This window comes from Balearica regulorum, chromosome 8, assembly GCF_011004875.1.
Source record: "Balearica regulorum gibbericeps isolate bBalReg1 chromosome 8, bBalReg1.pri, whole genome shotgun sequence".
NCBI lineage: Eukaryota > Metazoa > Chordata > Aves > Gruiformes > Gruidae > Balearica > Balearica regulorum.
The window spans coordinates 6,157,656-6,221,096 of NC_046191.1; the positions used below are offsets into that span (position 1 = coordinate 6,157,656).

The 63,441-nt window shown below is 55.2% G+C and overlaps 1 protein-coding gene and 1 long non-coding RNA gene across 5 annotated transcripts; one reads left to right on the forward strand and one right to left on the reverse strand.

Annotated features, from left to right (window-relative positions):
• Positions 1-2,428: 2,428 nt before the first annotated feature.
• LOC142602722 (uncharacterized) lies at positions 2,429-5,686 on the reverse strand. Of its 2 annotated transcripts, XR_012836492.1 has the most exons (4): positions 5,435-5,686; positions 3,855-5,335; positions 3,583-3,733; positions 2,429-2,613 (listed from the first exon to the last, which is right to left on the reverse strand). It is a non-coding gene; the product is annotated as an uncharacterized LOC142602722 (long non-coding RNA). The 2 variants fall into 2 exon arrangements; XR_012836491.1 differs by having other exon boundaries at positions 3,583-5,335.
• Positions 5,687-5,796: 110 nt separating this feature from the next.
• On the forward strand, positions 5,797-59,322 carry SSBP3 (single stranded DNA binding protein 3). Of its 3 annotated transcripts, XM_075759336.1 has the most exons (18): positions 5,797-6,060; positions 6,224-6,296; positions 6,467-6,528; positions 7,177-7,261; positions 41,479-41,568; positions 49,500-49,580; positions 50,352-50,411; positions 52,511-52,577; positions 52,686-52,762; positions 55,620-55,684; positions 55,795-55,843; positions 56,165-56,200; positions 56,407-56,461; positions 56,973-57,043; positions 57,586-57,664; positions 57,915-57,943; positions 58,135-58,236; positions 58,834-59,322. In XM_075759336.1, the coding sequence occupies exons 1-18, from the start codon at positions 6,005-6,007 to the stop codon at positions 58,861-58,863; spliced, it is 1,167 nt and encodes a 388-aa protein (XP_075615451.1). In that variant the 5' UTR covers positions 5,797-6,004; the 3' UTR covers positions 58,864-59,322. The 3 variants fall into 3 exon arrangements, with proteins under 3 accessions (XP_075615451.1, XP_075615452.1, XP_075615454.1); XM_075759337.1 differs by lacking the exon at positions 49,500-49,580; XM_075759339.1 differs by lacking the exons at positions 49,500-49,580; positions 50,352-50,411.
• Positions 59,323-63,441: the final 4,119 nt, after the last annotated feature.

Here is a 63,441-nt window from a genome sequence, read left to right on the forward strand (position 1 = left end):
TCCGTGGCCTGGGGTCGAGCCCGATGCATGCAGCATCCTGCTGCAACGGGGTGGATGAGCGCCAGCCAGGTCCCCTTGCTGCAAGGCCTCCGAGCAGCAAGAGCTGGGTTGGAAACCTCGGAGGATGCTGCAGAGGCAAGTGTCCCGGAGGACGCTGGCTCCGATGGCAGGCTGCTGCCTGGGAAGCTTCTCCTCCAGCTCCTGAGGTCCCCATTTCTTCCAAAAAGCTCCCGGGAGCGGTAGAGGAAACCCTCACGGGCAGCGGAGCCAGTCGGACCTCAGCTCACCCTGCAGCAGCTTTTTGCCTAAAATAAGGCTGCTAAACTAAATACATGTACTGCCACCATGCTCGCGTTAGATTTACAGCTCCACGCGTGCACCCAGCACCCATCCGCCCTGGTGCGGGAGCACCCATGGCGTCGGTGGCAGCAGGGGGGACAGCTGCTCCAAAACCCAAGGTCACCCTCGGGCCGGCTCCGTGAAGCATCCCGGGAAAGCAGAGCCGAAGAGACGCTCCTGCCCGTTGCAGGGTGCCGGCGGGGGCGGCTGGCTTGGGGCACTGCCAGCGGCGCATATCAGGCGGGGACAGATGGAAGAGGTGACAGATAAGGGACTCAGCCCGGAGAAGAAGCGAGAGCGATAGGACCCAAAGGCGCTGCCCCTGTGGAGCAGGGAGGCTCAAGATCAGACCCAGCAGAGCTGGATTTAGATCCCATAACGCCGGCCGGGCGCCTGCTCCCCACCTAAACCCCTCCTCGCTGAGGGCAGGGGCGGGGTACGGACACCGCTGACGCTGAACTGCAAATACTTAGTTGGTGCAGCGGAGTTTCTGCCCGGCTCCCGAGGCAGCTGACGACCGCTGCTACCCTGGCAAGGCTGCGACCCCTTGCTCGGGAATTGCTGATGCCGGGCAGTGGGCAGCACAGCTGGGAGGCCGTCCCTGCAGGATGATGGATAGCCCGTAGAGGGGGGGAAACCCCGGGACAGGCACCATGCCATTGTCTATAGGGGCTGCAGTCACACACAGCTCTGCTGAGACCCCCTGGGAGGGTCTCTGCTATAGCATTGCCATAGGAGACCTGCGGGCAGCACCTATAGGTAACCCCCTGCAGCGTCCTCACCACACGCTGGTGCCCTGCTTGGCCCCACGTAGCTGCCACCGGAGCCCAGCCACAGGGAACGAGCAGGGTCAGACACAGCCCGGCACGGCAAAGTCACCGTCACCGGTAGGAGCCGGGCTGGGGGTTATCACCGTGCCGCTGCGTGGGGCAGGACCACAGCTCCTGCAGGCTGGTTTGCTTGGGGAGGGGATATTTAATTGCAAAACATCCCTTGCGGGGAGATGTAAGCTAGCGGCAAGGCGGGTGGAGACCAGGAGGACCCGACGTGCCCGGAGCGGCTGGCCCTGGCAGGCGGTGGGCAGAGGTGACGCTTTGTCAAGGGCTGTCGGTGACAGGGTTCTGACATTTTGGGGTTTGCCTTTGCGCAGCCCGTCCCTTGGGAGTCTGACCGCACCCTGGAGCTCAAGTTTGGGGCTCGCAAGTTGTCCGTGCTCCTCAGACGGGGAAGTCCTGCTCCCTAGCTGTTATCTTTGTTACCTCTGTTTTCTCGCTGCAATGACAGGAACCCCCAGGGGTTAAATCCCAGGAGTGCCAGCTCTGGGAACATCGCATCCCAACCTTCCCGAAGCCGGGGGAAGCCCAGGAGCCTCGTCCCACATGGGTGCTCCTGCTCTGCACCTTGCAGTGCCTGCCTGCAGCCGAGGTTCATGCAGGTACTGCGGGTAAGGAATCCGAGCCGCCGCGCAGGGAGCTGCTGGGGAGTAGCTGCCGCACTTTACATTCACAGCCCATCTATTTTGCAATAACTTCACCGCGATGTTCCCACGTAGACAAGCCTAAGCTAGCATAGATAATGAAATGGGTTAAAGGAGACAGGCGGAGGGAGAGGAGAGGAGCCAGCAACTGGTAGTAAATCAGGGAGAGAACAGGGTTACTTTAAATTCAAGGACTCGGTGGCAGGGCCAGCTTGGTTTATGCCGAGAGGCATGGGGTTTAGAGGATGAGACGCAGTTTGGGAAGACAGAAGTGTCACCTTGGCAGGGCCACCAACCCGACTGTGTCCCCATCATCCCCCGTCCTGCCCCTGCCCGTCCCCCTGTGGGTGCCGCTGGGATGAAGCACAGCCAAGGGCGCCCATCCCGAGCGGCAAAGGGCAGTCGAGGGATCCCGAAGGAGCTGCTGGCCTGGCGGGGCAGGCACCAGGCTCTGCTCCGTGGGGCGAAGGTCCTGCTGGCCTCCATCGGCTCGTGGTCAGGGCCTGGGGGCACTCAGCCGCTGAGCCTCCCTCCCCTCTGGCAGGGGTTTCGAGACAGTCCAAACAAGCTAATTAAACCCTGCTCTGCTTAATCAGAGGCATCGAACACCAGTCAGAAGAAATTAATCCCGTGTTTTATTAGATGCTGTTTGAAGTCGCGTTTGGCACCTCATCCTCGGTTCTCATCTCCTTCTGGGGAAGGAAGAAGGACATCTGCGGGGAAGAGCGAGGGTGCGGCAGATGGCAGCGGGGATGATTCAGGGGCTCGAGGAAGGAACTGCGACTCCAGCGGCGTCCCTGGTGGGGGGACGAGACACCTCTCCCTGCATCCCACGGCCCACCCCCTCCCCGTGGCTGAGAGCCTGCGAGCCAGGCAGGCATCCCAAAAATACGTGTTCCTCCGCATTGCATGCTAATGGCTCCGCGCGATAGGTCCCACCGCAATTAAAGCACGCAGAGCGTTAATATGCAACGTGGAGAGGCCACTCTTCCCACAGCTACTCCTTCCCAAACCTGTCCTTCCTGCTGCACATCCCTGCCCACGGGGAGCCTGCCCGTGGGGATCCCACAGCAGCCCCGGCCGAGCCGGCACTCGGCATTCGGCACTCCGGCACTCGGCACGGGGCAAGCGCCTTCCTCTGCCTTGGGGCTCGACGGAGCGGGGTCTGTTCGGTACCCACCAGGCGGGTGCTGTGCAACATGGCCCCAGCAACGGAGGTGCCCTGACAGCTGGGAGAAATCCACAGGCGGGTGGTTAAAACAATCAGCCGGGCTCTCAGTTTGGGGTTTTTAATGAATTCTGGTGACTTAATTGCTCCAACTCAAGAAAAACTCCCGACGAAAAGAAAGCCCAGCCGAGTAAGGTAGCCCACAGGTCCCCCTCCAAGCCTTGGGAGTGCTCGGTAACCTTGGTACGTCCTCCTGCGACTCGGCTAGACAGAGCTCCTGGCTTCGGGTGTGGGGATTTCTTTTTTTCCTAAATTTCCTGTCATAACTTGTGTTAAAACTTTGCAGAGCCATTTAATTGCGTTCTGTGGTGGTGATGATATGAAATTAGTCTCCCTTCTGATCTTTAGCTAAGTTGGTCCAAAGCACCAGCTTATAATTTACTCTAATCATCAGGTCGTAGAAGATGCAAAGGCAGGGCTGGGACCCGGTGAATTCACACGGGCCGGGAGTTTCCACCCTCGCTGTGCTGGCGTTTGGCAGCTCGGGCTCTGCCGCCCTGGGATGGCAACATTTACACTTTATTTTGGTGCCGCTTACGGGAAGCTTTCCACCAACTGCTCTTCTCCATCTCCCCTAGCAACAGCTGAGAACCAGAGCAGGTCCAGAGGAGAGGAGGGAGATCCCCCCTCCCCGGGGCTGCTCTCTCCTCTGAGAGTCTCGGAGACGTCCTCCCCTCCAGGCTGGAGACCTGCAATCAGAACGCTGAAGGCAGTTACGGGGGCAGAGATCCTGGCTCCCATCCTATTTCCCTGGGCTAGCTTCATGGCCCAAACAACCCCAGGGGTCACGGCTGGGGTCTGTCCACTCACCTATCCCAGAAAATCAATGAGTTAAAAGAAAACAAGCTCCTGATGAACACGAGTGGGGCAGGGTGATAGTCTGGGCACAGAGAGGCCCTTTTGCTGCGGCAGGCATGGCGCTGATCACACCAGTGGCATTAATGCTTTCCACCTCCATGCAGAAGGTACAGAATACAAGGGGATTATTTTTAACTGGGAATATTTAGCAAACATCTCGCATGCTGCTGGAGGGTCAAATTTGTCCCACAGCGTCAGTCCAGGGGGAGGCTCCCGGTGACTGTTGAGCCCGTTGGAGGAGTGGAGGGACGTGAAGACTCAGGAAACACAAAGTCTGGGATTCGCGTGACCTGGCCCTGCGGTCTGCCACAGAGGCATGTACGGACCAGAGCCCCTAACGCCCATCTCGTCCTCTCCACCGTCACCTCGGCCCTCACCCTACAAAACAAAACTTGTGCAAAGCGCCACGTTTTCTCTTTCCAAAGTCAGACTCTCAGACGACTTCAAGTTTTGATCCTTTTCGACCTACCGCATCGCAAGGAGATACTCCCCCCCCCCCACCCCGGTTGTTTTAAACCTCCCTTTAAAGCGAGTTTGGCCCTGCTCAGGCAGGTTCCAATGGCCGTGAACATTCCCACGGGCGCAGCAGCACTACCCGCCGCCGGAGGAGTTACTCCTACGCCCCACAGCTCCCCACATCGCCACCCAAAGCCTCCCTGCCCTCGCAGGAGGGTTGCCGGGCGCATATGGCCCCGCTCAAACTCCTCAAGCGTTTGCAGGATGAGGCTCGATGTGCGCAACCTCCCGCATTTAAAGATCGGTAACTAATCGCATAACCCTTACCCAGCACGCAGCCTCCATCTCTGCTGGTTTTTTTTGTTCAGCGAGGCATTTTGGAGGTAGAGGTGAGGCCGGGGCAGGGGAGGGGGGGAAGAGAAGAGCTCTTTGAAGCCCTTATTTTTGTGCTGCTCCAACATCTGTTCCCGTGGAAACTGCCACCAGAAGCCGGGTAGTTTGGTGCGCTCCTGCGCTCGATATAAATTGCTGTCTGGGGGTGTGTGGGGGGGGAAAGGGTGCGAAGAAGCCTAGCCTCCCAATGCAGGGGTGCAGCAGAGCCCTGCCCAAACCTCCAGCAAACTTCCCGTGGGAGGCAAAAGGGCTCCCCACGGCCTGCTCTGAGGGAACCCAGCATGGCGGGGGGGGGGGTTAGGACACCCCCACACCCCACACCCCCCCAAGCCAGGCCAGGGCTGCACCCAGCCCTCCCCCAAACCTAAGGTGACGGCTTTCCCTCCTTGTTTTTAAAAAGCAGCGAAGCCAAAATAGGCGACGAGGCCCCACCGCAAGCCTCGCCCCGTGACTAGAGGCGCTGAAGTTGGCAGCAGAGGGAGGCCGGCCCCAGGCTCCCCTCAGGGCTTCTCACAGCCAAACCGTTTGGCCCTGAGGTAACCGCCCGGCAGCGAGGAGTTTGGGGAGACCGGCTTCGGGCGGGACTCGCCGGGGACGGGCCGGGAGGCGGTGGGAGGCGGGGGAACCCCCGCCTCCCACCGCCTCCCGGCCCGTCCCCGGCGGGTCCCGCCCGGCGCCGCGACCAGAGGCAGCGCCCGCCCGGGCGCACCGACGCGCTCCCCCTCCCCTTCCTCTCCTTCGCCGCCCGGCGGGCGGTTTCAAGGCCCCCCCTTCCGAGGTCTCCGCGGCGCCGACCAATCAACGGGCGCTGCGCGCCGCGGCCCGGCTCCTTAAAGGACCACAGTGCCGCGACTTGCTGGGAAAGTCCCGCCGCCTGCGCGTTGAGTCGGGGGGACTCTAGGACCGCGCTTCGCCCCTCTCCCTCCCTCCTTCCCCACCGCGGGAGGCCGCCCGCCACCACAGCCTCCGGAGGAGGGCGTGGCTCGGGTCGGCCCCGCCCTTCCTCGCCGGTGATTGGCGGCGGTGAGTGCCCGTCGGCGGCGGGGGGGGGGGGCGGTGCCCGGCGCGGCCACGTTCGGGTGCGCGGCCAGCGGCGCGGCGGGCGCAGCGAGCGGCGGCGGCGGAGGAGCAGCGCGGGGCGATGGGGGCGCGGCGGCGGCCGGCGCTCTGACAGCCCCCGGCGCTCCTTCAGCGGCGGGCAGAGCGGTTCCCGGCGGCGGCGGCGGCGGCCGCCCCCCTCCTCGGCGCGGACCATGTTCGCTAAAGGGAAGGGCTCGGCGGTGCCCTCGGACGGGCAGGCGCGGGAGAAGTAAGCGCGGCGGGAGGAGCGGGAAGGGGGGAGAACGGGGCGGCGGCAGCGGGGCGGCTTTGTGCGGGGCGCGGGGAGGGGGGGGCTCCTCCTTCTCCGTCGTGTGTGTGTCCCCGTCCCCCCCCCCCCCCGCCGCCGCCGACCCGCCGCTCGGCTGTTGCAGGCTGGCGCTGTACGTCTACGAGTACCTGCTGCACGTCGGCGCCCAGAAGTCGGCGCAGACCTTCCTGTCCGAGGTGAGCCCCGCCGCCCCCCGCGCCCTTTGTGCGCCGCCGCCGCACGCACGCCCGCCCTCCATCTTGCGCGGGGCGGCGGCGGCGCCGGGGGGTCGCCGCGCGTGGGGGGGGGGGGGGGGTCCACGCCCACTCGTGACCACCCCCACCCCCCGCCTTCCTCTCGCCCGCAGATCCGGTGGGAGAAGAACATCACTCTGGGCGAGCCCCCCGGCTTCCTGCACTCCTGGTGGTGGTAAGTGCCGGGGGGTGCGGTGCGTGTGGGAACCGTCCGGGCGGGTGCGAGCACCCCACGGTGCCCCGTCGCGGGTGGGAGCGGCCAGGCTGCCCGGGGAAGAGGGGTGTTACACCGCGGCCCCCACGGGGTTAAGCCCCGGCGCTGGCGTGAGTCAGCAGCGGCGCGCCGAGCCCCAAACCGCCCCGGCTCTTCGCTCCCGCTCCCCGCAGGGCGCCGAGGCGCGGTGGAGCCACCCCCGGCCCCGCGGGAGCGGGCGGGCTGGCAGGCGGCAGGGCCGGCGGGCAGGCCCGGGCGGCAGCGGGGCCGGCCGGAGAGAGCGAGTTGTGGCGCCGGGACAGCCGGGGGAAGGCAGGGCGAGGCGGCAGCGCTGCCGTGCGGGGCCGGAGAAGTCCCTGAAGTGCCGCGGCGGTTACCCGTTAAAGGCTACTTTTGCCTCAAAACACCCAACGTCGCCCGTCCCGGGGTCAGGCGCTTCCAGAGGTCCGAGTGGCGCCGGGCTCGGGTGCGCGGCCGGGTCCGGATGAGTTCCCTTCCCGTGGGGCCGGCGGGGTGGGGAGGAGGCCGCTCACCTCCGGTGACCCCCGGTCTCGGTGCGTGAGCCCCGATGAGTAACTGCCTCCTCTCTTGGCTTTCTCCGCCGCGCAGCGTGTTTTGGGACCTTTACTGCGCAGCTCCCGAAAGGCGAGACACTTGTGAACATTCGAGTGAAGCGAAAGCCTTTCATGACTACGTGAGTAACAAGTTTCTAATCCTCGCGGTAATTACAGCGTTGGGGAGCTCCGGCTTCTCCGGCGCATCGAGAGCCGACGTAACTGACTGGCAAAAGCACGGGTGTTTTTTTTTTTTTTAACCAACAGCGTTCTGATTTGACTGCACAGTATTTCATAATGTTGCAATTATGTAAATTAGCTCAGATACTTATCTTAAGCACTTAAAGGCATGCAGGCTACTGGTAGAATTAAGCAGTTTTGCATAGCAATGGACAACAAAGCGTTTACTAGAGGCTCCATGGTGAGATGTTTCATGCTGAGGATACCTGGAAGGGTGGGCAGGGGTTGGATTGCGGTGGGGAGGAGGGGGGGATTCCCCAAAATACGGTTGAATGCCCCAGCAAGTATCTCCCCGCCTTTGGCAAGGCTGAGGGCTTCCTTGGTTGTCCCGAGTCCTCCCTTGAGACCAGCAAGGTGGAGGCGTTTGCTCGTTGAAGGTGGTTTTTGCAGAAACCACCCCCCCACCCCCCCCCTCGCCTTGGTTGGTGGTGCGCGTCTCGTCGATCGGTGTTTCGGGTTTTTCTCTGCAGAGGTGTTAGCGTGACCCAGGGACGACGCTCCTGGGGCGGGATGCTGGGGCTGAGGTGCCTCCCAAAAAGACTCTTTTGAGCAAGGGTGCACGGTGTGTCGGCTGTGGTGGGCGATGGGTGGGCTGCCCGCTCCCGTCCTGCGCGCGTCGCCCGCATCGTAGCGTCGGGAGGAATTTGCATCAAAGGATTAGTCACCTGGCTGTGGGCTTGGACCCCAGTCAAGTGAGTTTAAACCCTGTAGCAGGAGCTGGTTTTGTCTGCTCCAGGGAGCCTATGGTATGGAAACCATTTTTCCTCCCTTCTCGAGTTTATTGCTGCCTCAACATGCCTGGGTTGGGATGTGCGAGGGTTTGCCGACGAGCAGTGCCGGGCAAGCGTCTCGGGGACCTCTGCGGTGCTCCTGTGTGCCGGTGCTGGGCGCAGCGGTCACCCTGGGGCACGGGCAGCGCCGGGCTGCTGGATAGCCTCGGCCGGCTGCTGAGCCGCCTCTCTCTCTCTCTCTCTCTCTGTCTGGGGTGGGAAGGTGCCAGTCCTGCCGGGGCACGGGGGAAGCAGGTCTGGCTGTTTGCTGGGTGAGGGTTTGTCCGCCTGTCCGTCCCTCCCCGTGGCCACTCTCTGCATCGCTTGTTTTTTACTGGGTCGGATTAAGAGGGTGAACTCCTGAGCCAAGGGTCAGAGCTGACAACCCGGTGGCGCATCCACCGGTGCTGAATGCGAGCAGCTGCTCGCTTCCTGGGCGTTTTGGGCCAAATTCTGGGGGGTTTTTTGGAGCGCGGTTGGGACAGCAGTCTCATCAGGAGCAAGGCAAAGGTAGATCTTTGGGCGGCAAAGCCGCAGGTGAAGATGACATTAGCAACCAAGACACGGTAATGCTCCGTTCACAGCAGTCTCCTCGTCGTGTCTGAGGATTTAGTGTATTTAGAGAAATTAATCTTTTTTTAGCTTGGTAATAATTCTAACAATAGGCCTGAGTGCATTACATGATTCGCATAAACTTCTTTAATACACGTTGCTTTAAGCTTACAGTAAATAGACACAATCCTGATTGTTTTTAATTCTCGGTGTAATGCAGTTTTGTAACAGCCCCAAGTGCTTTTACCTTTTGGGTTTTATCACAAAGACTCGTAAGAAGATTTTCACTCCCCTGTGCCTGGGCTTGGTGGCCCTGGTTTGGGTTCCCTGGGCACGTTTTGGCCTCAAAATGGGGTTTCTGCTTCTCCTCCCCGCCGTGGCTGGTGGCAGATGCTCACGGCACGTTCCCTCTCGGAGGAGCGGTGTTTTCCCGGCACGACGTGTACTTTACAGGGCGAGGGACCTACTCGGCCAATACTTAAATATTGACCAAAGAACCGAATGATAACCGGGGGAGTGTGAATAGCGCCTTGTTTCCTGCCAGCCTCTCTGCCGGGGCGGGCTGCTGGTGCTGACGGGCACCGGAGCCGAAATGCCAGTTTTTTTATCAAGCACCAAACCCTGCAACCCATCAGCGATGCATGGCAGCTAAAATGGGGTACAAACCCCAAATGGGGCTGGACCAGCGAGTCGTGAGTCACTTTGTATGGTGGTTGTGGTTAAAAATACCCCGATATAAGTCTTGTCCCAGGTTGGTAGAGCATCATCTTTACACTTGGCCAACAATGGGCAATCTCTGCGTGGCCGGCTCGATGTTTGCACGAAATACGGTCTTTATTTCCCCAAAGATGATGTATTTACCATACCGCTCTAAGGATAAAACAGAGGAATGCTCCAGGAGCAGCACGGCGGTGCCGGGCCAGCCGGGGTTTGGCGTGCCACCCTCCCGTAGCCAGCGCCGGAAGGGTGCTTGCCAGGGAGACGTGTCTTCGGGGGGGGGGGGGGGAGTGGTGCGCCTCGTTAGCAGGGTGCTAACAGTGGGATTTGCATGCTGCGGCACTTCCACTTAATTTCCCAGCATAACCGTATGAAAACTATTAGGAGCAGCAGGACAAATTGCCAATTTCCCCCTCTGGTTTTTAATACTGAACTCTTTTAGCAAGGAAAAAAAGAGAAATCTCACCTCTGTTTTATAGGGGAGACCCTTGAAAGCTGCAGGCACTTGCCACGGCTGAGGAATATTGCTTTTTACCTTTTCCCTGAGGTTTTTCTCTGAAGCCAGGACAGAAGGCTGCTGGGACTCGGTAGAAATGTGCTTGTTGGGAGTGGGGTGATGGGAGCAGGGATTCACCTGGCGCAGGCGGGAAGAACACCACGCTTCTCTTTCCTTCCGTCTCCAGCATGGCTGCGAGTCTGTTAACGTGACTAACGAGTTGTGCTGGTCGGAGGGTTATTAAGTCAGCTTCTCCCACCTATATCAAAAGAGTTTATCCAAGTTAACAGCACCAGGAACACCCATCAACTCCTAAAACTCAACCCATAGCCATTGATTTGGGCTCCTCCGCTGGGCAAAGCCTCGTGGCGAGTGTGCCGGCGTTATGGAGTGTTCCCGCGCGCTCCCAGAGCCAGCAAACTTGCAACGGGATCGCTCGGCATGACAGGGGATTTCAGCCGCCGCGTTATCTGGGAATTGGCCGATGGCTGGTCGCAGTTGAGCATTTCAACGCCGTGAAAGCCAATACAATTTGAGTTAGTGGTGATGACTGCCAGTTTAAATACCGCAGTGAATTTCTGTCAAAGAGCTAATACATAGAAAGGGGAATTGCAGAAAACTTGATCACCAGAACCACTTCAGTCGATTTTGGCCTCGAGCTACAGAAAATGAACTTAAATCTAGTTGACTGTTGCTGCATACTTTTTGTGGTATTGCTCTGCCTGCACAGCCAGCTCGGAGCATCAGTGTGCGGGAGAGAAAAATCAGGGTAGCCTTTGGCTGCTGGAGATTCTGACTTCATCCTTCCCCTCCTCTGTTCCCCCTAGCTCCCCCACAAGAAGGACCCACACTTGGGAGCGCTTGAAATGCTGTTTTCTTTGCAGCGCAAGACCTACGGAACGGTGGCTTCAACTTGCCATTAACACAAAGCATTGATTTATTTATGGTTTGTTTGGGCTTTTTTTAACTTTGGAAAGCTGCTGCAGTTCTTTCTAACTTGGCTCTGGAAGGATGCTCTGATAGAAAGGTGGCGGTTGGTTTGGGAAAAGATGGCGTGCTTGGGGCTCGTGCTCTCCAATCCTGGTTGGGGACAACCAAGGCTCCTCTTTTTCTTCCCCTTGATCTGAAACAGTTCCCCTTGGATTGAGATCTCAGTGAGAGAAGGCGTTTCAGGTTTCTGAAGCCCCTGGAGATGGAAGGACGTAGCATCCAGGCTTGTTGGCATTAGCGTGCAAGACTTTGCTCGGAGGAGAATGAGGTGAAACCCAAGGGGCTGGAAGGGTTTTGGCCCGTTGGCAGTACTGGCTGGGGGCGTCACCCAGGCACTGGAGTGTGACCCCCAAACACAGATGTTTGCCCCACTGTAAGTGTCCTCCTGGCCACGTTTTGGGGGCGAGGTGTGGGAAATGGTCCTCTTATGCTGGCTCTGCCTGGTGTGCCCCAATGCCAGCATTGCTGGATGCCCAGATGCCCCATCCCAGCATTGCTGCTTGGGTGTCCCCGGGCTGCAGGGGGGACATCTTGTTGTCACAGCATCTTCTGCTCCTGGGGGTCTGTGTGGCTACCTCATGGTGTGGGACCCCTCCTGGGAGAAGACGCTCTGCATGCACGAGGGGTTCGGTGGGACTGTCACCTCTCCCGTGCCAGGCTGTCTCCTTGCTGCAGGACCAGCAAAGGCTGGAAGACTCTTGCTGCAGGCACCCATGGCTGTGTGGGACCAGCAAGCGAGATGGTGGTGGTCCATGAGTGTCGCTGCAATGGTGGTGGTGGTCCATGAGCACCTCTGCCATGCGCCCGTCGCAGCCACTGTATTAGAAACATATTGTGTAGGAGAGCAGGGATTTTGGGGGCCGATTTGGTGTAACACAGGGACGCGGGTCAGGAAGAGGTTTGTGTGGTCCCTGGGAGCCTCCCCAGGCATCGCCGGAGCCTCGGGCACAGGGCTCAGCCGGTGGCACGCACAGCTCCGGCCCATCTCCGTGCGGGACTGCGCTCCGTCTGGGCCCCATCCAGCTCCGTTCTGCAGGGACAGGGTTCCCCAGTAGGTAACCAGAGAGAGGAGTTTCCTTCAGGAGTGGCAGGCTGCCAGGAGCAGCTGCAAAACTCCACATCACTTAAAAAAAAAAAAAAAAAAAGACAGAGAATAAATACAGAAATTCCACCCCGGCAGCGCATTGGGCTCAGTCTTCCCTCCCAGTTTAGGGTACTGGTGTGCCCATCCCTCCTGCAAACCCACCCTGCTTTTACTGGAGCACAGCGTGAAGCCAGACTAGTTTAATTTTATATTTTAAATAATATCGGCTGTCGTGATGGAGCAACCTCTGCTTCCCGCTGCCCGGCGGCGGGACCGGGGCGTTTTGGTGCGGCATCTTTCCGTGGGTGATGCCGATGGAGAAGCCGCTGGTGCGAAACCGGAGGTCAGAGCCCAGAGCTTATGTCTTAGTCTTTGACTGGGGAGCCTAAATATTTATCCTGTTCTGTCCCTAATGAAAACAAATTGTCAACAGTTGTTCAGTAACTGACTAAATTAAAATCTGTAATTAGTCAATTAGATTAAAGAGTTGGCACAACCTGATTGTATCATGCTGGTTAGGTTATTAAGAGAAAGGGTGTGATTTTTAATTACTGAATGCTAATTTTGACAGTTTCAAATGGAAACAGACGTTCCCCCCCCTCCACCCCACCCCGAGTGCCTCTGCAAAAGTAAGGCAGGGGATGGATTTTATGTCAACAAATGGTGTGAAGTTGTAAAGTTTCTCCAGCTCCAATCCGGGAGGGGTTTCTCCTGAAAAGCCCGGGTTGGGACAGGAGGAGAGGGGGGGGATTTCTTCAATCCTGGCTGATGATGGGAGGGCAGGTGGGGGTTTGTGCCACGGGTGGGGACCCTCTGCACCCCTGGGCGCTGCCCAGGGAGGTCACCGCTCTGCCATCCCCATCGCCCATCTCGGTGTGCATGGGTCAGCGTGCCCTCGCCTTGCACAAACCGATGTGCAGCAACGAGGCGGATTTGTGTCTTTTTTTTTTTTTTTTTTTTAATTTTCTGTGCATTTTTTGTATTTATTTTTTTTAACCCCTGCCCAGTGCTCGAGAGGGGCCAGGTCCCAGCGGCAGGCAAAGCCCGTGGCGGGGAGGAGGAGGAGGAAGGCCTTGCGTGGCAAGCACGGCAGTCCGCGCCATCCCATTGTTTGCCCCAGCGGCGCCGCGGCCACGTGGGCGAGCGCGGTGAGGCCGGCGAGGGGACCCGCTGCCGGCACGGTGGGCTGCGGGAGGAGCGGCCGCCCCCGGCAGATGCTCGGCTCTGGACGAGCACAAAGCTCGCAGCCCTGCCCTCCCCTTCTTTCCGGGGTCCCTTTGGAGGAACAAAGAGGGCAAGGGGCCGTGCGCCGGCGTGCCGTGCTGTGCCGGGGAGGCTGGCCGGTGGTCTGGCACCCGGGGGGGGGGCTCCCCGTCCCGCTGTGGCGGGCAGTGGGGAGGTTCGTTAGGTCAGGACGCCGTGTATTGGGTATGAGTGAGGCTTTCCTGTTCTCCTGATCATTTCCTTCCTTACCTTGGAAACTTGGATTTTCTCCTACCTTTTGTTCCCTATTTTTCTCTTGTACCTCCGTCCCTGGATCTATTGGAAACAGCTGCTGGAGCCGGTCCCGCGGAGCAGGCGGGGGGCTCCGGCTCTTTCTCCTCTTTCACCGTGCACGCCCCCCCGGCAGAGCCAGCACCACCTAAATGGCACCCAGCTGCCTGAAGCCCTCGCTGATGGGGGGGGTGCTCTAGAGAGGAGGTGGGGGAGCCGCTGCAGTGGCGTTTGGTCCTGGTTTTCCATGAGATTCATATGACCAGGGGATGACGGAGGGAGAGATGCAGCGCCTGGAGCAGCTCGTGCACCCCGGCTGATGGTGGGGGGTCTGCCCACGGGGACCGCGGAGTGGGCTGTATCCCCGTGAGCATCACACGGCTGCCTCACCAGCATCCCACTCGTGGGTCAGGTTATGAAACTCCTGCTGAGGCTTCTGCTCAACCCACGAGCACATCCCCCCCCCCCCTTATTTCCCAGCAGCTTCTCCCTCTGAGTCCTGACCCTGCAGATCTCTGGGGGGGGAGACCCCCCCTTCCCGGGGCTGGGGGGCTCAGCGGGGCGGAAGCAGTGTTTTCCTCCAGGCTGGTGGGGAGTGAAAATGGCTCTTTGCAAGTAAACAAATACCTCGCCTTCACCTCCCTTTGGGGTGGGGTTGTTTTTTTGGCTTTTTTTTGGTTTATTTCTCATCTCAAAACTCCTGCTTGTGGCCACGAGTGCCAGGAGCCGAGTTCAAAGCTACAGCCGTGCAGTCGAAGAGGGGGGATTTCCAAAATACGGAGCAGCTGCCTGTGGGTGCTGCTTCCCACGCACGGTGGGACCCAGCTGCACCCCACCACCACCTCCCTGCTCCCATCCCCGCATCCTGCGGCGGTGACAGCCATCCCCTGTGCCTGGCCAGGGCGAGAAGGGCACCCAGAGGGCTTTGGGTAAGGTTTGGGCATGCGTGGGGCGCAGCTTCCCCCCACGCAGTAAGGCCAGCTTTTCTTTTGTCTCAGGTTTGTGCGTTTAAATCATTTATTTATTTTTTTTTTTTGACAAGAGAAGAAATGCCCAGTTTCCTGCCTGAGTTTAATGCTGTATGCGTGGAGGCTGCTAACGTGAGAATTAAGCAAAATATATGTGAGTGTGTGTACATGCAATTAGATCTATGCAATATGTAGAATTAAGATATGCATATGGATATAGATAGATATAGGTGCATGTGCCTATATATTTGGCATGTGGTTGGGGCGGCGGGGCAGAGCAGTGCTTCACACCCAGCCATCAAGTGCTCTTACTCTTCCTCTTCCGTGGCCATCGCCACCATGACCGGTGGCTTTACAGCAAGGTGATTTCCATCTCCGTGTTCCCCAGGCTGGGCAGGAGGCTGCGGGGTCCGTCTGTCCGTCCGCGTGCGAGGCAGCGCTGCTGCAGCCTGCTGCCTCGAGATAAAGTCCAAAGGAAGACCTCTGGCTGTGTCTTAAGCTAACATTTTCTTTTTAATTTTTTTTTTCTCTTAATGTTTCTGCATCAACCCTTGAACATTTGATCCGGCGCCTCTCCTCCCGGGGTGCGATGGCTTTCTGTAGTGAAAATGAGCCCTCGCCGCCTCTCCTGCCCACCTCAAACAGGGGCTGGGGGGTGTTTCCCCTCCCATTTTCCCCGGATTTGGGCTGGTTTCTTACAACCTCACAGGGCTGAGCTCACACCTAGAATTGGGATTTTTTCAGTTACAAACTGAAGCAGAGGATGCACTGCAGCGGCTCTAACTTGCCGGTGAGTGCAGCCTGCCCGGCATCCCGTGGCGTTCCCGGCATCCCGTGGCGTTCCCGGCAGGCACACCAGCCCAACGCCAGTCCCTTCTACCTGATGAGACTTTTCTCCTGTGCTCCCCCTCCCGCCCCGGCTCCCATCTGTGCGGCTGCCATCACACCCGGTCCAGCACCGCTGTGACTCGCTGCGAGGGTGTCCCAAGCCTTGGCGTCACTTGGTTATTAATTTCTGGCAACCGTAAGGGAGGAAAAGTCCCTGCATCGCCCCCGTGGGCAGCGAGCGGTGCCCTGCTCTGCCCCCCCGCCATGAGCTCCCCCTTACAGCTCAGCTTCTGGGCCGGGGAGGAGTTGGGAGCTTGGTTTGGGTTGGTGTTTTTTTCTGCTTTTTTTTTTTCCTTTTTTTTTTTCCTTTTTTTAAATGAAAAAAAAGGTGGCGCATGCCAAGGAAGGGGGCAGGGTGCTGCTTCGCAGCGCGCCTTGGTTTGGGGTGGGCAGATAAGGCTGCAGCGTCGCGCTTGCCTCCGCTCCCCTGCCAAAACCCAGCAGAGCATCCTCCTGCTCTGCCCGGCCTTTGCTGGGTGCTCGTCCCTGGTTTTGGGGGGGGAGACCCACTGGGATAAGGGCAGCCTGTGGGTGCAGGGGTTGCTCGAGCCCCTGCATCCTTCTATGTGGGAGTGATAGTTGTGGCGAGGAGGAGGAGGAAGAGGTGCTTCCCTCCCCCTCGGCTCCTCTCTGCGGGAGAGCCGTGCAGCTGGTGGGGTGTAAATCACACTCGGCCTCCCCCCCGCGCCACCACCCATCTGCCTGCGGGTTGAGGAGGGTCGTGGCTGGTAGCAGCGGTGAGGTGACTCTCCATCACAGCTTCAGCCGCCCCCCCCTTTGCCCCCCTCCTGCGTCCCCAGCAGCTCTGGGAAGGTGCCGGTTCCTCCCGGAGGAGCAGAACCGAGGTCTGCCTCTTGGTGATGGAGACCCTTTGGCTGCTGGGGTGTTTCTCTGCAAGGCCTGAACCAGGGGGCAGGTCTGGTTTTGTAGAGACCCAGTTGGGGTCTGGTTTGAGGCAGGGGCAGCCACGCTTCGGAACGCTTGGTCTTGTCAGGGGGGCTTTTGGAAGGTGCGTTCTTGGTGGGGTATGGTTGGGGATGGAGGTGGGAGCTCACAAGGAAGCAAATGCTGGTCCGTGTTGGACGTGGGCATCTTCAGCACAGCTCAAGCACAGTTTTCCGTGGAAAAACTCAAACCAGCTGGTTTTGATTTATCCTGGGCATCGCAGCACTGATAATGCCCAGGCACTTCACGCCTTTGCTAGTCTCTGTTGGAGACAAGGTCCAGGCTGGGGCTCCCAGGGCTCATTTCATCGTTAAAAGCACATTTACTTGCTTGTCCCAGAGCCCTTCAGGGTGTCGTGGCACGTCCTGACAGCTTGTCCGTCCTTACCTGCAGTCATCAAGGAGTTTTCAACATGACTTATATAAAGCCTTTGTACTTGGATTGCTCCACTGTGCTGCACAATGGCTTCTTTGTCATCATGCCAGCTAATTAATTTTAACTTTTACCGTTGCTCCAGCGCAGTGCACCGTCCGCCTGGTCCATTTGAAGCTTCCCCCCCCCTTAACCTTAAGTGTTTTCCAAGCAGTTTGACTTGTTGCTGCTGAACGCTGGAGAAACCAGCTGGCCCCGCTGGTGCTCATCTTCTGGAGAAGGAGTTGCCCTCGTGCCGCTGCCAGGGCCAGGGGTGGTGAAGAAAAAGCCATTAGGAGGCTCAAGTTTTCTCCAGTGGCTTGTTTCTCCTGGCTGGCAGCTGAAGGTCCCCCTGGAGAACATCCTCTGATGAAAATAACAGGCTCTCGCTCCCCAGCCGGTGATTGGCACCATGTGCATCTCGCAGCCAGAGGTGAAAGCCTTGGCTGCGTCTTCAGGACAAAAGCCCTCGTGCTCAGGAACATACGTGCGCTGGGATGTGACGATGATTATTTCTGGAGGGTCGGGCTCCGTTTGGTTGTGTGCTGAAAACCAGGTGTTTTTTCCTTGCGTCGTGTGAGCAAAGATCCGCAGTGGGTACCACCGTGGCATCCCTGGCGTGGGGGGAAGCTGGTACCCCAGGGATGCTCGCAGGGGAGCTGAGCATCTCCCCGGTGGTGCCCGGAGAAGGACCGGGAGGGATGTGATGCCAACTGGGTGTCCCCAGCCCGGCGGGGTGGGACGAGCCGGGGTATTGTCTTTCTCAGGGAGGAGGGATGGACATCGCCGCATGCATAAACATCAGCGGAATTTGCAGCGATGGGGTTTACGTGAGCGATGCGGCGGCAGAGGGGAGCTCCCCTCGGCGCGGGATGGGGACGGTGGTGGGTCAGGGAATATGGAATTGCTGCCTTTGTGTTTAATCTGGTTATAAGGATGGCTATTAGAGATAATGAATTTTGCCTGTCCCCGCCGTTGTAATACAAGAACCCAACTGTCTTTCAACACCGCGAAGGTCACTCCTCTTTATTTCTGGTTGTAAATTTTGCTGGTTACAGATGTTTGGGGTTGACGGACATGGCTAATTAAGTTTCTCCTGCCAGCCAGTTGGCAAGGTGCAGGGGTGGTGGCGCAGGGGTGAGGTCGGGGGGGCAGGACCGGAGCAGGCGGCAATGCCGGCACCCCCTTGGCACGGTGGCCCAGTCGCAAGCCCGTGTCACCGCAGCCCCAGAGCAAAGCGGGGTTGAGTTTGCACGGACCCTTGCACCTCTCTTTATCGTGATTTTGGAGCGGGCTGGTGGGAAGAAGGTAGCTTTGGGAGCAAGTTCCCGTCTTGCTGCCCTCATTTGAGGAGAATTCAGCAGGAATTGTCGCACTTGTTATCCCCACCCTGGCCCGAGGGTGGCAAAGGGGGATGCAAAAAGGAGGATCCCCTAAATTTTTGCCATCGAGCATCTTTTGCACCAGTGCCAGCGGAGGCTTTTTCTTTTCCCCAAAAGACGTTGCTGGATGGAACGATGATGGTGTTTGTTGGCAGAGCCAGTACCCCACGCTGAATTAGCACCTGGGGGAGGGGTGGGAGCCCCTTCCCCTGGGGCACGAGGCCGGTTTGCTTCCCGGTGCTGACCCTGCCGGGCAGGAGCCAGCTGCGTGCGCTGCCCACGCGCTTGGAACGCAGCACGTGCTGCCGTGCCTCCCCGGCTCTGCTCCCCCCGTGTGCCTGATTTATGCCGCTCCACATTTTCTCCTCGTTTCCATGCCTCTTTCTTCCCTCCCTCCCTTTTTTTTTTTTTTTTCCCTTGTGCTGCCTGTGCTTTGCCTTGCTCTTTCTTTTTTTTTTTTTTTTTTCTTCTTATTGCTCGCAGGCCTCCCTGTTATCCCAGCAAGCTGCAATATTTGGGGCTCCATGCTTGTGTGCGTTCAAAATGGGCTTTTATCCTCCCAGAGGAGGGGACCGTGGTCCCCATCACCCCGCTGGGACGTGGTCCCTCAATGGTGAGGGAGATATTTTTTTTTTTAAATTTATTTTTTTATGTTATCGTCGCAGAGTACAAGCCGTGCATCCCCGTCATGGATGCTCCTGGCCCTTGGTTGCAGCAAAACTGGTGGGGTGGCTGCGGGCGCCCATTGCCTCCATCCCGACGTCGCTGCTGGGCGCAGCGCCGGCCATCTGTCCCCTCCTGCGCGGCGCCGGCCTGCCGGCTGCTTGCCGCGGCGGCAGGGCTTGCCCGGCGTCTGCGAGGCCGCGAGGTCTTGTATTTTTAAAAAAAAAAAAAAAAAAGGGGGGGGGGGGGGAGAAGTTTCATTTTTGCTTTGTTTGCCTCTATTTCATATGCGTAACCTGACTTTTTGTTGGGGTTTTTTTTCCACCCCCCTTGCTGCCGTGCCAAGCGCATCGAAAGTTTGCTGGGTCTCGCGTGCGTGCGCGGATGCCGAATAATTTTATTAGCCGTCTGGAAGGGAGCCAGCGCGGCGTGCATCGCGCGGGAGGCGGCTGCTGGGGCGCCTTTTCTTTTATTTCCCTTTCCCAGCCGCACCCCCCCCTTGCCTCCGCCAGTCTCCCGCAGGCTGTATCATCGACGTTATCCTTTTATTTTATTTTTTTTAGATATTCTTTCTTTCTTTTTCCTTTTTCCTTTTTTTTTTTTTTTTTTTGCTCCTTAAAGGGTTAAAAACGATGGGGAAGTTCAGCTAGCACTTGCAAGATATGGTTGCCTTAGCAACAGGCCTCCTAATCTGGTAGGTGACCTGAGAGACTGTGGAAGATGCAGGGGTTGGTTTGGCATTTCATTATTTCATGAGGCTGCGGCTCTCCAGCTGGTTCCCTTCCCAGCGCCGCCGCCACGGCTGCTCCCCCCGCCGCCGCCCCCGGCATTCCTCGGCGAAGCCTTGGGGTGGGGGGGGGCTGGCCGTGCACGGTCCCCTCCCCGGGCTCTGGCGGGTCCCCGGAGCTGGTGCCCGGGGAGGAGGAGAGGCCTTCCCGCAGCCCTGGTCAACTTTGGGGTTGCAAAGATGATTTCCTGCCTTGCCCTCCCTCCTTCCGAAGGATTTGCCGTGGTGGTCTGGTGAAATAACCTGTGCAGCCCTCGGGGGCTAGCGATGCTCTCGTTGGCACTTCCAGAACCCAAATTTTGGGGTTCGTGCTGCTTTGTTGGGGTGAAGGAGCGGGGCTCTCACGCAAGGAGCTGAGGCTCGAGCAACGAACTGGCGGGGTGCGAAGAGGGCAGTGCGGGTCTGCAGCGGTTGTAAAGGGGATGGAGATGGGATGTAGGGGTCCAGCAAGCGTTTTTGGGGAAGGAGGGTGGGTTTGGGAGGCGCGTAGCAGTGTTATTCCAGCTGCTTCAGGCTGCTTCGAGCTCACGAGGCCAGGCGAGTGCAACCAGCACGTGCCCTCGTATGGATGGGCCAAGACCTGGGCCTTTGGTGCCACAGCCATGGCCGCCACCTTTGTTTTTTTTTTTTTTCTTCCTTTTTTTTGTTGGAAACATCCTTGAGTTGGCACTTCCCAGCACACTCCCTCTTCCCTTGCTGTCACGACCACTCCATGGGAAGCATCAGTGAGCGCCCGCCGTTCCTTGCCAGTGGTGAGGCCGTCTAAATTAAGTAAACCGCATCAGAAAACCTTCCTGCCAAATATTTGCCCTCACCGAATCCGCCGTCGGACAGGTGCTCAAACTCCTCTGCCTGTGCGGTCCCTTGCGGGACGTGGATGGGTGTCCGTGACGCCCCGCAGCGCCCATTGGCACAAAACTGCCGCACCTGGATCAAATCACCGTTGAGCTCTTTGCCCAAAACCGGGATGTTTTCCTCCTCGCTGTGCGATGCCGGGTGGTTACGCGCTGCCCTTGGCATCCAACCGCCGTCGCTGGGCAAGGAGACCCCCGGGGAAGGGAGGTGTCCGAGGGGCCGGGGCCAACTCCCTGCGGGTACCAACAGAATAAAGGGGCCGGGATAGTGCCGGGAGCATCCCATTCCCGCGGATCCCGGCGGTGCAGACCTCTTTTGTTTTTGTTCGCCCCCCGCTATCGCACGGCAGCGGTGGCAGCTGCCTGCGGACGCCGGGGAGAGCCGCCTTTGTTTACCCGCCTCTCCGGCAGAGCGAGCGCAGGGATGCTCTTGGATTGAGGTGCCGATCTGTCATCTCCCAGGTTTTATGCATCCCCAGACAAGAAATCAGCGGCGCAGAGCGCAGACTTTTTGTTACTTATCGCCGAGCGCTGTGCAGAGCGTGGCTGCTGAAAGCAATCTGGTGTCTGCGATGCCCAGATTTATGGTTTCCCAACCTCATTCTAGGTGTTGGCTTCCACTGGGAAGCAAAAAACCTGGTTTGAGCCATTGGTGTAAGACAAGAGGACCATGGCACGCTGCAGCATCGGACCTGGGCAGGTCTGGTCCCCAGCTGCCGAATGTCCCGGGCAGCTGACATACAGCTCGGCTTTTCCTCTGGGTCTCCTCCGCTCGGGATGTGCTTCTCCGACCCCCTGCCCGCCCCATCGGGCTGGCAGAGGCAGAAGCTGCCCCTCGGTGAGCAGGGGGTGAGCCATCAAAAGGCCACCAGGTGAGCCAGCAAAATCCCTAGAGAACCTTTTTTTTTTTTTTATTTGATCGCTTCATCCCTTTTTCTGCACCCCCCCATCTCTGCTTTGTGAGGCTTTCCAGGATTTGTCCCTCTCAACAGGGATTTTGGGCGGTCAGCTGGATCCCCAGGCACGGACAGACGGACTGCCGATCAGCCGGCACGCACCATCCATCCACAGAGCACTGTGCTCTGCCTGCCGGGGCTCAAATGCAGGATTATACTTTTTTTTTTTTTTAAAAAAAGAAAATCAAAATTCCCAGGGAAAATAAAAAAAAAGCTGTCTCCCCCCGCCTCCGCCCCGCTGAGAAGCGGCTCTGCGATGGTGGCTGGAAAGCGAAGCCGTAAGTGTTGCGCGTGCCATCTGCTCCGCTTGGATCGCGGGAGCGGCTGGAGCCGGCACAGCCTTGCGGGGCGGGGGGGGGGGGGGGGGGGGGGGGGGGGGGCAGCGCTTGCTGGGGTAAAGTCGGGGTCCCCACCACCCCATATCTTCCCAGCCAGGGACTCTGTGGTCCTCTAAGTAGGTTTGAAGCCCAGGCTGGCAGGCTTGAACCCTGGCTGGTGCTGGTCGGAGGTGTCTCATGGAGGTGGGTACCCGTGAGGGTGTGCAGCCTCTTCATCTGCACCTGGGAGGAAGAGCTCCTGGGATGAGGATGGTTGTGGGGTGGGATGAGTCCACGCAGAAGGGAACGGGCAGGGTCTGGGTGCTCAAAACGTGGGGGGTTTTAAGCATTTGCAGCTTCACTAGCTGCCTGAGTTGGTAGCGCGTGTTGGCGACTGGGTGCTCTGGAGCACGGGGTGCATGTCACGGGGACCCTGGGCGAGAGCGGTTCAGCACGACACGTCTGGTCCTCCCAAAGCAGATACTGAAGGAAAACTTCCTCCTCAATAGGGAAAAATGTTAGGCTATCTCTGAAAAGAAATGCACGTGTTTGTTGGTGGGTTTGCTTTGGGAACATCTCCAGGTTCCCATGCAGGTTCCTCCACAGCCAGGCTCCTGCTGCCTCTTCGGCTGGGGCCACCGGAGCAGCTAGGTTTTGCTCTGCTTTACCTGCTTTTTTACAAAACCGGTATTTTTTTGAGACCTCCCAATGGGTCGAGCCAGCAGACGCAGAATTGGGGTGCAGAGGGAGCAATGGGCTTCCTCCCTCAGAAGGCAGCAGGTTGCTGCGTGTCCTTGTCCTTGGCAGCCGTGGCAAAGGCTCTCTGCTGGCTCCACCACCACCATTTTTGGTATGTATATATAATTTTTTTATATATTTGGGAAGGTGCTCAGAGGTAGGGGACTCGGAGCAGGCACCAGGCGCTTTCCCCCTCTTTCCATGCGAAACAGTCGCTCCTTTTCACCTGCCTTCGCTGCCGATAGAAAAGGCGGAGGCAGCGTGGGTGGGTTGAGCCGAGGGAGAAGGAAAACACTCTCCAAACAAAACCAGAGGGCTTGTAAGGAGAGATGGGAAGCGGAGGGAGGGCTGAAACGGCTGGGGAAGGCGTCTAAGCCAGCGGCGAGCCTCGCTGGTGGTGCAGGGGGCTGCAGAAGTCTTGCTGGGCTGCAGGACAGGGTGGAAGGACCCCAACTCACCGTTTCCCCATGCGTGTTGCCAGCCGGTGCGTGTGGTCAGACCTTTACAGGGGTTTCTGGGATTCACCCCAGGCTGCAGAGAAACCTCGTTAGAGCTCAGCGCTTTACTGGTGAACCTCTTCGGAGACCCAGCTCAACCCTATGGAGGTTACGTTCATAAGACACGTCCTCCTCACCAAAACTCTGCATCCGGGAAGCGGTGCTGTGCCTACAGCATGCCGGCTCTCCGGAGATGCCCACCGCTGTTAGCCATCCCACCTCGCCGGGCGCTAATTGCGAGCGACTTGAGGCACGGTGCTTTGGTGGCTACCCCCGAGCTGAGCGCTCAGAAATTCGGTAATTGGGCTGGAACAATTATTTTTGGCTTTTGCAGAGGGGAACGCTATAAATAATCATCCCGCGAGCTTCTGCGGTGACTTTGCAGCCTCCGTGGGGGGGTTGGGTTTTTTTTGGTTTTTTGTTTTTTTTTTTTTGCTGCCGTCCGGCTGGCTTTTTCTTGGCAGCCGAGAGTGGGAGACTTATCTGCAGAAAATGCAATTTGAGTTGATTAAAGAAACTCCTGCCATTGGCCTGAGCTGCCAAAGTTTCTGCAGAAATGGTTACGCTTTCTGAGAAACCGCCCCCGGGACCTGCTGGGCTGCAGCCTGGCCCCGGGGCAGCGGTGGTGGGGATGGGGAGGAGGAGGAGGAGGAGGGCTGCCCAGGCTCGGGGAAGGAAAACAAAGCGGAAAACAAAGGATTCCGGTCTCAGCGACATCGCACCAAGGACTTGCCGGGAAGAGGTGCGGAGGAGGCGGTGGTGGTGGGCATGCTTCTGTGCTTGCACCTCCCTGGTGGCAGCAGCTTGCAGATCCTTCGGCCCAAAGGCTTTTGGTCATTACAGAGCCAGGTTTTAGCCAGGGACTGATCCGGAGGTGAAAGCCTCTGCATCCCGGAACGCATCCCGGAACTCATCCCGCGAGCTCCCCCAACACCCATCCCAACACCCTTGGGAGCCAAATCACAACAGCCTTAGCAGAAGCAAACAGCATCCTAGCAGCACCTTCTTTTGTAAGCCCTCTGTCGCATCTAAAATAAATTTGCATCTAAATTGACAGGCTGGTTTTAATGTCTTCTGGCTATATAGTGCTTAAAGGCCCAGGCTTCCCTTGTAGATGGGTGTGGGGCATCCTCCCCGCTCGTGCAGGGTGCTGGTGTGGTGGCATAGAGCAGTCCCGGGGTGGAGGTGGGAGAGGCACGGGGCAACCACTTGCAGGGAAGCAGAAACTTATTTTTTCCCCCCCTTTTTTTTTTTTTTAAATGTGTTATTGAAAAGATTGAGACTTACTGACAGGCTGGTGGCTGGGGATGGCTGGTGCTGGAGGATGGTGAGCCGGGCTTCCCTCCAGGGATGCAGCTCTGTGCCGGGCTGCTCGTACCCTGGGTACCGTGCAATGCTCTGGGTTTGCAGGAGCACATCCTGCATCTCTCTCCTCGCCCGCTGGCAATTAAAACACGTCCCTATCATATGTACCGGCTGCCAAAGACAACAGCCGTAAGGCACCGTTGTCCTGGAGCGTGTCACTTTGGTCGGTGCACCGCTTGGTACCTGGGTTTGGGGAGCATCGCTGGGGCTGGCGCCTGCACGAGGGACCATAAAAACGAGCGTATCGGGAAAGGCTGCGTAGAGCAGAGCATCTCCTGAGCAGTCTCGCTGTGGCAGCTTTCCTTCGTCATCCATTATTTATTTGATCCTCTGCAAAACAAATTCGCTCCTCGGCACTGATTCCGATGACGGCGCTCATTTTACAAAAGAGGTAAAAGGAACTGGTTTTGTTCCCGGTCTAAAAGACTTTAACAGAAAGGCGCGTTCCTCTGCCACCTTCTCCTGCAGCCCGTTTTGGTGTCAGTGAGACAAATCTACAGGGTTTTACAGGGGTGATGGAAATTTTGGAGTCTCAAACACTGAAACATCGAGTGATGCTCTTCCCTGGTGTCCGGTGCTGTTGATTCCCGTCTTCCCCGGCCCCACGAGGGTTTTTGCTGTGGCTGGACCGGGGGGTACCAAGATGCTCATCTTGCCCCGTAGCTCTCAGCTGAAGGTTTCTCGAGGGCAGAGCTGCACGTGCAAGGAAAAAGGGCTTTATCGGGCACGTTCCTCCCCGTGCGTGCTGTTGGAGAGCAGGTCTGCTTTATGGGCACACGAATAAATACACGCTTGGGGTTTGGGGCCAGCGGGGTGGTTTTTGCAGGGTTGTTGGAGATGTCCTCAGTCACACCAGTGGCCCAGCCAACGCTTGCACCAAACAAACCGGAGCAGCGGGCTGAACGCTGGGCCGGGAAGTTTGGAGGGAGGAGACGGCACGTCGGAGCCGCGTTCGTCAGGATGGAAATAACTGTCAGCCCCATTCAATCTGTCGCCTTGATCCCAGGGGACAATTGCAAAACAGGATTACTGGTACTTAAAAATTCATAGAAAACGTTTCTTATCACAACGTCATAATTGTTATGACTCAGAAGAGTAGAATTGCCATTTTCCTGTGCCTTTTTTCCCCCCTCACTTTTGTTGCATACTGAGTCCCTTGCTGCAGCTGCAGAATCGTCCAAAAAAAAAAAAAAAGCAACCAAACCCAAAACAGGGCAATGCTTTATTTTATGCTAACTGCTGCATTTGACTTGAAAATTATGTCCCACTGGGTCTCGTGGTCAGCGTATTACGGCGTGATGGATGGCTGTCAGAGCGGTGGTGGCTGGCAGATTGCGATGGGTGGAGGAGAACAGATGCCCGGTGACTTCAGGGGCTTTAGCGGAGCCCAGGACTGAAGACTGGAAAACAAAAGCAGATGGAAGGGCTCTGCTTGGGCTAACTATTCTTCTCCGGCCGCGTGTCGGGGAGGAAAGCTCGTCGGGCGGCCGTGTCCCTTCTGTGCTGTTCCTCCACGCAGAGCTGGGCTGCCCGATGAAGCCACAGGCGAGTCCCGCTTGACCCGAGGCCTGAGCCTACGTGCAAACCATCGGTGCGGATCTCTAAAGGGCAGCCTTCCCCCCCTCACCCACCCTCCCCAAAAGAACAGCTTGCCTTTATGGAGTTCACACTCCATGTGACAGCTCCTGTTAACCCTTGGCCCTACTGATGGATCTGAGAGGAGACCCCGGCAGGCTCCGGTGCTGACCCATCTGGAGGGCGGTTGCCAGCATGTTTTGTGCTCCAGGTTGTGTTTGTCTTCGGAGTTGCGCAGGACCATGTGAATTTGAGCCATGCCAGTGGAAGCCTGGTTTGAATAAAGACCTTTGCAGGTGCTATTTTGCAACCCCTCGTCCATTCCCTGTCCATCTCTCCTGCAAACTTTCCTACGCTTTCTACCCCTGCAAAGGGTTTAGAAACCGTGCTGCCTTGTACTGTTTCTCCACTCACATCCATATCTCCTTATCTTTCGTCTCTTCGCTCGCCTCCCACCCCTCCAGTCCGTCCAAACTTGGGCAGGTGGTTGCCATCTTCCCAGCTGGCGGTCGCTGGGGATTGCAGGGTTAATGGTGAAATTAAATTTCACTGCTGTTTTTGAATTAATTGAATCATCAGCGTGGGTAACGGGAAACAGTGGTATCATAATGTACTTGATATGGGTCTTTAAGTCAGCGTTTGTTGCGAAATCTAGAGCGCTAGATCTTGGTGGAAGTGATGGCTAACTGATATATTGCAGTTATGGCCACAGTACAAAGGCTCCTGCTACATCTTACAATGTTCAGGTCATAAAGTTGAGTTGGTTTATGACATGGCCATTTTCCCTGCGCGCTTCCCACGGTGCTCCTAGTTCATATTCGGAAAAACCCTGCGGTTGGCAGGAGCCAGCAGCGCTCCCGGCATGTCCCTCTGGGGAAGCACCAAACGTGTATGAAGATGTTCTTTTGGGTGGCAGAGCAGCATCGAGGTTTTGCTCCCAGCACTTTCTGAGGTTTTGGCTGCTGGAGGAAGTGGCAACGGGGGGAAATATTCCTTTTCCTCAAAGAAAACAGCACAGAGACTTTTATTGATTTGCGGCAACATCTGGGCTTTCCATACTCAGTGGCCCTGAGGTGGCTTCAGGACCTGCCTTGGAGAGGAAAAGCTACCCAGGCTGAGGGCCAGCATCCCTGCACAACGTCCCCGCTATGCTGGGGACAGAACTCCCCTGCCGGGCATCATGTGGGCTCCTCTCATCCTTTAGAAGGGCTTTACCTGGTCCGGTGTGGTGGGACTGCATCGTGGTGTGGTGGGACGGCATCACAGCGTGGTGCTTTGTGGTGGATGGTGGCACACCGATGGATTTCCTCTTCAGCCAGTGCTCGTGGAGGGCTGGCGTTAATTAAAAAGTGGAAAAAAAAAAGTAAACTTTCAGCATATGCATTGCAGAGCTGCTTGCAGGTTTCCACCCACGCATGGTTCCTGCGTCCTGCCCCGGCAGCCTGGGACTCCCTCTCGCCAGGTCCTTGCTCCGGTTGCATGGATGCCCCCCGAGCAGCCCCAAGGCTGCTTAACCAACTGAAATCTGTTAGAAGTTGCCTTGATATGAATATCGATCTTCACATTTAACTCTGCTTTGCCCAGTTGATAGCACCCAGGCTGGTGGTGTGGAGCACAAGCACACTGCAGGGCCATGGCTGGCTTTCAGAGGAGGGTTTTGCGGGGGACACCAAAAAACCTCGGTGCCGAAGAGCTTGTTCTAGTGCATTAGTTTAGATTTTGTGTTAATACTTGCTTATTATTTCTGCTAGTTATGGCTCTAATGAGGTGAGACGTGCCGTATGTTGTCCATAGGGAGGGAGCGCCGCAGGTGGGGCAGGGGCCGGCCTGTGGGTAGATGCAACGTGGAAGAGCCTCAAATTGCTCCTCTGACTCGGTGAGCTGAAGCACCAGCTGATCTGGCCGTGCCACCGGGTGCTGGCGCCTATGTCACGGGTGTTGGTGCCCATGTCACGGGTGTTGGTGCCCATGTCACGGGTGTTGGCGCCCATGTCACAGGTGTTGGTGCCCATGCCACACCATGGAGCCATCCACCTGCCGGCAGCACCTTCTTGCTCTTCATCCACTCTCATCTTCTCCAGCTCCCAGCAATTTTTTCCTACCATTCCTCCTTCCCTTCTCTTACCCTCAACAGGTTTTTGCTCAAAAAGAGCGTGGTTTTGGGGCTGGGTCCAGCCGTGCGGTTCCTGTGCCTCCTCTCAGGAGAAGCAGCAGTGGCCCTGATCTGAGCAGCCTGGGCTGCCTGCTCGGAGCAGGAGTTTGGAACGAAACCGTATCACGGTAAAGAAATATTTATTGGTGAGTCCTGAACTTAATTTGAACAGGGCTCTGCTGTTTAAACAATTGTTGGAGCCATAAACCAGAAGCCCTTAATTATGGCTAATTATTTTCTGTGGTGAATCTATATGCAAGCTCATCAGCATGAGTTCTCCTCTGAAATGCACCAGTTGCGTGTCCAGGCATCATCCAGCCTGAATGTCCCTAATAAAATAAGAGGCAGAAGTGTTGCCGCTGGCCCGGCTGCCGGACCCGGCAGGAGCCTGCCTGCTTGCCTGCAGTTTCTTTAAAATCTGGGGGTCGGGGCAGGGCGCAGGAGCCCGGAGACTCCCCGGGCAGGCGGCCGGGGACCTGAGAGCAGGCAAGAGCAAGACAGGAGCTCTTTGGGACATGGACTTTAAACTCTCCGGCATTTCGGGTTTGTTTAAAAAACCAACTAGGTAAATATTTGTGAAGCGGTTGGGATCTGGCTGCGGGGTCGGGCGGCGCTGCTGCAGCCGGGCAGGCTGGTCGCTGGCCTCCCACGGACCCCATCCTTCCCGCGGCAGGAGGCACATCCATCCTCAGCCCTGCCGAGGAGCCGGCAGAGGCAACGCAGGGCGCTTGGCGTCATCACACGGGCCTCGCTTCCCTAGGGTTTGGGGTAAAAATGGGTGCCTAGAGGTCTGTCCCTCGGGATGTACTGGTGCGATGCGTCGGTGGGACGTATTTAGGACAAGGCTCCCGGTGAGGCTGCGCTGTGCATCCCAGGGATGTCCCTTCTGTGCCACCCATGGCACTTTTGGGGGTTGGGAGCGTCCTTGTCTGCTGAACCTGGAGCCTCCTGCCCTGTGCACCCCTCCAGGAGGACGGCACGGTGAGGATGGCGGGGCGGGAGGATGGCACGGCGCGGGGGGGGAGCGGTCCAGGCTGCCTGTACGCAGCAGCTGTCAGCACTGCTGCCTGCGCCCGCCCGGCCCCAGCCTCTTCCTCATGGCACAGATGGTTTTAACACTTTCCTGGGCCTTTTTTTCTATAATTAACTCTTGTTTGCAAGTGGGAAGACACTTCTTTCCTTTTGGCAGAGCCATCAAACTCTCCTCGGCGGTGTGCTTTTTTAAAGCCATCGCGTATCTATCCCCCAACCGCAGTCTGTTGTTTTTACCAGGCTCTTTTATGGCTCTGGGCTGCCCCCCCCCCCCTTTTTTTTCCCCCACCCCGTTGCTCTTGCCCGGAGGTAAAATCCGCAGGGATTGCAGGCGGAGGAGGCCCAGCTCCGGGAGGGGAGCTAATGAATCCGGCCAAGGCGATACAAAAGCCCGGGAAGGGGGAATATGGAGGGGGCCCTTCCCTGCACCGGGAGCCCTTGGAAATCCCCCCTGGCTTTGTGCGGCTTAGCGGGGTGCTGCCTGCACAAAAGCCCCTCGTCCCTGATGTCGCTTCCGTACGGCAGCTGGGAAGTGTTTTCCCAGGAGGGGCCGTCGCCTACCGAAACGCTGGCGGGTGTGGGGGGCTGCTGCCGTGGGTGCCCCGTCCCACCGAGACGGGAGGAGGGAGAAAGCCCACAGAGCACCAGAGCTTCCCCGGCACGGCACGGGGCTGCCGGCGGCTCGGGGGGGCTGCAGGGTGGCCCGGGAGCGGTGGGCAGGAGAAGAGTGTCATCACCCCGAGGATGCGGGGCTCCTCTCCAGCTTGTAGTGAGGCTTAGAAAAACTCGAGTGCCGTGGGGCATCCTCCGCCTTTTGGGGAGCTTGGGGTCTGCCTGCAGCTCCCCGTGGGATTTTGGGGGTGTTTCTTCCCAGGGAGGCGAGGAGCAGCGGCCGTCAGAGCCAGGAGGTTGTGGGATGCTCAGCTTTGGGGACCAAGAGCGTTAGCCCCGAGGATGGGGCCACAGCCCGACGGTGGGACCACAACCTGGTCACTGTGGGCACGTCACCGTGGAGAGGAGGGTGCTGTCGGGGCCGTGCGACCGGTGCAGCCCCGCCGGCAGTGTGCCTGGGCTTGCACTGGGGTGTTGCGAGAGCGGCTCTGACTGCGTGGAGCAGAGGAGCTGTTCTTCTTACCTCCGGATATCAAAATGGTGGATAGAAAAAAAGAAAGAGAAAAAGCCCGTCAGGAAGTTTCCATCAGCAGTTCACAGCCATGACCCCCGTGCCCGTCCCCATCCATCCCTCAGACTCTGCCACCCCCTCTAACCAGGTTTTCCCCAGGGCTGCCAGCCTAGACAAGACCTTGCAGTGATGCTCAGTGCTCTCACATCACTCCCTCCCCCGCTCTGCTGTCTGAAAGCCTGGGGCTAATTTTTTTTTTTTCTCCCCCCCCCCTGCTCTCAAGACTTTAAGTTTTCCTGCCTCACGTACTAGTTTATTGCTGGGTCAGGGGGCAGGGGTTTGCATGCTGGTTTTATAGGGTCCCTCCAGAGCCAGCTTCAAAAAGCTCCCAGTTCATAAATGGGGGGGTTTATATTAACTGTCTTATTTTGACGGGGAGAGGTGCTCTTAGAAGTGAAATAATTAATGGTTTGTAAGCTTTAAGGATAACATAGTTTGGAGTTTCATCTAACCAAACCGCTCTGTAAGCATGCAAAAAAAGTGACTAACTTAAAACCGCCACGTTTTTATCAGCAGTCCTCCCCTAACGCGATGTGCCCCATGTGAGTTTGCTCCTGGAGTTACACAACCCCACAGGGACTTTTCCGCAGGGAAGCCCCACGGCTTGGCTGCGCCCGGACTGCCGGTGGTGCCAAAGCAATGCCGGAGAGCTGGCGTTAAGGTAAATAAAACGTGGGGCCACTTTGGAGCAGTGTTTCCTATCCCAGGTAGGGGTAGGCGAGAGAAAGCAGGGCTGGAGGCGAGGTGGTAGGGTGACTTCCTTCCCATCCCATGGATACGCACCTCTTCTCCTTCTCCAGAACATGCCGTAATATTTAAAACGCTCTGGAAATTAAACTTTCCCCGTTCACCCTCCTCCTCCTGAAAAATCCCAGCCTGCCAGGGAAGATCTGTGCCCCCGCCAAGCTAGCTTAGCCCCTGGCTTTTGCTGGGTGTGGAGAAAACCACCAGTTCTTGGGAAGAGCGCTGAACTACATGCTGGCTTACGTCAGATTTACTCCTCCCGTCCTTTGCTCTAGCTGCTCTATTAATTTTCAAATGCCTCGAGCAACTACCGGACCTGGGAAACGGTATTTTTGGGGGCAGCACCCTCAAATAACTGCAATAAATAAACCCTGCTGTTAAAAAAAGAGGGGAAACGGACACGGGGGCTGCGCTCACCTGGATTGAAAGAGTATTTTTAGTGTGAATTTTCATCGGAAATCATGCGTGCACAATCTGTCGGGGGGCTGCGGGGGGGCCCACACCCTTTATCCACCCATACACCACTTTCAAGGTGCAAAGCGCTGCTCCTGGGGGGGATACGGGGTGCGGAGGGGCGGCAGCGGGTCCTTCCCGGGGGCAGATTTGGGATGCGAGGGCTCCATATGGCTGGAAGGGATTAGCCTGGAGGATTAGATGAGCGGACAGGAGGGGAAAGTTGCTGCAATCTGCCCCCCTCCCCAAACCCCCCATCTCTGACCCCCCAGCAGATGTGCAGGGATGATTTCTGGGGACATTAAGCACCGCTTTGGGTTTGGCTGCACCCCCGGAGCCACAGCCCGGTCTCAGCGCTGCCAGGGGAGAGCGATGGCCATGGCCGGGGCCGGGATCCCGCACCGGCGGGTGATGAGGAAAGCTGGGATTTTCCTCCTGCCGCCGCCTCGCACCCACGTGTTGCGTCTTCCCTTGAGCTCAACGCGTTTCAAACCCGAGCTGTTTGCTCAACCTTTAAGCTTGCCCGGAGAGAGCGTCGGCAGTGCTCGGTGCTGCATCACACTGCTCAAACAAACCTGCTCCCCAGGGACGAGGGATGGGCGAGCCTGGGATACGGCACTCGGGAGGTTGCACGTGGCGTGACCTCATCGGCAGCCATCCGGGACGCGGGGAGGGTCGGCGCTGCTGATGCGGGATGCTCTGCAGCTCCGTACCCGGGCAGCACTTAGGTGTGAAACATTGCGTGGAGGGTAGAATATTTTTCCCATTTTTAAAACATCACACTGGAAATTGGAGGAGTCGTGCTGAGGCACGATGGCTTTTCTCCACGCACGCCAGCGAGGGCATCACTCAATCGCAAAACCCATCTTGCTTGGGATTGGGGTTTGCCAACAGCTTTCCTTGCGCCATCCCGGTGCTGCCGTCTCTGGAAAAGCTCACGGAGGACCAGGAAGGCTCTCGGAGCGTGACCGCAGCCTCACGAAGGGCTTCCAAGCCCGTGCTTGCTTCTTGGGACACATCAAGGGTACAGAAACCCAGTGGACTTGCCAGGGCAGTGCTCCCAGGAGAGTGGGTGCTATAGGATGTGTCCTATAGGATGGGTGCTATCTGGGTGATGGGGAGGACAAAAGCCCATAGATATAATTGCTACCAAATACAACAGTCCTTAAAATTGGCAATAAGTCCTTCCTTCCTGGTTAATTCAGGTCTCTGACGAGCCGCTGTGGGTCTGGCCACAGCGGTGCCGGCTGCTCCCGTGCAAAGTCCGACGTCTTCCTCCCCATCTGCCCCGCCGGGGTTTGTACGAAGTGCTGGACTTTGTACCCGCGCAGCAAGTCACAGCCCTTTTTTAAGTCAGCTGCCACCTCCGCCTCAATTTAAAACATTTCCATCCCTCCAGCAGCATATTTAACAGAAGATGCTGTGCAGAGAAGGTGCTACAAAGCATCTTCAAACATCAACAGAGCCACTTTTGTTAAAAATGATGATTTCTTTTTTTTTTATATAACCTGCTGCTTTGTTATAGAAGGGGATTTGATTTTTTTTTTTGTTTTTAAGGGCTCCTTGTGGAAAAACTTTACTCTTCACAGATCAGCAGGCACATCCATCAGGGGCCGCTGTGAGCGGGGCCGGATGCTCGGCCACCTCTGTAGGTACACAAAACCCGTTTGAACGCCTGCGAAAGGTTACGGCGGCGCTTAAAAAGCGCCGCCGTAACCTTTCGCAGGCGTTCAAACGGGCTTTGTGTTATTACACGAAGATGGTGGCCGTCAGCATCTTGTCAGGGATGGGCAGATGGCGTTCACCTGCTCCGGACCAACTTCTTTTGCCCTTTGGCTTTGGTGTCGGGGAATAATACCGGGGCAGCTGCTAGCAGTAAAATAGGCTTAAGCAAATGGGATATTTTGGCATTCAAGTGCATGACAAGAATGGGAGTATTTGCATTAATTCCCTCCTCTCTTTCCCTGCGGCGGGAGATGATGGAGAAAACGGGGATGTTTTCCTGCAGGGCAGAGCTGGATCCCGGTCTTCTCCAGCCTGACCGGGGATGGGGAAGCACCGAATGCCGTGCCGGGGTGCCAGTGCTCCGTCCCGCAGCATCCCACTGCCCGAACAATGGAAATGGATGTTTTTCCAGGGAGGTCATGGTGTTTCCCGCTGCGCTGCAAAGGCAGGCACCAGGGGAGTCTCACCGGATAAGGGTTAGGCACTGGGCATCACTCTTTCCCTACCCAAACTCGCTGCTTATTTTATATTATTTTTGATTGCAAACAGCAGCCGATGAGATCAGCTAGCTGAAACACAAGGTGGCAAAAAAAAAAAAAAAAAAAAAAATTAAAAAAAATATTTCTAGTCTGCACCCATCTTTACTGGGGAAATTGCTGCCCAGTGCTGGATGCCTTCAGGGTGTTTTGTGGTGCGCCGGCTAGCCGATGGGATTGGCAATATCCTCGTTAGTTGTTAGTAAATCCTTTGGACAAGTTAAAACAATGTTTTTTCAAATGCACGTGGTGCAACGGCGCGGCGTTTTTCTAAAGCCACGAATTATCTATTTTTCTTCTCTTTTAAATTAAATTACCAATTTAAATCTATCTTTTCTTATAACCCCTTCCAAAATTCGCTTGGCAATTTCAATCTGGAAGGAGGCAGAAGGCAGAGGAGCGGTGATTTGTACAGGCGCTGCGAAGCAGTAGTCGGGCTGCCAACGCCAGCAGCTTCCCTTGCACCTCATCACCAAATTATTACAATTTTTTTATGAGAGGGAGGCAGTATTTTTCCCTAATCTGGGCTTTTCAAAGCTTGGTAAAGGAGAGGACTTGATTTTGACCACGGTGCTCAAGGCGGGGATGGAAGGCGAGCCGGTGCATGCACCAAGCATCCAGCCGCGCAACCCCAAGTAATTACACCCCGACAGCAGCGGTGCGAAGCGAGGGGCATCACGGGGAGTAACACCCACCCATCTGCTTTAACCATCACAACTTTGCAGAAAACTCCGTCAGATTCCCTCTCCCAGCAGCTTTGCTTGCTGGAGCTATTTCCCTTTCGGTTTTAAAAATAAGAATAATTTTTAAAAATCTGAAATTAATCCGTTAGCTTTGCATAGAGCTTGTGTAGATACATCAGGAGCAAATCCAGGGGGAACCACAAAGTGTCTGGTGCAGGAGAAAATACAGGTTGTCGGTGCGAGGAGCTGCACGGCGGCAGTGGCCGGACAGCCCTCGGTAGAGCTGAGCATCCCGCGCTGATAGATGAGCGGTAGATTAATAGTCCTAAGCAATTGCATTATCTAATGAAAATTTTATATAATTATTTTATATAACTTTTTTGGCAGGTGGACCCTGAAATGGATGGTATTGATTGCTGGAAAAGAGCCTGGCCTGTCTGTTGCTAGAATTATTAGAGGAGAATTGATAGTAATTAATACCTGTGTATTTACAGCATTTTCCAGGCTGCTAATTGCACGAGATCCATTTGAGCTGTTTTGCAGCGGGGAGAATCTGTACACCGGTTTTAAGGTGTGGGCTGGACGTGGGTCTTGTGCCAGGGAAGATGCCAGCACCTCTCCCGCTGCTGGCACCGAGCTGGGACCCCGGCTTCACCTTCGCTCCAAGCTGGGGACGGGGGGGCTCAGGGATGCCCGTGGTGAAGCATCCCTAAATACCAGGGACGGGGTGCATCCGGGCACCCAACTGCGCGGTGTGAAGCACGGGAGCGCTCTCCTCTGCAAAGCCCTTCCTAAGTCAGGGGAAGCGCTACCAGCAAGCCCGGCTTAACTTCCCAGAAGTTTCCCTTTGTAAACCTTTCCCTACACACGCGCGTGCAAAACCGACCCGAATTGCATTCAGTCCGTTTTACACCTCCCGTGCTTATCCCTTCTCTCGCCCTCTGCCCCCCAACGTCCGTGTCGTCCCCCCCCCGCTTTTTTAATTCGATTGCTGTGAAATTTTTGCAGCCCTGCCAAGTTATTTCCTTGGGATATATTTAGAGAAAGCCAGCTCAGCAGAGAGCGCTGGGTGTTTGCGTAAGGATGTTTGTAAATGTTAGCAGGAACGCTGGCGGGCTGGCGGAGCAGATGTCCGCGAGATGCTACCAAGAGCCTTATTTACAAACTTCTAAATGACTGAAGGGGTTTCCTTCCCGGGGATAAGGGGGACGCCGACTTAAGAGATTAAAATCCTATTGTTTCGTGGCCGGAGCTGCTGTCTCAGATTATCCTTTACAAGGAGGAGTAAAAAAAAAAAAAAAAAAAAAGTCCCATATTAGCTTGAAACACCATTCCACTGTTTGGCCTTTCTTTTTTTTTTTTTTTTTTCCCCAAAAAGCTCAGGGAAAATGTGAGGCTGGGGGTTGTTTCTTTTTAAAGGAGGGGGGGAAAAGTGGCCGAGTGTGGCTGTTCCCGGCCGGGACGTATACTGGTGCTTTGTGTGCTGGGCGGCTCGCAGGTGATGTATTTAAAATAAGCACAAAAAGCTTGCGTTATCCTAGAAGTGTAATTGAGTTGAACTTGTATGCACAGCTCGGTGTCCCTCGAGAGCGCGGTGTTGGCGTTGGGGTGGTACGCGTGATGACACTGCTACAAGCCCGTTTCATCCTTTTTTTTTATTTTTTTTAATATCATCTTCTTGCCAATACGCAAAGCTTGATCTCGGCCTCCTTTTACCTTCTTTTACCCTAAAATAAACCAAAACTGGTTTGTTTTGTCTCCTGGAGCATCCAGCCAAGTAGCTTTCAGCGGAGGAATCAGGATGGTCTTCAGCTGGGGAGCGTGGTGCACCCCAAAAACACTCTGAGCCTACTCGGGAGGCTTTGCAAGCACCGTGGATTTGAAGTGGGTGCCACGGTGGGTGCCCGCTGCCGGCTCACGGCTCAACGATCGTAGTCCGTCGGCTGCGGCGGGCCGGCATTTTATTTATTTTCACGCACGTTAATGCAACGCAGATGCTGCCACCGACCCGCGGAGGGGACTGATGCAGGAGAGCATCTAAGGGCCCGGTCCGGAGGAAGTGGTCGGCGTGCCGTCCTCCCTGGCGTTAATCGGGTTACTGGGAGGTGTGGGAGGGTTCTATTATTAAATTTAAAACCTGGCTATATAAGATGAAGGCAGCTTTAACGAGATGAAAAGGCTTAACTGGAGTCCAATTAAATTCCGTATTACCTGTTTACGCAGCCTGCTTAAGTCCTGACCTGCACCGCTGATTTCTTCTGTACGCTCCAAAGCCTGTGCTCTAGGCAAAAAAAAAAAAAAAAAAGAAAATTAAAATCAAAGGAGACAGATAGATCCCAGATCACCAACAGGTCCCGAGCATCCCCGCACGCTCGTACCGGCGCCAGCTGCCCTCGAATGCCTGGTGCTGCTCCCAGGTGTGAGATGCAGCCAAAATCCCCTGGAGAGGAGAGCAAGGGCAGAACCATCTTGAGCCAAAAAAGCAAACGTCTGGCCGTCCTTAGTTTGGTTTTAGGCCTGTGCCATGAAGATATTTGCTCTCCCCGTCTCGCGGCCGGGTTGATGGAGGCTGGGACCGGCAGAGCAGCCGGTGCCCGTGGGGCTTCCCATGGAGGGAGCATCCTCTCTGCTGCCTGCCAGCACCTTGCACCGCTGTTTGGAGGTTTTGGGTTTTTTTTTTTTAAATAGTGTTTGGTGAAAGCCAGCTGTGGGATGCCGGGGCAAGCTCTGCAGCTGCCTGCACGACCCAAAGCTGTTTGCTCTGAGCGTGCGGTGGAGACACCGGCTCGCATTTAATGGCAGAGTAAATACCGCTGATGGGAACCCGGTTTTCATAGTTACTACAAACCGTCCCTCGTGTTGGCAAAGCACGGCAGGTTTGGGCGGGCGGCAGGCTGGGGCTCGGCTGGTGCCCTGCTGCCCCACGGGCTATCGGCTCACCACGACGCTGGGAACCTTGCAGGATGGGATGCACCTTCGGGATGCTCTTGGAGGCGGCTCAGGCTTGTCCAGCAATGGGGATGAGGAGGAAGGATCCCGTTGCAGCATCCCGAGGGCTGCCGGGATCCAGAGAGCTCCCCAGCTTCCCAAACCTTCCCTTGTTGGGTGCTGCCTTTTATTACCGGGGATACCCTGGGGCTGGGGGCAGCGGCTGGCAGCAATTTCAACCCACCGGCTCTGCTCCGGCTGCTCTGGTTTTTAAATTCAGCCCCCCCCCCGAAACCCTCTGGGCCTCGGTGGTGCCTCACAGCTCCTCTCGGGTCGAGTCTGCCGCAGGGCGGGGGGGGCAGGAAATGGCTCGCCGCACCCTGCTCTCGGCAAACCTTCACGCCTAGCAAAGACCTAAACTCTGCATTAAAGAAAGTAAATAAATAAAAGCACCAGTCCACGGCTCCTCCCAGGGCTGTGGGACGAGAGATGAGTTATGTTCCCGGCTCAGCCGGTCTGTTAAAGCAAATTCGGGTGGCACCGAAATGCTGGCGGGGCCGTGCCGGGGGCCGGGGGGCTGCTCGGTGCAGCCGTGCCGGTGCCCCTTCCCTCCCGCTCATAAACGCAATTAGTACAGCGGAATAACCTGGTTTCTTCCTAAGGATTAGGTTAAGAAAACAAGACCGTTTTAATAGTCCTTTTACATCCTACATAGATTTTAGCTGAAAAACCTAATTCGTTTGGCAGCACAGCCAAGCAGCTCATCTTTTTCTTTTTTCCCCTGGTTTTTCCCCCATAACCTGATGCCAGCGGTCCTGCACGAGCAGACTCCTACCGATAATTCAAGTGCCCAGCTCCTGGCTGTGCTGTTTTGTCCGATTTCCATTGCCTCCTGACCTCCATCCTTCTTTATTTGCAAAGCTATACTCGCAGGCAGCGGTAATAAATCAATTAATGACTCTGATGAATCGTTTAATGGCTGACAAAATAACACTACAGTCAACAGCTTGGATCTCTACAGCGGTACCAGAAGACGCTGGTTGACTCAGGGTAGGGAGACGAAACAGAGACTGTTAGCTCAATTAGTGCAATTAGTGTGCGATTTAAAGGCTTAGACGGCATCTGCTGGCGTACCGAGCCGGTGTGTTAACTGAGAGCTTCAGTTTGGAAGCGAAACGCGGCGATCCAGATTGTCATCGGTCCGCTCGCTTCCACCAAAAAAGGGGAAAAAATCCAACAAACGTGGGAAAAAAATATTGTACATATATATGTGTGTATGTGTTTGTGTATATCTATGTATGCGTGCCCCAGGAACTGCGTTTTGTTTCCAGCACGGAGCAAATTTACCATCTAAGAAAAGGCAAACGAGCCAGCGTGCTGGCCGTGCCGGATCTGTCCTTGCTCATCCCCGGCAGCGGTCCCCAGCGTCCTTTGGTGGAAGGAAATTTGGGGCGTCGCGTGCCAACGGGGACCTTGGCGTGGCTGGACGTGCCTTCGGTTGAGCAGCAGCTTGATGCGGTGGCACAGCGGGCTTCACGTTCCGGCACCGTGCCGGTGCTGCCCGTCTCCTGCCTGCCCCTTCGGCGTCTCTGCTTTGCCCGTACCTGCCCCGGGTGGGGAGGGTTGGGGGCATTTAGATATTCGCCTGGTGAGAGAGGCTTGGCTGGCAAACTCCAGCTGAAATCTCCAGAGTCCCTAAAAAGAGTTTAACAAAAATGGTGAAATTAAGCTGGGTGAGGGGAGCTGGGAGGGCAAAAATTCCTGGGTTTACTGGAAATTGGTGCTGGAAGGCCCTTGGGGTCTCAGTGCTGACCCTCGGGGTTTGGATGCTGACCCTTAGGGTTTGGGAAATTTGTTCTCACTGTCTTTTTTTTCACCTTTTTCTTCCTTTCCTGGCGCGTGCCCAGGGTTTCGCAGAGCTGCTCCAGCCGCGGCTGCGCTCCCATCGCGTCGGCAGGGCTAAAGGTGCCTCGGTGTTTACCTTCGCGGCGGTGTTGGGGAGGGGAATAAAAAAGAAATAAAATGTCACTTCGCAGCCTTGTAAATCATTCATCAAGGGCTGACCAATTTGGCTCCCATCCTACAATATGCTCAGGGCACTTGTGGGTTTTTAATTACTGAGTTCTGCCAAGCGCCACATGTGCGAGGAACTTTAAATCCCCGTTTATGCCGTGAAGGTATAGGTGAGGTTTTGGGGTGTTTAACGCGGAAAAATACTCTGCGGTTTTGTGGAAAAATGGGCATTTGCTTCAAGATTTTCTTTGGCTGCTTTGCCCTCCTCCCTCTGCACCAGGGAGCAGAGGGAAGCAGGAGGGCAGCGGACTTTCCCCCTGGATCCCGTCCTCACTCTCCACCGCTTTGGGATCCCTTTTGCTTTGGGAGATTCCCCCAGCAAAGGATTATGGTGTGCTGGAAATCTCTTGAAACCATAAAATATCACCTTGGCAGCTTTATTGCAGCGCTCGCCGCCTTGGGAGAGAAGCGTTTTGCGTGATAGAGGGTTTAATAAAGGAAATTCCAAATGGGCTCGCTGCAGTTTGGGGCTCGGTCTTATATATTTTTGCATTAAGAACCGTCATCTGCTTTGCAGAGAAACTGCAATATGTTCATGGCCTTGGATTAAGATTTGGTTTTACTTTTATAGCTGACCCACTTGGGGGGATGGAGGGAGGGGGAGAAGTGGGTTCACTCCCTCTCCTGTCTATTTTTGCTGCCGTCTGATGTATAAAAAGAGCCTGGAACGGGCAGGCTTATTTTTCCTGCCAGGACTTTTTTTTATTAACTGTAAAAACACTCAGATCTGGCCTTTGCTGTTGATGTGGGGAAGGCTGCTTGGGATGCCTTGTTGGGGGGCTCGGGGGGAGCGTGGCCTGGACCGTGCCCGGGGACGCAGGACTCCGTAGCTGCAGGGAGACCCCTGTTATTTCGCAAAGAGAGTCTTTTTTCGGGGAATCAGCCTGCACTGTCGTCTCCAGTGCTTGCAGCTCTGAGATGCTGAGGTGGGAAAAGCAACCGCTCATCCGGCGTGATCCTGGCCTTCATCCCGTATCCTGCGCTGCCGGCTCCTACCGGAGAGCGTGATGGGGGAGGCAATGAGAGCTGGCCCCTGGGAAGGCGCAAGGCAGCGGTTAGCCGGATGCTCTCCTGCCTCTGCAGGGCTTTCTGGTCCAGAACAGCGAAGATTCCCAACCAAACGTGGGGGTCCCGTCTTGGCAAGCCTTAGTCTTTAATGAGAATCCTTAGTTTTCTGGGCTGCCCGAGTCCCGACGCCCCGGTTTCCCCTCTCTGTTTGCATCTCGCGGTTGTCACCGCATCGGATGCGACTGGGGACCGGGGCTGGCTCGGCTGCTACTGGAACACGGGGGTTTTGGGGTCGGGGTGCTCCAAGCTTTGGGGTAAAACCAAGCCTGAGCAGGCTCATGTGTACCCCATCTGCTCGTGGGGTTTTCCCGGTGGAAAATTTTTCCAACAATTTTTTTTTCATGGTGGACGATTTTCCTCGGCCCTGCGACATGGTTTTAGGTGCAGAAGTCCTTCTGGGTAGGAGCCTCCCATCAGGCTGATGCTTTCCCGGCCCCGCAGAGCAATAAAGAAGTAAATACGAACAGAGATGCTGAGCAGGAGCAAGCGGGGAGTCCAAGTACCCCATGTCTGCTCCCATCCCTCCTTTTTGGGGCTGGAGCTGCTCGGGTGGCTCATCCTGGGGAGGCTCGAGCAGGAGCGTGACCCCCCAGATCAGGTGTGATGAATTTAGAAATGCATACTAAAACTTTGGCGTGCTGGTGAGGTCGGGGAAGCATCTTTTTTGGAGGACAGAACCGAACCGGCAAGTATGCGGGGGGAGGTGGGGTAAGAGAAGCGTTTAAAAAGCCTTAAAACAGCTTCTCCCTCAAGTGACGCATTGGTTGAGGCTCCTCAGTGGATTAACCAGGCTAAATGCTTGGGTGAATGAATAAATAAGCCCCAGAATCATCCCCGGTTTTTGTGCGGCCATCTTCTCCGTGGGTGAATTGCTTCTCTGACTCCGAGCATCCTCTGCTGAGTCCCCCGTGGGGGGAGGATGCTTGGGGCATGGGAAGCGATGCTCGGGGCACAGGGAGTGATCTCGGGGCTCTGGAGGTAACGGGCTAATTGACTCAACGTAGTGTGGCAGGAAAGACAGCTTTTTTAACGTGTATTTTCTTAACTCCAACTCAAACCCACCATGTTTGTCCCGGTTTTGTTCCCCGCAGAGCGCAGCTGCTGCCCCGAGTCCTGTGCTTGGAAACATTCCCCCGAACGACGGGATGCCCGGGGGCCCCATCCCGCCCGGTTTCTTCCAGGTAGGCTGCCGCTCTTCCCGACGTTCACCTCTGCACCGTGCACGTGTTCGCTTACGCTCTGGGTGTCAGCTCTGTCGTGCCTGTGGTTTTTTTTTTCCCAAGGGGATGCTAGGGAAGCAGCATGCCCACGTAGCTGACCTGTCTAGGAATAACTCCTGTTCTGCTGTCCTTCCATGTTTGCTTTCTATTTTTTTGTGGCTTTAAAGCGAATTTCTTTCTTGCTCGAAGAGGTTACTGTGTATTTACAACCAATGTTTTTTTCCAAAGCTGCTTGGTTTGTGTTTGGGTTGGGATTGTATTTGTTCTCCGGTCCTAACAGACGTGCGTAATTGAAAACATTCTGGATTTTGATTCCTGAAACTTCCCCCCCCCCCCCCAGCCCCGCCTCCTCTCTGGTTAACCGCTTGATTTTTTCCAAATGCAATCACTGAAAGCATTAACCAACCCTGGCTGCGGCTGCAGGCAGGAGCCGGCTCCAGCCAAGCCCCCGAATGCCGTGGAGGCACCTTGTAAGCAAACACCTAGCAAAGCCCCCTCGCTCCTTCCTTCTCCCGCGCCGAGCTCTGACCGAGGAGGGGGTAACGTATGTTTGGAGTGACGCTGACGGAGAGGATCTCGACAAGCACTCGGAGTTTTCATAACTTGAGCCGTGGGGTTGTTTGGATTTCTCTGGAACCTCTTTGCGCTGGTTTGCAGTGGCGTGAGCTCTCGGTGCGTTAAAATCTTCCTTCTTGAGGAAGAAACACTTGTTCGTGTAACGAATGGGATAAGAGTTGAAAGGAATATTTGTTTTGGCAAGCTCCTTTTTTTTTTAATCTGGGCTTGTGATTTGTATATGGGAGAACTTCTCGGGCAGTAGACAGGCCAACTTGATAAGGCACTTGTGATTTATTGCGGTGGTATCTGAGCATGGCATCGCCATTTGTGTGCGTATGGGAAGGGGGAAGGAGGGTCCTGTCTTTTTGGTTTTTTTTTAAGAGAGATCCCATTTCCTGAACACGCTTCTGACAAAGTAAGAATATCCGATATTGATCAGGAACCCTAAAACAGGCAAATCTTGTAGCAGCGCTCGGCGGCACGGGGTGAAGCCAACAGCAGAGATGCTATCTCGCAGGTCATAGCTGCTGCCAGCAATTCAAGTGCCAAGCTGCTGCTTCCAACAAATGTGTCTCCAAAAGTCCTGATCTCTCCCCGCAGCGAAGCCGAGTGTCCTTTGGGGCTCCTGCTTCGCGCAGAGCTGCGAGGGCTGCAGAACTGGCACAAAGTTAGGGCAAGGCTTCAAGAGTATGGGTTGGCTTTCCCCGAGCAGGGAAGGTGAGGAAGAGGAGTCGCATCTCCCCAGACATGCTGTGCGTGCTCCCATCTCAAGTCTTCCCATTGACAGCTTCCAAGCTGTCGTCCGTCCCCCCCCCGGCTTTCCTTTCTGCCCTCCTGGAGTATTTTTGCACTGAGGATCTGATTCAGGAGCAGACAACGCACCCCAGCTCCCTACCTCTCACGCGGCTGGACCAGGAGCCGCGGGGGAAGGGGGGGGCTCAAAAGCAGCCCTGCTTTCTTAGGGCCTTTGAGGGAGGGGGTCCTGAAAACCCAGCAGAAATAATGGCACCGGTGCAGGTGTCGTGCGTGGGGGTGCTGCCCGTTCCCGGAGCTGCCGGAGGGAAGAGAGGACTGGTGCCGATGCATATGGCTCGCATGTGACATCTCAAGAGCCTGCCTTTCCTGAAAGCCCTCCAACATCTGGTTTCTCCTCCCAGCCCTGGGGATAGAGGGGAGGAGGGGAGAAGAAAAATCCCACCTTTTAACACAGTCTGAACATCCCCCCCGTGAAAGCCCATCTGATTTATTGCGGGTGCTGGAGCTCGTTCCAGCTTCAGGAGATGCTGGAGACCAGCTCTTGCAGAGGTGGGCTGGCGGCTCGGTGGCTATGGGGTAATTTCTTACGTCAGTAGGAAATTAAAGTGCTGAACTTAAGAGGGCAAAAGCGAAAAGGCCACAGGAGATGCAAAGGACTTCTCCCCGACCCTTGGCGTGCCAGCTGTGGCAGTGGGTGAGGTTCCAGCGGTACCACCCTGCCCAGTGCCCTCCCCATGCTGGGAGACCGGAGGATGGAGAGGGCTTGGGGGTTTTCATCATCTCATTCTTCTGCTCCGTACTGCAGGGATATCCCTGAGGATAGCAGGCATGGGCAGACCGTTCCCGGGAGGTTTTTAGAGGGACGGATCCTGTCCCAGCATGGTGTGGCATCACGGCAGGAGCTGAGGGAGAGAGTCACCAGCAAAGCTCAGGTTGCAGAAATCCCGTGCTGCCACCCTGGGGGTGCACGAACCACCCCCCCCAGCTCCACGCATTCAGATGTGTGCCGTTCTTTGGCAAAGGGAAAAAAAAGATACGAACCATTCTTGGGAGCTATTGGCCCAAAAACCCATGGGAGCGAGCTTGGAGGAGAAGTGACGTGCAGGGAAGGGGAGAAGAGAGGAGGAGTCCAGGCTGCAGCGCCCGTCCGCAGCCGCTGCCTTGCGGGGAGAGTCCCTTCCCCACGCTGGGGCTCAGCAGTGACCTTCGGGCTGGGGGCCAGAGGAAATGCAGCCTGCAGAGTCTTCCAAAACCTTCCCAAAAGGATGGGGAAGGAGAGGCCCTGGCCGCCCTTGGGTTGCCTGGGCATTGCGTGGTGCCAGCCGGCGGCACGGCGTCAGGCTGCGCTCTGGACAAAAGGTGGCCGGGTTGACGGCCCAGCATGGGTAGATGCTTTTATTTAAGTCTCTCTCTTTGTCCCTTTGAGATGAGCAAACAAACCCTCTGCTCATCCTCCTAAAGGTCATCGAAGGCGTTCCTGCTTTTGTTTTGAAAGCTGGATTGATGCCGGGGTGCAGATCCCTCAAAGGACGGATGGGGGGGGGTGCCAGGGAAATGCAGAAAGGAAAATTAAAAATTGAAAACAATTAATACCACACCTTCCTATCACTAAATAAAAGGGGGAGGGGGGACACCCAGGCAGCAGCCCCCCACCGTGGCCGTCCCTCCTCTCCCCGGTGCGAAGTCCCCACGTCGCCCCGTACCCCGCACGCTGATGAAATGGAAAGTTGACCATAAATCAATGTCGGCGGCTGCGTTAGCTATGCATCAGCGGCTCGGCGCCGAGATGCACCAAAACAAAGCGCCGGCTGCTTGGTGTTCCCACACTGCCCCCTAATGCAGAGAGACCTCGGAAGCCGGGGAGGACAGGGGGGCTCCGGAGCCTGAGGGCTCCCCCCGACATCCCCTGCCCTTCCCACCCCTCCTCCCTGCATCCCAGGGCACGTCTCTTTGGGTAAGGTCGCCTGAGGCGGGCGAGGGTGGTAAAGCCAGGGGCAATCGGATGGGGTCCATGTTGTCCTGCTCGCTCCTCAGATGCCACCATTTTCCCCCAGCTTGGCTCCGTGGGCACCTGGTTGTAGCAGAAGCTGCCGCTGGCACGCTGGCATCAACCAAAGTGGCACGAGAGCTGCAAAACCAGGCTGCCCTTCCCAAAAGCCCAGGGCAGAGCTCGGTGTCAGCCTTGCATCAGGCAGGGTTTGAAGGGAGGTGGCTTACGAGCTGGAGGAAAGGAAAAGCAAGCATCGGAGAAAGTTTTGGGTTTGGGGTTTGTTTTTTTTTTCTGGAAGTTTAGTAGGATGCCCGAGGCTTTTGTACCGAGCGTCTGGAGCATATGGTGGGATTTGCAGTCAACTTTCTCTCGGGTGCTCCAGCCAGATGGAGGTGACTGTTCTTGGCTCCGGCTGACACGGGTTTGTTTCCTGAAGAGCTTGTGTTTAACATATTCCTTAAAACCAGGCTTCTGCAGTTGGGAGCCCCAGCTGCAGGCGAGGCAGAGCTCCTGCCCACGGCTGCCTTCCGCCGTCTGCGGGGGAACTTGGCCCGCCTTGCCTTGCCTTGCCTTGCTTTGCCTTGCCTTGCCTTGCCTTGCCTTGCCTTGCCTTGCCTTCCTTTCCCTTCCTTTCCCTTCCTTTCCCTTGCCCTCTCTTGGGAAGGTGCGGTTGGGTCCTCACGCAGCACCATGTGCTGGAAGGTGACTGTGGTTTTCCTCTCCGAAGGCACCTGGAGCATCTCTCCTATAGGCTCCTTCAAGAATATCTTAATTTTTTGTTGACAACTAGCAAAACTTCCCTCTCCTTCGGTAGGAACAAAGTTCCTATCCAGTAAACCCAGGCATGTCTTTAATCTCCATCTAATTTATTTTAGTATTTTCTAATGTCAAGACTGGTAGGCAGGGGCAGGTATTTTAAAACACAAGATGCTTTCCTGTTACTAACTCTAAATTGTCGGTATCTCGTGGCAGCCATGCTTTGCCTTCTCATACCATCCTGCATTGTTCTGCCACCCCCAGAGGTGCTTGAAAATGTTTTTAAATAGAAAAACTCCCCCATTAGCTGAAAGTATGTAGCCCATAAAACATGATCCATTTGTGGTGAATTATGCTGGAAACATAAATTGACACACGCGGAGCTATGATCGCTCGTGCCATTTTCCATCTTTAATATTTTACAAGAAGTTTGAGGAGCTGAGCTCGTGAAAGACAGAGTGGAAATAACCCGATCGCCTGGAAACTCCCTGTAGAAAGCAGCAGCAGCAGCAAACTTCGGTCGTCTGATGGGCCAGGTTGGGCTTTTAAAGTCCCCGTAGTGTAGAGGGGAGGAAAAAATGAAGCAGAGAGGAGGTTGGGGCACCGAGAGCTGTCGGAAACAGTTTCCTCTAAGGCCGTTTTAGCTGTTTGGGGTTGGTTGTTGGGGTTTTTTTGAGGCAGCTGCGGGAAGGTGAAGAATAACTAACTCCCCATGCAACCCATCCAGTTTGGGGGAAAAAAAAGAGGGGGAAAAAAAAAAGAAAAGTTGCGAGGTGATGGAGTTTCTCTGGTTGGGGAGAGTGCTGGTCTTGAGAGCGAATTAACTACAGAGCAGGTCCTGCTCGCCCAGCATGGCACGTCGGATGGAGGATGCGACTCTGGGGCATTTGGGATGTGGAGGAAGCAGGACTGCGTGCGATCGGCCTCCTCTTGTAACAGCACTACTTAATAACTGCTAAATACACATTTTTTTTAAGAAAAGAGGGTTGTTCTGTTGGAGCCCACATGTCATCCCTGCAAAACACTTGTGTCTCAACCGCCGTGATCCATCGGGATCATCTGCTGCTTCCTCTGCAGCGAGGGAAACGCGTGCGAAAAAGCAACCGATCCGGCAGGCGTTCCCGGCCGAACACAGGTCCCGGCCCTGGAACATCTGCAAATATTTACAGAGATAACAATATCCAGAGGGTCTGCGTTTCTGACGGAGCCGAGCAGCCGTGCCGTGGGGGCGCGGGAGGGGGCTGCGGCAGTTGCAGCCCGGAGCGAGCGTTTCAGAAGCTGCTGCTCGTTGCTGTTTTGAAAAAGGAAAGGAAAAAGGAAAAAGAGCCCCTTTCGGCTCTTCCCCGCCTGCCCAGACATTTGCACGAGCTGGGCGTCTGCAGTCACGTTATCCAGAAATCTCTGCCGGGAGCAGCACCGCATGGGATAACGCAATGGCGAGGGATGCAGCGGCGCTGAGCCCGGAGCATCCCGAGGAGCAGCCTTGGGGCGGCGGGGCAGGACCACGCTCCGGAGGGTACGTTCAGCAGCACAAACAACCGATCCTCTCCAGATCCAGTTGCCGCGGGGGACTCTTCTCTGGTGAAAATGCTGTCGTGTCTTTATAGATGCTTTTTCAACAATAACCAAACGCTGCTTGCTCTGAAGCTCTAAATGCAGACCCAAAGCATCACTTCTGGGCCCAGCCGGGGTGCGTGTAGGTGGCCGTGTCCCCCATGGATTTGATACCTGTTAACCCCACACTCTCACACGCCAGGGGATACAAGAGGGAGGACGTCAGGGGGTTAATAACTTCAGGATGGCGTCTGCGCGCCTGTCTGGTCAATACCTGGATGACAATGACCTCCTCCTTGCAGCGCATCAAAGCAGGCGTTGTGGAAGACCTGTTGACTCTTCCACTGATGAGACTTGAGGGTTGGCCTCTGTGAGTCCTGGTTTTTCCCTTCCACTTGGTTTCATCACTTGTTCACCTCTGCTGATCTTCCCTACCCCAAATCCTACAGCTGTGACATGTAGGAAGGGCTTTGGTGGTGGCCAGACCTCGTTGGGGCATCCTGTCCTCCGTGATCCGGTGGTGGGAGGTGGCTGCTGCCCGTGGCACTGTTTGCATTCACACAGATAGAGTTAGCCACCTCAGAAGCAAAAATAAATCAAGTTTCATGCATGGAGAGGACTTCTGCTTAAGGAGGTTGATGCTACAGAGGTGTCTCTTCTCCGCTTTGGTGGGACGTGGATGGAGAAGGCACCGGGAGGGTTCTCCCGAGGTGCTGTGACCTCTTCCAGCCAAGGTTCGCCGGGCAGGAGGGGCAGGGGCTGGTTGGCTTCGGCTCCTGGAGGATAAGTGGTGGTGTAAATGGTGGGACTCCGTTTCCCTGGGCGCAGCGGCTGGAGCGGGGAGGCTGGCAGGAGGCTGCTGGTTTAAATCCGCTTGGCTCCGTCTCGCCGCCGAACCGTTCAAAAAACAAAAAAAAAAAAAAAAAAAAAAAAAGAGGAAAAAAACCCACCCTCTTACTTTATTTACATTGCACTCAAGTTTCTGCCGTACAAAAGATTTGCAGGTGCAAATATGTCCTGCCTTCATTAACTTCCCCTCCCTTTTTAATTTATGTGATTTCAATTTTCCTTCCCTGTACTGTTAATTAGGGGACCCTCTAATCAGTACCATTATCACAGTGGTATTCATGTTTAGGAAAGCTGCTAAACAAATGCTTGCAAAATTGCTAAATGGCTAATTAATGTCTGTTAATTAAGAAAATTGCTCATGGTAACAAACCATGCCATTGCTGGCAGCAGCTAGAAGGCGAACACTTGTTGAAATTAGTAACGAGGCAGGTAGAGAACATCTGCTCCGGTGCCGGTCCTGGAGCCTGCCGTCGCTTCCCATCACCTACTGACAAAGCTCATTTGCTTTCCCTACCAATTACACCTCCTTTGACTCAAAAAATACTTCCCCCCCCCCCCTTATGTTAACACACATCTGTATATTCTTGCACAGAGCTCGCGGTTTTTCCAAGCAAATTTTCATTTCGTGCTTTTCAGGGAAATTTAAAAAAAAGAAAAAGAAAAAAAGTGGGCGTTCAAGCCCAAAATGTCAACGGCTGCTGCATTGCAGCCTTAAACCTGCACCGACTAATCTCTCCTTTTTTCCCCTAGACATCCTTTCTTTGCTCGCAAGCCATTTTACTCGCATCCTTAGGGAATCCACCTCGAGGAAGGATGTTGCATCCGTACGGTCTGGCGATGCAGCCCCGGTTGTGCCGGCCAAACGCTGCCCAGGCGCGAGCTGGGACGTGATCCTCGTCCTCTCCGCTCGCTCCAGCACCTCCGCTGAACCACGGTCAAAACAAAAATAAAAAAAACCAAACCGCCAAAACCTGGAGGTGTCTCCAACCTTTGGGATGAGAGAGGAGAAATTTTTTTATTTTTTTTTTGTTTGTTTGGGGGTGTTTTTTGTATTTCCCCCAACCTCTCTGGTCCTCTCCTGAATATTTTTTCTTCCTCGTTGCACGCCCTTGCAAAGTGTTTCCCTGTATGTTTATCATTGCCGACTTGGTTAAAGTACCGGACCGTTTACCGTCAATGTGGCTGCTGTATTTTGACAGATGTTCTGATTTTTAATTTTTTAATTTTTTTTTGCATATATCATTATTCATTGTTCAGCTACAAATGAATAGAAACTCAATTAAAAAGAGGAAAAAAACAAGGAAAAAAAAATTAAAAATGGGAGAACTGACTCCCCGAAGAAACAGGTCCACCCGTCAATCCTTTTTTTAGCTCTTTCTGCGCTTTCATGTGCTAATCTATAACCTCCTTCTACTGTCTGACCTCACAGGGACCGCCTGGGTCACAGCCCTCGCCACACGCACAGCCTCCACCCCACAATCCTAACAGCATGATGGGACCCCACAGTCAGGTAAAGACACTAGCGATGGGTAGGGCTGTGAACCGGGACGTGCGCTCGATTTGCTTTTTTTTTTTTCTTCCCACCCCCCCCTCTATGAGCATGCTGGGCAGCGGGTACCCGCTCCCCCGGGGAGCATCCCCCCGGCCACTCCAGCTCCGAAGCAAAATGTTGGGTTTTTTCCCATTTTTTTTCCTTTTTTTTTTTTTTTTTTTTTTTTTTTTGGATGTGCAGTTGTCAATGGACTGAGAAGTCAATCGTGGGTATCAGACTGTTTTACCTTCCCTAGGTAGCCTGAGAAATTTAACTTGATGTGGGTTTTTAAGCTTCTGTTAGTAGCAGCAGTTGTAAAAAAAGTAACTGGAAGTCTTTCTTCTTTTTTTTTCAGTACTTAGCATTGGGGGGTTTTTTGTGTGTGCGTGTCTGTATGTGCTTATTTGCCACTTTTTTTAATATATCTCTATATATTTAAACTTGAACAGTATCTAACACTTAGGGTTTCCCATGCACTAATTTTAACAGCTTCACCTAGTATTGCTGATGTCAAACGCTCTCAAACAATAAATCTACAGAGAAAATGTTAAAAACGGACTCCGGACATCTTTTTTTTTTTTTTTTTTAAATCTTTTTTTTTTTTTCCTTTGGAAACTTCACTTTTTAAAAAAGGATGTCTCCAGAAAAAACAAAACAAAACAAAATGGTGTGTACAGTCTAACCGGCGTGCGTGGGGAGCGTGCTGCCTCCCCGCAGCCCGTCGCTGACCTCCCTTTTGTGTCCCCGCAGCCGTTCATGTCGCCACGCTACGCCGGAGGTCCCCGGCCCCCCATCAGGATGGGCAACCAGGTACTGCACTCCCGGGCTCCGTGCCGGCGGGTTTCCCAGGAATATCTTTTATTTGGGGAGGGGGGGTGAGGGCCACACGTCCTGCAGATGCTCCTTGGGTTTGGGTGGCAAGCATCGCCTCCCACGGGCATCCTCCGTTTTCTTGGTGCTGCGGCATCAAGTGTCACATAGCCATTATATTTTAATTTCATTTTGAGGTTCAGGCATATCCAGGACGTAAACGGCGGTGGGGAATGTGCCGCTTCTTATTTGCGGTGTTTTCATCACAGCCGTGCCGTGCCGCGTGCTCGCTGCCCGGCTGGATTTTCCCTGCAATCGCAGAAAATTAAAGTGATGGGAGATAATCCTGCTGCTGGGTTGACCAAGCGCTTAGATCAGCGGCGGGGTCAAGCGGGGCAGGTCACTGCTGAATTTTTTGGGTTGGGTTTATCCTCTTAGCCCAGCTTAAACAAGGGCAGTTTGTTTCTGCCCTTACGGACGGAGGCTTCCACCCCTCGTGCTGCCTGAACGCGTGGCCTTTGGTTGAGGAATTCATCTCGTTCCCAACAATGCCGTGCAGATCCGTAGGGTAATGACCGGACCAGAGGTTATTTGTCATTAAAGGGAAATTAAAGGAAACCTGTAATTCCTTTGAGTAGCAAAGTTGACTATGCAAAAAATTATCTTGGGAGCTTGTTTTTTGGCTAACTATTGTTTTTATACAGCACTTATTGGCAGAAAGAGCGAATAGTCAGGAAATAGGATGTAGCCGGTTGCTTTGTATTTGTGACTGTTGAATTGGAGACTTGAATCGCTGGAACTTGCAAAATGATGGTGAGACACTGAGATGTAGCTGAGAAAAACTCAAGGGGGGGCTGATGTAGGACCCCCAAGCCCGGCTGGGCTGGAAGAGCCTCCCCGCCTGGGTCACCACGCCACTCGAAATGGAAGTTGGCGGCTGTTTTAGCGAGGTGTTAATTAACGGCACCTTCCGACGGGGCAGTTTTAACAGGACCCCATCCTGCTGTGGTCCCCAGGCTGGTCCTGAGCACTGCTGGAGGGGAGCACAGTGAGCCGGGGCAGGCAGGAGAGACAGGGGACCGGTTTGGGGTGACTGCTCTTGCAGCGGGGTCGAGCATCCAGGAGTGAGTAAATTTAATTAGAAAGATTTAAATTTTTTTCCCCCAAACGCCACATATAGAACACAGGTTTGTACCTACCCAGAGCCCGGCGAGGTTATGGTCACATCCAGGGGGACAAGAGGAATAAATAGGCAGGCAGGAAGGTCAGGCAGCAGAAGTGTAAATATCCATCACTATAACCCCCTTGATAATCTTCCTGGTTTGCTTCCAAACTGCAAAAAAAAATCAGGATTGTGCAGATTCTGCCTCGGCACGGCCATGCACGCCCGGTGCCCGTGCTGTGCTCCAGCAGTGGGATCTGTCTGTGTCGGTATTCAAATAAAAGTCAGTGCTGTGGCAGAACTGTTTACAGTTTGCTTCCCCCCAGGCAGATGGTATCTGCCTTCTTCTCCCCCTTTATCTGTTCGGAGCAGCCTTTGAACTCAAATAGCTGCATTGCCCGAGCGGAGCTGGGTTTGGGGAGGGGGAGCATCCGCCTTCCCCTCCTGCCTGTGCGGGGACAGGTCTGAATGCTGATTTTCTGTAGGTGGGGCATCTCCCCATCGGCAGCCGATGAATCGCTGCAACCTCTACGGTTTGGCTGTGCCGATACCGGGAGCCACGCTGCCGGTCTCCTTTCCCTGCCGGCTTTGACGCCTCTGCCCCGCGCAGCCCGGGCTTTTCCCCGCTCCCCTAAAATACAGCAGCCTGACGGCGCGTGGGCTGCGGGGAGAGGAGGAAACGTTGGTGCCTTGTTTGGTTTTTAGAAGGTGTTTGTGAAAGCAAAGGGGAGGCAAACGCCCAGAGGCTGTAGGAAGATGCTCGGGATGCGGGATGCAGCGGGATGCAGGATGCTTGGGCAGCCGCATGTTGTGCTGCAGCAGGAGGGGTGCTACATCCCAGGCAGCACACCAAAAACCTCACCCCAAATCTATCTCTCTAGGCTGCATTTTAGCAATTATTATTTTTTTTTTAATCTTCCTCCCCTTGTTTTCACAGCCCCCGGGCGCCGTTCCCGGTACACAGCCATTGCTGCCCAACTCTATGGATCCCACGCGACAGCAAGGTAAACCCAGCGGAGGAGGGTTGAACATTTAACTTTTCTTGTTAGCTGTTAATTTGGGACCCAAAGTGGCTGCTGTGCCGCGTAACATCCCCGCTTTCTTCCCAACAGGGCACCCAAACATGGGCGGCCCCATGCAAAGGATGAATCCTCCGCGAGGGATGGGCCCCATGGGTCCCGGTCCGCAGGTAAGCCCAGCGCCAAAGAGCATCTTACAGCTCGGCAAACGCCGCGCGCCATCGAAACAACCTCCTGGGGTTCAAAGGGCTGGGAGTTTCCCCCCCACACCCTATCCCCCCATTAGCGTTAATGCGTTTTGCATTAGTCTTGCATCTGGAAATCCCTCCTTTTAACGCCGGTGAGGTCTTCAGAGCTCATTAAGGACATTGCAACCTCCCTCCTGCCCTTCCGTCAGAGGGGATGGCACTTAGCGCCGCGCCGGAGCAGCCTTTGAGTGCATTACACTGCCTGCCTGGGAAACAGTTACGACCCTAACAGCGGGAAGGGGAAAGGAGGCTTGCATTAAAAATAAATAAATAAAAAGAAATGGCAAAGATGCGTTTAGCAGGGGAATAAGGCTTTCCTCCGCGAGGTTCCCCTCCGCCTGCCCTTCCTGCTGCCTGCTTGAGCTCTCTATTTCAGGAAAGGGGAGGAGACTCTTGAAATTAAGCAGATCTGGGTTAATATATGCTGTCTTTCTGTTGATTCACTTTACGGAGTGGCTTGTTGTTGACTCACTCCTGTTTGTTCCTTCTACGAGACTTCGAAACCAGATTACCATATTTTGGTTGGAGGTTTATCCTCTCTGCATCGTCGCCTACGTCAAGTTTGTAGCGCGAGGATCAGAGTCTGTCAAGAGACGAGCGGATGCGCTGGAGTTTTGTTTTGTTTTTCCCCTGGAGACTGTTGAGATAAGTGAATATTGTGTAAGGAGAGAGTTGTGTCATCTCTTTTTAACACCAACCTGAGGGTGCTGCTCAGGGATGGCCGGCCGTCTCCGCAGGCACCCTGATCCATCCTAGGGCAGGGGATAAAAAACCCGCATGAGCATCGTTTCACGGACAAGCCCTCCGATAGCGCCGCTGCTCTGCTTAAAATCCTCCTTTCCTGCAGGATTGCACCCCGAAAAAACCCATGTCATTTGTTAGCGCAGCCTGCGCCAAGGAGAGCGGCGGCGGTTTGCCGGGGGGAGGCTGCTCGCTTCCCACTTGCAAAGCTCGCCATGAAACTTGGAAGCCGCGAGCGCGCGTTCAGCGCCGCGTGGGATGGCGGCGGGTCTGGGAGCCGGCAGGAGTTGTGAAACGTTCAGAGCTTTATTTTTGACTCTGCCGTTCCCTGTGTACGTACATTAGGGAGAGGGTTTTGTTTTTTTTTTCTAAAAGGCAGCCTTCCCCTGGAGAAGCGCTGGGCTTCCCAATCTGGCACCCATGGGGCGCTGCCTCCCCGCAGCCATCCAGGAACCAGCGCCGGTGTGGGCAACCACCAAAAATAGAGAACCAAACCCAGCAGCCCCTCACACCCCGCATGCCCACGGCTTTTTTTTTTCTTCAAGCTTTGCATCAGGACCTTCCCAAATACTCCTTAAATTATTCCAAAGGGCTGCAGAGCATTCAGCCAGGACATCCCGGCCTCCTGACAACAGCTACTTATTGCACACTGACGATGAATCATCCTTTTTCCCTTTAGTAGTCGCAGTTTTAGCTCTGCAGAAGCCAGGATTAGGTCTGCCGGTGCCTCGATGAAGAGGGTTTGTAGCTCGCTGGGTTTTGGCGGTGTCTTGCCGGAGCCCGGCATCCAGGTCGCTCGGCACAGCTGCGTTCCCTCTCCACCCTCCCTGAGCATCTTTCAGATGGCTTCGTTTTCCAGCCTTTCAGCTCCAATTAAAAACGCTGAGCTTTATTTATTTTTTCTTAAACAAGGGGGTTGATGCTGCTATTCAGTGTAAATGGCTGGAATTTTGATCAATTAAAGACTTGCCGGTAATTTGTTTGGGGAAAACCTTTTTCTGCCTCTTCAAAACAAACTTTGGCGATGCCCTCAGCATAGCACCGTGCTCCGATGCAGCCATAAATCCAGGGAAAAATCACCGGCACTGAAGTACTGCACTTAAAATCCAGCTTGGAGGAGCTGTGAAATAGGAGGCGGCCAGCCATTCCCCCTCCTGCCCCAGCAATTTTTTCTCTAAATGACAGAAATACAGCCCAAAAAGATGCATCGCGCGGGGAAGGTGGGAGGGGAGGAGCGGCAGCGTGACCTACATCCAGCGTCGCCCGGAGGGCGCAGGGAGCAAAGCGCAGACCAATCGGGGGATTCCTCTTCCTTTGCTGCCTTGGGCTTGGCTTTGTACTAGAGCTGGTTTTAGGAGACGAGGGACGCAGATCTGAGACTCCCGGTCCCGGCTGGAGGCTAAGCCGGGCTGGAATAAGCCAGGAGAGGAGCCCCGAGGGGCTGTCTGCCCTCGCCCGCTCCCCACAGCTGCAGACCCGCTCCGGGGGATGTAGCAGAGAGCTGGGAAGCAACAAGAAAACAAGCCTGGCTTGGTTTTGGTTTTCCCTACTCCGGCCGTCACCCTGGGAGCGGGGGATGCTCCGTCTCGGGGGGAGCTCGTGCCGCCTTTTCCCATCCTTGCGCTGCAGCAACCACCTTCCAAGCAGCGACACCTTTTCTCCTCCTGCCCCTGTTTTTCCCGGCACGAAAAGACAAACCCAAAAGGCTGTCGTTGGCGCCTGGGGGCTGTGAGCAGATTTGTCTCCCGGAGCTGGGAAGGGGCTGTTTTCCTTCCACCAGTGTGGGACCAGAGACCGGGGAGGGGGGGCTTTGGGCTCAGCTTGGCTCCCTTCCATATTCAGCTGCCTGGGTTTTTTTATAAACACGATTGCTAATTGCCTCTACGTTCATCATCATCTAATTTTATTTTTTTTAAAGCTCATTTTTGCAAACTAACCCTCTTGGATTTTTTGTTTGGTTGTTGGTTTTTTCCCCTTCTCTTGTCTTCTCCGGTTTCCCTTTCCGTGACGGTGGACTGACCCTTGGTTATCGTTGCAGAACTACGGCAGCGGCATGAGACCTCCACCCAACTCCCTAGGTCCCGGCATGCCTGGAATTAACATGTAAGGCAAACCCCACGCCGGGGATGTTTGGCCGCCGACTGGGGCTTTGTGAGACCGTACGGATAAAACCACTACATTTTATTTTTTTTCCTGTTTAATTTTGACCCCAGGGGGCCGGGAGCCGGCAGACCGTGGCCGAACCCCAGCAGTGCTAACTCAGTGAGTATCCCGCGGTCCTTGTAGCAGCAGCGGGGTCGGTTGGGCACCGTCCCCTAAACAGGGTGATTCTCCGTTAGCTGAATCCTGCTAACGAGAGGGGGTTCCCCAAGCCTCTCATTTAGGTGCTGCTGCTGCATCTAAAGCCTAAGCCCTGCTCTCCCTGCGGTGGGGTGCAGCTGCGGGGGGCTGGCGGGCCCTGGGACCCCCATCCTGGCCGAGCTGGGGGGGCGGCAGGGGGCCCTCGGCTGTGCCCTGCTGGGGTCCAGCCCACGGGACCCCCAACGCACCCCACGGCTGAACCCAGCTCTCTTCTCTCTATAGATCCCATACTCTTCTTCATCGCCTGGTACATACGTGGTGAGTCCTGCTGCTCTGTCTGTCCGTCCTGTTGTCGGGGTGCAGAGATGTGGGAGCTCTTGCGGGTTGGGGGGGATGCGGTGCTATGGGGGGGGCCGAGCTGGATTTGGGGGTGCGAGGTCCAGCTAGGGGAAGTGTTTGAAAACATGAGGAGGTGGGTGATGCTCGTGTTTGCGCAGCTGACCCCCCGCTTCGTCTCTCCGCAGGGTCCGCCCGGCGGCGGCGGTCCTCCGGGGACACCCATCATGCCCAGTCCTGCAGGTACGAGCCCCCCGAAATCCCCCGCCCTGTGGCCAGCCCTCCCAGGCTCCTACCCCTTCTCCTCCCGGGAGACCCCCATCCCTGGGGCTGCGCCATCGAGCGCGGACAACCCCTTCCCAACCGGCGATAACCAATTTCTGTAGCTCTTGCCTTTCCGGGGAGCGAGCGGCGTGGGCTGCTTGGCTTCGGGATGGCGTTTGGGGATGTTCCTACACCCCCCTTTGGATTCGGATGCTGCGGGGCTCGGGGAGGTGGGGAGGTGAGGAGTGCTACACGGCGGGGAATTACCTCCCCGTGCTTCCCAGCCAGGAGCTGAATTATTTTTCACAGTTGAATTTCTGTGATTAAAAACTTTGTGGATCTTCATTAAATACAAATTAGCCAGAAAATGGTGGTACTTAGTGGGAATTTTAGGTGATAAAATACAAAAGAATGAGTTCAAGTGGCATGAGTTTGTTTTAATTAAGAAATGAATTAATCACCCGACTTACTGGGCTTCACTGTTCCACAGATTCAACAAATTCAAGTGACAACATCTACACAATGATTAATCCAGTACCGCCCGCAGGCAGTCGATCGAATGTAAGTCTGCTTTCTAATAATTTACATATCAGATACCATAACAAATCATAATTAACTTCATCAGTTGAGAGTAAAGCAGTTTAATTGATTTCAGCCATTTGTTACAAAACAGAAATAAAACAAACCATCAAAAAGCGATTAACTCTTCGGTGACTTTGTTAATTTTTTATGCTTATTAAGAGAGCGGCCATCCTGCTGCTCCGGCCGAGGTGGTGGCAGCTGCCTGCCCCGCGAGATGCTGCGTTTTGCGGGATATGGGCAGACTTAAATCTCTTCAAATACTAGTTGGAGGGAACCCTCTGTGCTGCCAGGGGTCTGGGTCTGCCTGCACCCATCCGGCCAAATTTTATAGGTGAACCCACCAGGACCGTGAGCCCCCAGACGCATCCCGCAGCCTAGAGGGGTGGATGTGTCCCGCCTCTCACCCTGCTCCGGAGGGGTGGCTGGGGAGGGGACGGTCCCCAGGAGCCGCTGGGGCCGTGGCAGACACCTCGGGGTAGTTTTGTGGCTGATTTTGGTTTTGTCGCCTTTTTCTTCCGCAGTTCCCGATGGGCCCCGGCTCCGACGGTCCCATGGGCGGTATGGGCGGCATGGAGCCCCATCACATGAACGGATCGTTAGGTGAGCGCCCGCGGTGGGGGGGCTGTGGCTCGGGGACCCCCACCGTGCCTTTGCTCCCTGGGGACGCTGGCGGAGCATCCCAGCGCCTGTCCTGGGGTCAGCCCCCAGTTCGGACCAGTGCTCAAAGCAGATCCTTGGGCTGGAAATCAGAAGAGGGGTCTGGGGGCGGGGGGGGAGCAGGGCAGGGGGGAGCAGGGGCCCTCGCTGCATGCTCAGTAAGGCTCTTCTCCTTTTGTGTCCCCCTGCGCAGGGTCAGGAGACATAGATGGACTTCCAAAAGTAAGTGAGCCGCAGGGTGGGTGCACAGGCCCCCCCTTTTCTCGGCACTGGGATACCGATGTGACCCCGATGGATGGGGACACGTCGAGGGGATGTGACCGGGGCGGGAGGGGCTGCGTCCTGCCCCCACGGTATTTTGGGAGGGGGGGCACGGGGATCTGCTCACCGCCTCCCCCACCCATCTCCTGCAGAATTCTCCAAACAACATAAGTGGCATTAGCAATCCCCCGGGCACTCCAAGAGATGACGGGGAGCTGGGAGGCAACTTTCTCCATTCCTTCCAAAATGACAATGTGAGTGAGTCCCTCCCTAGGGGGGGCGGGGGGGGACGGGACACGGACGGTCCCCGGGGCGTCCCGGCGCGGGGCGGCTGGGCTTGGCGGTGGGTGCCTTTTGTTTTGGACCTGGGTTGTGTTACGTGTGAGCTGCTGTGGGACGCAAAGTGGGGTGGAAGAATACGCTGGTGGGTGCAAGCTGGGGTCCCTGGTGGGATGGGGCGTACTGAGAGAGGGGAGAGAATCCCGTGGGATGGAGAGGAGCCGGCGCGGATGCAGCCAGCTGTGCTGGCCTGGCCCATTCAAGGCGCTCTGCATGGCTGCAGACATCCCTCCTCCTCTTCCTCTATTAGCATATGCACGCGTGCATGTTAATTATTTGTTTTAAATTGCATCTCGCCCCATACTGTTCTGCTGATTTTTCTCCCTGGAAAAGCAAGTTACGGAGCAGATTACGCCCTGATAAATTTGAGTCTCCAGCGTGTCCTCTCCCCCTGATTTATTAGATCCAATTAGGTTGCCGTAGAGTCGTCACCAGCCTCCTTTTGCGTCCCCCTTCGGTGTCTGGGGGCCTGGCCCGCCTGATTTCTCACCCTGGCTCTGTCTCTCTTCCAGTATTCCCCCAGCATGACGATGAGTGTGTGATTTCCCTCCCCCTCCTCCTCTCCAGGATCAAGAGAGTCAGCTGCCGTTCGGAGGATCTCAACGAATTATGCAAGAAGAAGAAGAAGAAGAAGCTAGGTGTATGGGCAGGGAGACGCGTGGCGGGGGCCAAAACCCCAGGTTTAGTTTCATGCAATAAAAAGGCTGAACTTTTTATTCCATAAATCATGAAGGACAAAACTTAAAATATTTCAAGACATGACAAGACCCTTCTTTGTGCAGAAGGGTTTATATATGTACATGACACTTCTTTTTGGAAACAAACGGAAGCCTCTAGCACCCAACTCCGATCTCTTTGCTTTGTTCTTTTAAATAAAGACAGAAACCGAACCTGTTGTATGTTTGTGCCGTGCGACACCAGGAAGCTAGTCTAGATATGAAATCTCATGTTGTCTCTGTTGTAGTCATTTTTTTAAATAAACTGGACAGTTTACAATGGTGGTTTTCGTTCAGAAGGCCTGTCGTTTTTTTTTTTTTTCTTTTGGGTTTTTTTTTTTTCCCTTCTATTTTTGGTTGGTGGTTTGTTGGTTTTGGTTGGGGGTTTTTTTGGGGTTGTTTTTTTTTTTTTTGGTTCGTTTGCAGCACAACGCTTCCTCCTCCAGTTAACAAGATCTGCTTTGGGGAAGAGACTCCACCACCTCGTTATAAACTTGTTAACGCAGGTGACCCCTTCTAGGATCACATCCTCGAATGAATCGTGATCTTGCTCTCTGTGACTGTGGCATGCACTGTGTTAGTCTTTCCCCCCCTCTCTGAGTACAAGAAGAAATCTCTGTCCCTCCCTTCCCCAGAGTCCTTCAGCTGGTTCACTGCAAAAAAATCGATTTTTTTACCAGTTGGTTTTTTGTTGTGTTTTTTTTTTTTTTTAAATCCACCGAAAGAAAGGGTTCATCTGACCTGGGACTTTGAAACTGTGATCTCCAGCTAACTTTGGGGTTGGTTTTTTTTTTTGGGGGGGGGGTATTTGCATTATGGGTATTTGGGGGGGAGGGTTTTTTCTTTAGAGATGTGCTCTTGTCAGGGTTTCACTTATCTATGATTTGGAACTGGATGGCGATATTTTTTAAGGAATTGTTGTTAAAAATGTAACCTTGCTATTCTGTAGGCTCGCTCTGTAATAAGAAAATAAAAATTAATGGCAAGCATCGAAGGCCCTTCCTTCTGGCGGGAGAGGAAGGGACGAGCCAAGGCGGCGGGTTGGGATCTCTGTACATGACACTACCCTGTAGTTTGGTCTTTGTTTTTCTCCAGCTCCCATTTCTGCTCCATGTATATCATATTCTGTAAAATATTCTCTCCCTTGGATTTGACCTTTGTGCGGATTATTGAAAGCATTGTATCTTGTTTCAGTGTTTTTTCTTACCTTGTAGTCTGGTTCGAAAATTACCGAGAGGGGAAAAAAGAAAAAAAAAAAAAAGTAATTATTATACATTGTAGTTTGTGTACGATATTTGTTGATAATGTTTTATTAAAGGGATGTCTTTTTTCCGCACCCCTTCATTGAAATGTTTTTGGGGAACATTTGGCTTGTTTTTTCTTATCTGACTGCAAGACATGAGATGACAAAACTTTTTTTTTTTTAGTGTGTAATATGATTTTTTTTTAAAAAAAAAAATGTTTGCCTTCTTTTTTCCTAGGCATTTTAATTGTGCTTTACCTGTAGAAAGTGGCTGGGGAGGGAGGGGCGGGTGGGATGGGGAGGGTCTGAGGGTGTCAGTCTCATAGTTACAGTCAGGTTAATATTTTCCAAGTAACGCTGAGAAGTAACCGAACGCAGATTTTGTTGCATCGCAAATATACCCAGGGGCTCCCCGAGGGGTCAATTTTTTTTTCCTTTTCTGCTTTACATCTTGTTCAGGGCTTTTTTTTTTTTTTTGCTTTTTTTTTTTTCCTTTTTTTTTTTTTGTTCTGACGTGAGGAAATGAAAGGACCGGTTTTAATGTATTTTAAAATGAATAGCTAAATTATTGTCTTCATTGGTATGGGATGGTTTTTTGAATGAAACGGTTCTCCCCCCTTCTCTCCCCCCCCCATGCTGTAATAAATATCGACATAAACATTTGATTTCGGTGCTCTGCAGTTTGTTCCTGGTGTTTGCTGCCAGATTGGGGGAGGGTGTGTGTGTGATTTTTTTTTATTATTTTTTTTTTTTTTAACCTTTCTTTATGGAGGGCCAAACCCCAGGTTTGGGATGCAGGAGCGGCAGTGATGCAGAGCTGAGAGGTGCCCGGCGTTGGGTGGGGGGGTCTGGCTGAAGCTGGGAAAGTGGACGGGGATTTGGCTGCGGTGCAGGACCCGGGGAGGAGCGGGGCTGGGAGAGCTTTGGTTTAACCATGCTCGCTTGTTTTGGGGGCTGGGTTTGTTTTTTTTTTAAAGCATTTTGAAAATTCAGCTTTTGGCCTAGGAAAATGGTCTTTGTTGCCTGCACCAGGCTGAGAACGCGCTCGCCGGCCCCTCCTTGCACCCAGCCCGCCTGGCTGCAGGCAGAGGGGGGTGGTTCTGGGGCTAAAAAGGGATTTATTTTTTTTTTTTTTTGCACCCTGTCCCCCAGGGTTTCCTTGTTAGAGGCCAGAGGGGTTGGGACGCAGCTCGGCGATGGAGGATGGCATCCCATGCAAAGGGTCACAGCTCAGGGATGCCCCGGGAGAGGAGGTGGGTTTTGCTCCCCCCCCGTTGCTGGAGTCGTGCGCCAGTGCGAGGTAAGCAAAGCAGGGGAAGGGGCGCAAGTGTCACCGTCAAAAAAAAGAAAAAAAATACATATATAAGTTTGAAATGGGGTCTGCTGACCCCCTGCTTGAGCAAGGGCTGGCTGCAGTGGGTGGGTGCGCGCACCATTGCACGATCAAACTCAGCTCCAGGCGCTGAACCGGGCAGGATACGGCTGCCTGCAATTGTGCAGCGTCTTTCCCTCCTTGCAGGAACGTTCAAGCGTGGGCTGCGGGCTCGGGGGGCTGCGGGCTCGGGGGGCTGCGGGCTCGGGGGGACGCTCCCACCCAGCACCGACACCCACAGCCACATCAGTGCTGCAATTCCAGGAGCGAGAGCCGTGCGGTCACGGATGCTCGTGGAGCAGAAGAGCGAGGGGTGGATGTGTTGGGTGTCTGCTGGGTTTGGGAAACACCCAGAAAAACCATCCTGCCTGCGAAGCCCGTGTAATTTAACGGCAGGGCCGAGGAGCGGCATGTGTTTGCGCCCTTTGCTACCTGTGCAGGTTTGCCTCCGGATTTACACCACAGACATCACGCTGCGGGTCCGCAGCCGTGCCCCAGTGTGGTTTTTGGTCCAGGCAATCACAGCCCTCTGCTTTGCAGAAAGTAGCGTGTGAGTGTTGTCCATCATTTGGAAACATGACCCCCAGGGCTAATTAGTTGATGCTGACGAGGACCCCCTGCCCTCCCGGCTCCCTGGGGCCATTCCTGCCCCCCCAGGCCCCCCACAGCTGCCCAGTGTGTTTTTACGGTGGGGCGCAGAAAAGCCCTTCCCCTTGGTTCTCGCTGGGTTACAGGCTAATTTTATTGAACAACGCCACAAGAAACTGCCAGGTTCCCTCCTCTGAACACCTCCTGAGCCCAACCTTAGGGATAATTGTCGCCCTAATTATTTTAGTTTTCATTAAATTAAACGTGGGAGGAGGATCTGAACAACCAGGGACTCCAGTCTGAGCACAACGCGTACTTGCTGGCACGATGAGTGCAGCCCGTGGATTTTCCACCAGGAGCAGTTCAGGAGAAGGTAGCGTGGCGTGGCGGAGCCCGGATGGCACACCATGCATCACCCCCAGGGCAGGCGGGGGGCCAGGTCCCGCACCGGTGGCTGCAGAGCTCTCCTCTGGGCAGCCGGGCACTGCTGGGTCTTCTCAGACTCCCACCACCCTGTTCTGGCATGTTCTGCTTCCCCGGCTGCCCTTCATTAAAAGTTGATGCCTGGTTCTCTGTCCGTGCTGAGGTAATGCCATTCATCTGCTGACAAGCCTTTATAACTTATTGATGCCAACCCAGATGTGCCTGTGCGACCCATTGTCCTGCTCTCGGTCCCACCTCCCTCAGCTCGGCCGATCCCAGCAGGTCACGCTGCAGGAACGAGCGGGCCAACGGACCCACACGTAGCGTGCTTGGGAAGCCCAGCGGGACACCACGCACGGCTGTCCGTGGTAGGGGGGCTGCTCTGCGGGGGCTGCCTGGGTCACAGACCTCATACCTGCACCACAACGGACCAACCTGAGCATCCACCCCAGGTGCTGAGCTGGGGGCCCCGCTCTGCCCCCCCTTAGGTTCCCTCCTGGACCTCAGAGGAGCTAACCCAGCACGAGGATCAGCTGCTCCTTCCAGCGACACGTGAACATCGCTTCCCCCCTCACCGCAGCGAGATCAGCTGTGCCCTGAGCAAACCAGGGCCACGGTCTCACACGTTTGTGTACGGTCCCCTCACCTCGAGCGGCTTCCTGATGCCTCTTGCAACCCGCTGAAGCCTCGTTCCCCTGCTGACTATCCCACGTCTTATCACTTCTGCCATTCGCTAACGACCCAAAGCTGGAAGGGTGAGGGGATGTCAATAGTCCGA

Coding starts and splice junctions, on each gene's coding strand:
- SSBP3 (XM_075759336.1), top strand. CDS start 6,005: ATGTTCGCTAAAGGGAAGGGCTCGGCGGTGCCCTCGGACGGGCAGGCG. Junction 49,581..50,351: donor TGATGGGACCCCACAGTCAG/GTAAAGACACTA, acceptor GTGTCCCCGCAG/CCGTTCATGTCGCCACGCTA. Junction 52,763..55,619: donor CCATGGGTCCCGGTCCGCAG/GTAAGCCCAGCG, acceptor TTATCGTTGCAG/AACTACGGCAGCGGCATGAG.